The sequence below is a fragment of the Phragmites australis genome, chromosome 21 (genome assembly GCF_958298935.1).
Source record: "Phragmites australis chromosome 21, lpPhrAust1.1, whole genome shotgun sequence".
Lineage (NCBI taxonomy): Eukaryota > Viridiplantae > Streptophyta > Magnoliopsida > Poales > Poaceae > Phragmites > Phragmites australis.
This window is the reverse complement of record NC_084941.1, coordinates 8,719,415-8,790,064: the sequence shown is the minus strand read 5'-3', so window position 1 is coordinate 8,790,064 and position 70,650 is coordinate 8,719,415. Positions and strand designations below refer to the sequence as shown.

General features: G+C 47.5%; 4 protein-coding genes across 8 annotated transcripts; all 4 read right to left on the bottom strand.

The window, feature by feature from the left end:
* Nucleotides 1-3,487: 3,487 nt before the first annotated feature.
* On the bottom strand, nt 3,488-6,711 carry LOC133903424 (pentatricopeptide repeat-containing protein At1g10270). Of its 4 annotated transcripts, none has more exons than XM_062344803.1 (2): nt 4,173-6,711; nt 3,488-3,768 (listed from the first exon to the last, which is right to left on the bottom strand). In XM_062344803.1, exon 1 carries the CDS (start codon nt 6,633-6,635, stop codon nt 4,317-4,319), a length of 2,319 nt encoding a protein of 772 aa, XP_062200787.1. In that variant the 5' UTR covers nt 6,636-6,711; the 3' UTR covers nt 3,488-3,768; nt 4,173-4,316. The 4 variants fall into 4 exon arrangements, with proteins under 4 accessions (XP_062200787.1, XP_062200788.1, XP_062200789.1 ...); XM_062344804.1 differs by having other exon boundaries at nt 4,223-6,711; XM_062344805.1 differs by lacking the exon at nt 3,488-3,768 and adding an exon at nt 3,897-4,103.
* Nucleotides 6,712-43,378: 36,667 nt separating this feature from the next.
* Nucleotides 43,379-44,459, bottom strand: LOC133903818 (transcription repressor OFP16-like). Its single transcript, XM_062345278.1, has one exon. The coding sequence runs from the start codon at nt 44,436-44,438 to the stop codon at nt 43,758-43,760; it is 681 nt and encodes a 226-aa protein (XP_062201262.1). The 5' UTR covers nt 44,439-44,459; the 3' UTR covers nt 43,379-43,757.
* Nucleotides 44,460-53,344: 8,885 nt separating this feature from the next.
* Nucleotides 53,345-54,634, bottom strand: LOC133903549 (late embryogenesis abundant protein D-34-like). The gene is made up of 3 exons (XM_062344969.1): nt 54,231-54,634; nt 53,817-54,137; nt 53,345-53,701 (listed from the first exon to the last, which is right to left on the bottom strand). Exons 1-3 carry the CDS (start codon nt 54,561-54,563, stop codon nt 53,540-53,542), a joined length of 816 nt encoding a protein of 271 aa, XP_062200953.1. The 5' UTR covers nt 54,564-54,634; the 3' UTR covers nt 53,345-53,539.
* A 5,197-nt stretch (nt 54,635-59,831) lies between these two features.
* Nucleotides 59,832-68,601, bottom strand: LOC133902978 (E3 ubiquitin ligase PARAQUAT TOLERANCE 3-like). 2 transcript variants are annotated; one of them, XM_062344308.1, is made up of 15 exons: nt 67,652-68,601; nt 66,908-67,007; nt 66,614-66,692; nt 66,301-66,461; nt 66,071-66,150; nt 65,747-65,809; nt 65,515-65,671; nt 65,288-65,436; nt 64,931-65,098; nt 64,561-64,851; nt 63,647-63,691; nt 63,298-63,550; nt 62,899-63,024; nt 61,484-61,703; nt 59,832-60,699 (listed from the first exon to the last, which is right to left on the bottom strand). In XM_062344308.1, exons 1-15 carry the CDS (start codon nt 67,815-67,817, stop codon nt 60,064-60,066), a joined length of 2,694 nt encoding a protein of 897 aa, XP_062200292.1. In that variant the 5' UTR covers nt 67,818-68,601; the 3' UTR covers nt 59,832-60,063. The 2 variants fall into 2 exon arrangements, with proteins under 2 accessions (XP_062200292.1, XP_062200293.1); XM_062344309.1 differs by having other exon boundaries at nt 63,647-63,688.
* Nucleotides 68,602-70,650: the final 2,049 nt, after the last annotated feature.

The following is a 70,650-nucleotide window of genomic DNA, read 5'->3' as shown; positions in this document are numbered from 1 at the left end:
CGTCCGACGACCCGAAGGGTCCCATCGTCGGGGGGTCAGCCAGTCAAAGGCCCAATGCCGCATTTGATAGGCACGCGCGGCCTGACATCCTGACATCCTGACATTCTCAGCTGCCCACGCCCCAGTGTCAGACCCTGCCATGCACTGGCAGGGGGGCGTGGGTCCATTAAATGCACGGGTCCCGTCCCGTTTCATCCGAGTTCCTCGGGATAACGTTGCCAGAATCGAAGCGCTCCGCCTGCCACCCTGCCCTGGCAGAAAGACAAGACAGGGTGGGCGCACCGGGCACCTCTGAGGCTGCCCGGTGGGCCCCCTTTATGGCGCCCGAGGGCTTCCACAGTGGCGGGTGGTCGGATGCGCGCCGCATTTTTCCACCGCCCCTGTCACTTCGCCAAGACGGAATGATGACGCCTTTCTCCGTGGCACCTTGGCACTCGCACCCCATCTTTCCCATTCAGGATATGTCGAGGTCGGCGCGCCTATAAAAGGAAAGGATGGAGAACACGTAAAAGGGTGTGTGAAAAAAGAAAGAGGACGCAGACGCTCGAACCAATTCAAGCCAAGCTAGAACACGAGAGCCTCAAGCTCTCTGTAAACTGCTCTCTCTTGTAACCAGATACATCCTTGAAGAATTCCCTTCGATGATAGATATAGCACTCACACAGGAGTAGGGTGTTACGCCCCCGTGCGGCCCGAACCTGTCTAAACCCCGGTGCACCCATCTTTCTCGCACTAGGACGATCATCTCCCACCAGCCACCGCATTTATTTCCGTTTCCCACTTATTTCCCAAACAAGCTCGCTCAGGATCATCCCCCCGGCCGAATCTCTAAAAAGGGGGTCTCTCGGGATCCCTGCGACAGGAGTTCATCCTCCGACAGCAGCTGTCTGATCAGGACCCTAAGAGAAGGAATTTTTCTTGAGCATATCATGGAGTGGGCAACAGATAATCCCAAAATCTTTTACAAAGCGTCTATAGTACCCAACTAGCCCAAAAATCCTCTCAGCTGAGTGATATTCTAAGGTATAGGCAAATCCTTCACAGCTGCAATTTTTGTGGGATCAGTAGATAGGCCTCGTACATGGACAATGTGGTCCAAATACTCAGTTTGTTGGACAACAAAGGTACATCTACTTCTCTTAGCTGTTAGATTGTTATTAAGCAATATGTGAGCACTATCTCCAAGTGTTCTTTATATTTTTTCTAGACAGTTGTTGTAGACTAAAATGTCATCAAAGAAGATTAATACAAACTTCCTTAGATGGTCTGCAAATAGGTTGTTTATCATTGCTTGGAAGGTGGCTGGTGCATTTGTAAGTCCAAATGGTATGACCAAGAATTCATAGTGGTCAAAGTGTGTTCTAAATGCTGTTTTGTGCACATCTTTATATTTCATGAGAATTTGGTGGAATCCTAACCTAAAATCCAACTTTGATAAATATTTCGCTCCATTGAATTCATCAAATAAGTCGTCTATTACTATAATAGGAAACTTGTTCTTAATGGTATGCTCATTAAGCTCCCTATAATCTACACAAAACCTCCAACTACCATCTTTCTTCCTAGCCAGTATAGATGGTGATGAGTATGGGCTCTCATTAGGTTGGATCAGACCTTGGGCTAACATATCCTTGATTAATCTTTCAATTTCATCCTTTTGATAGTGTGGTATTCTATATGGTCAGATATTGGGAGGAACAACACCAGGTTTTAGTGAAATAGCATGAGAACAACCCCTATCAGGTGGTAAACTAGTCAGCTCAAAAGATACAAGTTGATATTGATATAACAGTGCATCCACACTTCCATCTTCCAATGAGGCATGGCCATTGAGTTCAGTATTCACCTTGAGTTGGAACAGAAATACAGTTGCTCCTTTTGTCAGCAATTTTTGAAAATTTTGGGCTGGCATAGGTTGACAAGTGCCAATAGAGGAACAATCCAAGAATGAAATCTGTTGTTCTCCATCTTTACTGATGGTTAACATCATTTTTTTTAAATCCATGCTGATTGGATCTACCAACATAGCCCAATCACATCCCAGGTAATGTCATAGCTCTTGAGCTCCAACAGTTGGAATGTGTTTTCAAACTTTTCCTTGTGTATGTGGTACACACAGTGTTGGATAATGCCACCAGACTGTGTGAGGCCCTCTCCAGCAACCTTAACTGCTATGAGCTCTGTTGCTTGGATTAAACACCTAGCTTTGAACGCCAATGTAACATATGTGAATGTATTAGTACTTCCACTATCAATTAAGGCTACTGCCCATTTGCCACCCACTATCACAAACAAACAAAATGTAGCAAAAGATCTAGTACCCTTGATAGCTTGTTGAGAAATCTGCATCAAGAATCTCTGTTGTTGAAATGAGTCACTCTCTTCTTGTTGTGGTTCTTGCTGGTCTAACTCCTGGTATGATATCTCTGCAGAGTCCATAGTGATAGCATGGGAAGAGTTTTGATAGAACTTAAACTTAAGTTTATGTTTGGCAGTCCATGGGGCAGCACACTTCCAACATGTGCCAGGCTCCTTGGTTTTTATAGTGAGATTAGGAGGCTTGTTAGATTCATTGCTCATGCCCATTTTCTGATAAGCACCAGGAAGTAGTGGGACTTTTGTTTGTGTATTAGCTGTGTAGGATGTCTTGACAGGATATGGATTGTAGGGTGGGTGCTATTTCTTGACTAACACAACCCTTTCTATACCCTTTGCGATCCAATATGCTTCATCCAAGGTGGTTGGTGTATGAGGCTTCAGATAATGCTTGATCTAGTCTTTTAATCCCTTCACAAAACACCTCACGTAGTAGTCTTCTTGCAAGCCTGGGTGTTGCCGTTGCATTGCAGCCATTAATTCTTCAAATTGATCATTGTATAAGGACACAATTGTCTCCTAGCTAAGTGAGTGAAAATTCTCCACTACATCGGACATGCTATGCTCGGCAAATCTATTACAAGCCATAGCACAAAATTGCACCCATTTAATCTGCCCGGAAGGAATTCTCAACCTAGTCCACCAGAACTCAACCCTGTCCGAACAGTGTAACATAGCCATTGGTACCCACATCTCACGCTGTCAAATCCATCCATCGGGGTTCTCTCCACTAAAGGTAGGGAAATCTAGTTTAGGCCTTGATATTGATAGACTGAAGTTGTTACCTGGTGGTCTATTCCCCCAATGATCTTGGAGTAAAGTTGCATTCTGCCTTGCATTATCAAAGGATAACGAACATTACCTCGCATTTTCCAACCTGGCCACAGCAGCGTGCAGTGGGCCACACGCACAGCAGCAGCAGCCTAGCACGCAGACACTACGTGGGCACAACTTGGGGGACCTGAAGAGCTTGGCATCGTACTAATTTTATTTTTCTAAAAAAATCGTGGATGGGTATAGAGAAGCGACACTTTTACCTTGCATTCTAGTTCTATCCTATATTCTGCGGCTTTTCTCCTGCAGAATCGAATACATATCTCAAACTCTCATCACTGATAAGCAGCCTTCAATACCGTCATAGACCATTTTCAGTGGCATGATCAATCAAATATACAAATTTAAAGCACCCCTTGCAGATAGCCATAAGGTGTGAACTCTTAGAGCATCACTAACAAGAATTAAGAAGTATATTCCCAAGTGTACAAGTATGAAATCAAAGATCAAGACAGTACTCTTCAGGTTCTGTGACAATAGGCCTCCTTGGCCGTCCTGGTATCCGCCGAATCAATATTGATGTGTTCTTTGGTATCATAGTAGCCTCATCAGCATACTCTGAAAGTGAAAATGGCAATAGGAAATAATTTAATACCTTGATCGTATAAGTCCATCCCAAATATCCAAAAGACAAGCATAGTCCAAACCAAATCCGATACACGATGATTTGAGTGTTTAGGGTAGAATATCATTTCAACTGCATTGTATTACAATACTGGTATGATTGCTTGCTAGTGTAAACAAATAACACACCATTTGCAATGAGACAAATGTACTACAAATAAAGGCAATAATTGGTTCATGAGCTCAACATCCTAAAAAAGATTCAAATTCTTAAAGTTTGCCAAATTCACCAATCGGCTCAGTGCCTGAGCTCAGACTCCACATCAACCCTGTAAGCCATGTCTTAGTAGGCTCAGAACATAAGGAAAATAGGAAAGCTAGGTTAAAACAAATGATACCAGCTAAAAAAGCATCAACTTTCGTTATGCTTAGCTGAGGTAATGCGGACCTCTTGAGTCATAGTCTCTGGCACTTTTGAACTTGTAATACACAGCCATTTCCCTGCCCACTCTATTTTCCCCCTTTCTTTTCTTCTGATTTTATCATTTTTTGCCATTCCTTGGTTGGCCATATGAACCATCAAACTTTGATTCATATTCATTTGCACCTACAGCAGTCTGACCTTGACGAGCTACCAAATTAGATTGCGCATGAGGAAACCCGTTGTTATTTTGGCCATGTGGCATACCAAAACTTGCCTGGTGATGTGGTACGTTAGAAGCATGTGGCGACCATTGAGAACCGCCATGTCCCAGTTGCCCTTGGGGTGATCCATAACCACTGTGGCTCCAGTGGGTACCATATGAGGGTTGACTTTGGGAACCCCCATATGCAGGTGGTGCTACTTGAGTTCCAAATCCTACTTGTCCTTGGTGAGGCTCAAAACTATTGTGACCTTGGAAAGCACCATACCCTTGCTGTGGTGGCTGATTTCCTATGTGGCTATACCCTGGTACACCCTGAGAAGTGCCAAACTGTGGCTGTGGTGGCTGAGGGGAACCAACATAAGTTTGTGATGACCAAGGTGCACCATTCTCAGGCTGTTGCGCTTGAGAAGCACTAAAACCTGACTGCCATGGACGAGATGTGCCAAACTTGGGCTGCTGATTTTGAGGGGCACTAAATGTTGGTTGTTGCGGTTGCTGCACCGGTGAACTGCAAGGGCGATACTCTATCCTTGGCTGAGGTGTTGGCACTGCCTTTTCTTCAAAAGCTTTCTCAATTTCTTCCTGGCGATCGGCATTCTTGAAAATGTCAACAACATACTCACGAAACTCTGGGGTGGGCACAACACCACCCCTTGCCATGTCCATCACCAGGTCCCGTGCTCGATCCAAGTCCCCTTCCTTGCATAAGGTTTTAACAAGGATCTCGAATGTGGTTGTGTTCGGTTTGATCTCCTTGTCAGGCATCCTCCCGTACACCTTCAAGGCATCATCAATCCGGCCAGCTTCTGTAAGTCCTTCAAACATGCGATTAAAGAAACCAATATTGAACTTTGGCCCGTGCTCCCTCCCATCCGCCATTTTGTAGAAATACTGCATCGTATCATCCACACGGCCTTCCTTGAAACATGAGACGACGAGGTAGCTGTAGGTGTACACATCTGGAAGGACAGACTTAGTCTCCATCTCCTCAAAGAGCTTCTCCGCCTCAGAAAGCATTCCGTTCTCACAGAGCTTGCCGATAATGTTGTTGAAGCAGCCGACATCCATCTGGACGTTCTTCCTCGGCTGGCGGTGGAAGACTTCGATCGCCTGCTGGAACTTTCCCTCCTTGAAGCACTGGTTGACCATAACGTTGTAGGACTCGGCGTTGATGCCGATGAAGCTTGGAGGGGTGTGGTTGTCCATCATGGTCTCCCACAGGTCGTTGGCCTCCTTGTGCTTGCCGTGCTTGAAGAGCGTCTCGAGCAGAACGTTGCAGGTGGCGGGCGTCATCTTGAAGCCCTTGTCGAGCAGGGACTGGTAGTTTTCCATGGCCTCCTTGTCCTTGCCCTGCTTCCAGTAGCCCTCCATGAAGGTGGTGTGGACGACGCCGTCGTAGACGAGGCACCTCTCGCTGAGCTCGTTGAAGAGCTCGTAGGCCTTGTTCCAATCGCCAAGGTCAACGTAGCCGGCGATGAGGTTGTTAAAGACGAGGGAGTCGGCACCCTGGCCGCGGTTGAGCATCTCGCGGAGGAGGTCGAGGGCTTCGAGGATGCGGCCGGAGGCGACGAGGCCCTTGGTGAGGTGGCGGTAGGTGACGGCGGAGGGAGAGAAAGGCGCGTAGGCGAGCATGTCGTGGTAGACCTGGATCGCGGCGTCGACGCGGCTGGCCTCGCAGTGGGCGAGGATGAGGGTGTTGTAGGAGACGATGTTGGGGACGATGTTGGAGCGGCGGAAGAAGAATTCGAAGAGGGCGACGGCGTCGTCGTGGCGCGCGGTGCGGACCATGGCTGCGGCGACGGCGTTGCAGGTGAAGACCGTGGGCCGGACGCGGGAGGAGACGGCGGCGCGGGCGGTGAGGGACGCGCCGTCGAGATCCCCGGAGCGGATGAGGGACTGGACGCGGTTGTGGAGGCTGAGGCGCGGGCCGACGAGGGCAGAGGTGGTGTCGGGGAGGCGGGGCGCGTTGGGGTCCCGCGGCGGCGGCGGCCCGCGGCGGAGGGCTTGGAGCGGCGGCTCGATGCGGAGGCGGCGCTTGCGGCGGCGGCGCTCGGCGGCGGCCTCCTCGGCGGTGGAGAAGGCCAGGTGGCGGCGCCCCACGGGGGTGAGGAGCCCTGCAAGGGTGGGTGGTGTTGAGGAGGAGATGGCGGGGGCCAGCGATGGGTGGAGATGAGAGAGGCGACGGAGGAGCAGGAGGCGGCTGTAGAGCGCCATATCCCCCTTCGACGAGACGAGACGAGCGGGGAGGGGGCGGCTGCGGCGGCGGCGGAAGGAAGGAAGGAAGAAGAGAGTGGTGTGTGTGCGGCTTTGCGGCGGCAACCAACAAGTAGTAAAACCCTCGCTGCCTACGCGGACCCACACCCCTCCCAATCTGCAGCCCACATATGGTGCATGCTCGGCCCAGTTAGCCTACACTCTCGGCCCATGTAGCCTGTTCGGCTGCCCAGCCCAGTTTTTATTCGTTTTTGTTCTTATTGTACTGCACATCCACTGTATAAAACACGAGTTAGTTTCACATCATCTTCTCTCCCACTCTCTTCACATCTAATAAACTCCTAAATTTAAATAATTTACTTATTTTTATCATTCACTCTCGTCCTCCAGTCTCTCCACCACCTCGTTACCAGCTACAAGTATAGAATTGGTTTATTAATAAAAATAAATGAAGAAATTATGAGGAAAATTAATTGATATTTTTTTTCTTCTTTTTTGGATTTCATCTGAAATTAAACTATGGTATCGCTCCCGATGTATTCGTTCAGCGGCACTCTTATGATGTATCCATGTCTCCATACCTTTAGCTTATGCTTGATGTTATTGCGTCCAATATTTTTATTTTTGTCACAAAGCACGAGAACTTAACTAGTTTCTCTAATATGTCAGTTTTATTTTAGTTTTTTCTTTGTTTTTTATTTTGTGCAACTTTTTGTTACGAAAATCTTTGAAGCTTTTCCATTTCTCTTTCACTTTTAAATTTGCTTCTTTCATTTTTCTTTTATTTGTTCACTCAATCAACTAGTGGTAACAGCACAAATGATCTAGCGGAATACTGCAGTAAACTAATAGAACGTGAATTATATTACTCGGAACGTGGCAACATGTGCTGTGTTCTTGGGTGGCCCGTGATCATAATTAGGTGTCCGCAAAATTGTATTGTTTTTTAAGAATTTTTTTTAGTGGATATACGTGAGTACCGCAGCCAAATGACCAAAATCACAAAATAATTCAGCCCACTGCAGGAGGCAGATCTATCTGCAAATGGGCTGCTAACCGTCATTATTTCTTCTAGCGAAATATAGACGTGTGTGATCTTGTTTTTAATTTAATTGTGAGAAACACAACAGTACAGATGGGTCGTAAATTAGATGCTCCGTTTAGGAGATATTGCAATTTGCAAATTATTAATCTACGAATTTTAGAATTGTAGCGTTGGCATAATTTAGCTGGACAGCCAAAACGCGGGCCAACGTTTTGCTCCCCAGTTTCTTGCCAGCGTTGGTAGCTGGGCAATGCCAAGAGTCCATTGGCATGCAAAAACTAGCAAAGAATCAAATGGCGATCGACCAAATCTCGTGGCCAGGTCAAAATTTGGTAAAGTTTCAAACACATGCTTGGCTATTCGGCGCCCACAAGACCGTACCAATCCTCTGCTCCTCTCTCGTTTCACGACTCGGCACGCTTTAACTGTTCGATCAGCATCCACTGGTGAGTGACGATTGAGCAGTGATATCAAACTCTTCTACTCTTGTAGCTATTGCTGTCCCATTTCGAGCTCGAGAGTTTGACGGTACGGCTAGGATAAGGTTTAGGTCACATGATCACGGTACTACCTTCCAACTGCAGGAAGAAAATTCTGTGAGGCCAGGTCTTTCGGAGAGACCCCCGTCGCGCCGCGACATGTGCCCGCACGCGCGCGCGCCATGCGATCGAGCGTGCACGGCGCGGATGGGGGTCTCTCCGGGGTCCTTCGCGCGCGGGCCTCACAGAAGTTTCTTCCACTGCTGCATGAGTGAACTTGTTAACAACCAGGATGTTGCTGAAGGATGAAGAAAGAAGCCCGCAAGCTAATGAATCCTCCCGCATTGTACTGCGGCTACTCACTCATGCATCGGGCTAGTACTGATGGTGCGGCGGTGGACGGTAGGTGGTGGTTATGGTGGTGGTGGCAATAAGGACGGGGACGACGGAGGTGGAATCTTGGGGCGGTACCAGCCGTGGTCCATCCACACCTGAAGGACACGTCGGGAGATGCCGACCTTCGACGGGCGTCGGCCTTGTGGTTGTGCCACCCAACGCGGTGCGTGAACTTCTGCATCCTCTCCTTCTTCTCCTCCGTGAACTTGGTACGGGACTGCTCCTTGCTCAGCGTGGGGTCATCACTAACAGGGACATCGCCATGGCAGCAACACCCTAGATCTTGACCTTGTTTCCTGCTCCACCGTCTCCCAGCCTCGTCTCAGGCAGCATCTCATCACTTGAACTCACCAGCTTTGGTGGCACCGCCTCGTCGTGCTCGTTGCACTTCATTCATGCGCTTATTAAATAGAACCATAGTAGTAACATCTATAACAAGCTATCTTAACATCTCAAGCATACCAATCTACATTCGTAACTCTACGACTGCTGCAAATGGATAAAAGATGCTCATGACCGAGAGCGCGATATTTCAAAATATTTTTATACCCTGCAGGGGATGATGAGGATATCACACATTTAGATACACGCGCTACAAGTGATCCTCCGGTGATTGATCCATTACAAGGACCGATTACACGGGCTCGTGCACGTCGTTTAACTCATGAGGTGAATTCGTTACTCGCTGTCCATACTACTAATTATAAGGATAGGATGCTACTCAATTTTTGTGAATTTTTTATGCTTAGGAATATGGGAGAAGCACCTATGGAACAACCAAGTCGGACAGGGCTCAAGCCAACTTCAAGTTGGAGTCGGAACTCGGTTCGGATTCAGCAGACAGCGCCGCACTAAAACGGTCATAACTACTTTATATGGAGTCTAAATAAGGTGTTCTTTAATTCCTTGGAAAGCTAAGGACGATAGCTTTGTTTTGGTACTGGTCCCAGCTCCAGATTCACGGTGGATTATTGTCGGTGTATTCAGAACCAGGGGTCCCTAAGTCCCGAGACCAGGCCGGCCATCCACCACATGTCGCCACCCTGCAAGGTAAGAAGAAGCTAAGTCCCGGGAGAAGGTGCTCGGGGCCGCCGCCTCTGGTTCTCGAGCACCCTAGTTCCCCGATGATCCGCAGAGCCCAAATACCAAGAAGGAAGTGCTCGGGAGAGAGTGCTCGGGGCTGCACGTGGCAGCCCCCGAGGACTCGGTGCCCCGAAGGTCCCACCGAAGTGCTCGGGAGAGAGTGCTCGGGGCTGCACGTGGCAGCCCCCGAGGACTCGGTGCCCCGAAGGTCCCACCGAAGTGCTCGGGAGAGAGTGCTCGGGGCTGCACGTGGCAGCCCCCGAGGACTCGGTTCCCCGAAGGTCTCACTCAAGTACTCGGGGGAGAGTGCTCGGGGCTGCACGTGGCAGCCCCCGAGGACTCGGTTCCCCGAAGGTTCGCGCAAGATCATTCGACGACCCGAAGGGTCCCGTCGTCAGGGTGTCATCCAGTCAAAGGCCCAATGCCGCATTTAATAGGCACGCGCGGCCTGACATCCTGACATTCTCAGCTGCCCACGCCCCAGCGTCAGACCCTGCTATGCACTGGCAGGGGGGGGGGGGGGCGTGGGTCCATTAAATGCACGGGTCCCGTCCCATTTCATCCGGGTGCCTCGGGATAACGTTGCCAAGATCGAAGTGCTCCATCTGCCACCCTGCCATGGCGGAAGAACAAGACAGGGTGGGCGCCCCGGACACATCTGAGGCTGCCCGGCGGGCCCCCTTTATGGCGCCCGAGGGCTTCCACAGTGGCGGGTGGTCGGATGCGCGCCGCATTTCTCCACCGCCCCTGTCACTTCGTCGAGATGAAATGATTACGCCTTTCTCCGTGGCACCTTGGCATTCGCATCCCCTCTTTCCCATTCAGGATATGTTGAGGTCGGCGCGCCTATAAAAGGAAAGGATGGAGAACACTAAAAAAGGGAGGACCCCCCGACGAACAAGACCGAAGGAACCGAAAGTGTGTGAAGAAGAGGACGCAGACGCTCGAACCAGCTCAAGCCAAGCTAGAACACGAGAGCCTCAAGCTCTTTGTAAACGGCTCTCCCCTTAGAACCAGATACATCCTTGAAGAATTCCCTTCAAGGATAAATATAGCGCTCACACAGGAGTAGGGTGTTACGCCTCCGTGCGGCCCGAACCTGTCTAAACCCCGGTGCACCCACTTTTTTCTCGCATTAGGGCGATCATCTCCCGCCAGCCATCGCATTTGTTTCCGTTCCCGCTTATTTCCCAAACAAGCTTTTCCAGGATCATCCCCCCGGCCGAATCTCTAAAAAAGGGTCTCTCGGGATCCCTGCGACAGGAGTTCACCCTCCGACAGCTGGCGCGCCAGGTAGGGGGGAATATCCCTGGATTGTTTGTTTCACTTTTTTTTCCAGGAAAAGATGGCCGGCGGGCACCGTCTCCAGCGTTCCGGCTGCACTTCTAGTGACGGAGCGTTGCCCGACGACCGAGAGAGCCCCGTCGCTGCTGCGTACCAGCGGCAGCCGCCATCCACGTGCGCGGTTTTTCCCGCGCAAGGGAATCAAGGCGCTAGGCCCAGCAGGGCCGCCGCCGCCGCTGCCGACGTACTTTCCGACCCCCAGCAGGTGGTCGGATCCCCGGCCGCTAGGTCCGCCTCTGGACCACGTCGGGTGCCGCCTCGGCGCAGGCTCGCTTTCAGCGAGGCCAGCCCAGGAAGCGTGCTGCTTGCAGCACATGCTCTCCTCAGGCACCCGCCCGTTCAGGCCACGCCAAACACTCCGGAAGGCCGGTGGATACAAGATGTCGTCGCTTTGGTCGGCACTGCTCGTCGCCAGGTGCAGGCCGGGAGTCCTCGCGCCATTTCTCAGCATGGTGCCGCCAGAGCCGGCTCCTCAACGGGCAACACCCGCACGGGCCGAGGGGTCTCCAGGCGGAGCGCCGTCCCCCTGGCCGTGTCTGAAGCCCGGGACCTTCGTTTACACCTTGATGAGCGGAGGGGCCACGAGGATGCCCGAGTTACTCTCGAACGTCAGCGGGAGACCCGGCAGGGGGTTGGGGCAGAGGACCAGGCTTCCTCTCTCCCGGCCCGCGGCCACCGGGGATCCCCGGCTCGCCGCTTCTCGCCACCGAGGACCCCCGCTCGCGCTGCGGGGTACGGCACCGGTTGCCGTGCCTTCACCACCGAGCTCCGCCGGGTTAGGTGGCCTTCCAAGTTCCGCCCCGAGCTGCCGGAGAAGTACGATGGGTCCATCGACCCCGTCGAGTTCCTCCAGATCTACACGACGGCCGTCCAAGCGGCCGGAGGCAGCGAAAAGGTGATGGTAAACTATTTTCATGTTGCCTTGAGGGGTTCCACCCGCTCTTGGCTTATGAACTTACCCCCAGGGTCTATCGGCTCCTGGGATGACCTGTGCCACCAGTTCGTGGCCAACTTTCAGGGCACGTTTACGCGTCCCGGTTTGGAGTGCGACCTCCACGCCGTCCAGCAGCAGGAAGGGGAGACGCTACGGCGATTTATACAGCGTTTCAGCCAGGTTCGCAACACTATTCCGCGAGTGGCCCCCCATGCTGTTATTGTTGCTTTCCGGCAGGGCGTCCGTGATGAGCGGATGCTCGAGAAGCTAGGTACGCACGGGATCGAGACCACTGCGGAACTCTTCGCACTGGCCGATAAGTGCGCCAAGGCTGCGGAGGCCAGGGCGTGGCATGCTCCTCGCCCCGCTCCCGACCAGCCAAGTTCTTCCCGCTCTGATAAGCGGGAAAAGAAAAAGAGAAGGAAGCGCGAGGCCGCTCCCGTCGAGCCAGCCCAAGTCCCCGCTCACAGGGTGCCGCAAGAGCCCGATCACCGGCAAGAGCGTCGGCCGGGTGTCGATCGGCGCCCCGTCAGGGCCCCTGCTCGGGCTCCTCCTCGGGCCTCTGTGCCTGCGAGGGCCCCGGCACCGGCTAGGGCGCCAGCTCCAGCAAGAGCCCCGGCCCCTGGCCGAGCTCCTATTCCAGCGAGGGCCCCCGCTCCCGCGGGGCCCGAGCCAGGTAAATGGTGTCCCATACACCTGACCAGATGGCACGACCTCACGGAGTGTCGTACGGTCAAAGGACTCGTGGAGCAGCGCCAGAGGGAGCGCGACGAGTCCCGCGGAGGAGGCGATACCGAGGTCGTCCCCAACAACACCGAGCTCGGCTTCCAGGAGCCCGAGCATGTGGTCGCCTTCATCGACGGGGGCGCTTACACACCCTGCTCGCGCCGTGGCATCAAGGTCATGCGGCGCGAAGTGTGCTCGGCAACCCCGAGCGAGGAGGCCACAAGACCCCTGAGGTGGTCGGATGCTCCGATCACGTTCAGCATGGCTGATCACCCCGTCAGTACTGCAGCCGTGGGACGGCTACCTCTGGTAGTGTCTCCCACTATCTGCAATGTTAAGGTCGGCAGAGTGCTGATCGACGGTGGTGCCGGCCTCAACCTCCTTTCCAAAGAGGCTTTTGAGAAGCTGCAAGTATCTTCCCGACACCTAAAGCCGTCACTCCCCTTCTGTGGAGTAACTCCCGGGCACTCCCTGCCCCTCGGGCAGGTTGAGTTGCCCGTCACGTTCGGGAGCCGGGACAACTTCCGCACGGAGTGCGTCCTCTTCGATGTTGCGGAGCTCCCTCTCCCCTACAACGCCATCCTCGGGCGTCCGGCGCTTGCCAAGTTTATGATGGCCGTGCATTATGCATACCTTACGGTTAAGATGCCCGGCCCCGCAGGCTCTATCTCCGTGATCGCCGACTCCGGCGGCGCCGTCTCCTGCGCTGAACAATCATACATGGCTCTGGTCTCAGCGCAGGCCGAGGTTGATGGCTCTACAGGGGGCCCGGGACCCTCTTTATCCAGACCCCGACTCGCCGCCGACACCTCTGTTCCAATGAAGGAGGTTGAGGTGGGCGAAGACGCTACCCAGGTTGTCCGTATCGGCAGCGACCTGGGCAGCAAATAGGAAAGCGCGCTCGTCGCCTTCCTCCGGGCTAACGTAGACGTGTTTGCCTGGCAACCGTCCGACATGCCCGGGATCCCTAGGGAGGTGATCGAGCATCATTTGGCCGTGCGTCCGGACACCCGCCCAGTGAAGCAGAAGGTCCGACGGCAGGCGCCAGAGCGCCAGGAGTTTATCCGCGAGCAGGTCCGCAAGCTCCTCGACGCCGGATTCATCCGAGAAGTCCTCCACCCCGACTGGCTAGCAAACCCAGTCATCGTCCCGAAGGCCAACGGCAAGCTTCGCATGTGCGTGGACTACACCGACCTTAACAAGACTTGTCCTAAAGATCCTTTCCCCTTACCTCGCATTGATCAAATTATAGATTCAACTCCGGGATGTGATCTTTTATGCTTCCTAGATGCAAACTCTGGGTATCACCAGATTCGCATGGCCGTGGGGGACGAGGAAAAAACTGCTTTTACTACCCCGGTGGGGACTTATTGCTACATGTCAATGCCTTTCGGCCTGCGCAACGCTGGATCCTCTTTCCAGCGTGCTATTCGTATCACTCTTAACTCGCAGGTTGGCCGCAACGTCGAGGCTTACATCGACGATCTCGTGGTCAAAACCCGAGACCGCGCCACCCTGCTCGAGGACCTTGCCGAGACTTTCAACAGTCTCCGCTCTACCCGCCTCAAGCTCAACCCGGAGAAATGTGTCTTCGGGGTGCCGGCGGGCAAGCTCCTTGGTTTCTTGGTCTCTGGCCGAGGGATCGAGGTCAATCCAGAGAAGATCCGGGCCATCGAGCAGATGCGACCCCCGGTTCGACTCAAGGAAGTCCAGTGCCTCGCCGGCTGCATGGCAGCTCTCGGGCGCTTCATCTCCAAGCTCGGGGAGCGAGGGCTCCCCCTCTTCAAGCTTCTGAAGAAATCCGGTCGTTTTGACTGGACGCCGGAGGCCGAGCAGGCCTTCCGCGACTTAAAGAAGTACCTTACTTCGCCACCCGTGTTGGTGGCTCCCTCCCAAGGTGAGCCCCTGCTGCTCTACGTTTCGGCCACTCCTCAGGTTGTGAGCGTAGTACTGGTGGTGGAGCGCGACGAGTGTTCGGGGCCGGGTGCTGGGTCCCAGCTCCCAGAGGCCCCCGACCACTCGCTTGTCCTCGTGGCTCCCCCTGGGCAAGGGGTCGAACCCGAGCATGCTGCTCTTCCCAGCCAAGGAATCGAGCCCGAGTGCCCGGCCAGCCCCGACCATACCGCCGACCCTGGGGGCTGTGGCAGCCCCCTGGGTGGGGCCACCATCCGGGCCCGCCGGGTACAGCGACCGGTGTACTTCGTCAGCGAGGTACTCCGGGAGGCCAAGACAAGGTATCCCCAGGTGCAGAAGCTACTCTATGCCGTGCTCGTCGCCTCCCGGAAGCTGCGCCACTACTTCCAGGCGCACAAGATTTCGGTGGTTACCACTTATCCACTGGGACCCATTCTCCGGAACCGGGAGGGCACCGGGCGCGTTGTCAAATGGGCGGTCGAGCTGGCGGAGTTTGACTTACACTTCGTCTGTCGCAGGCAATCAAAAGCCAGGCACTCTCCGACTTCTTGGCAGAGTGGACGCACGTCCCCTGCGTCGTCCTAGAAGAGATCTCTACCTATCCCGGGCGCGACGCGCCCGGGTACTGGGTTATGCACTTCGATGGCTCCCTCTCGCTAAAAGGCGCAGGGGCCGGAGTGGTTCTCACCTCCCCAACGGGTGAAGAGCTCCGGTACGTCGTACAGTTGCAGTTCCGCGCATCCAACAACATGGCGGAGTATGAAGGTCTCATCGCCGGCCTCCGGGCTGCGGTGGGGCTCGGGATTCGTCGCCTCCTGGTCAAAGGGGACTCCCAACTGGTCGTCAACCAGGTATCCAAGGAGTACCAGTGCACGGATCCTCAAATGGCGGCGTACGTAGCTGCAGTCAGGAAGCTCGAGAGACGCTTCGACAGCCTCGAATTGCGGTATATCCCTCGCCGCGACAATGCTCCGGCCGACGAGCTCTCTCGCCTGGCCTCCTCACGTGCGCACGTCCCTGCCGGAGTCTTTGAAGAAAGACTCGCACGGCCTTCCGTCCTGCCTGCCGAACAGGATGAAGGGGAAACCTCGAACTCAATTCAGGGGACCCCGGCGGTGCCCTCAGTGGGAAGCCCCGTCAGGGCACCGCCGTCAGGCGAGTGCGCTGTGCTCGCCGAATGTTCTCAAGATGCCTCGTGGATGTCTGACATCCGAGGGTACTTGAAAGAAAAGTTCCTACCCGAGGATGAGGCGTCTGCCGAAAGGGTTGCTCGGCAGTCCAAATGCTATGCCATGGTAGATGGGGATCTCTACCGACGTAGCGCAGGAGGTGTCCTCCTGAAATGCATCTCTCGGGCAGAAGGCGGCGATCTTCTCGCTGAGGTCCACGAGGGCGAGTGCGGTGGCCATTCATCGTTCCGCACGCTGGTCGGGAAAGCCTTCCGGCAAGGTTTCTACTGGCCTACAGCCCTCCAGGATGCTTCCGAGCTGGTTCGGCGCTGCAGGGCGTGCCAGTTCCATGCAAAGCAGATTCACCAGCCAGCTCAGGCTCTCCATACCATTCCCCTGTCATGGCCTTTCGCGGTCTGGGGTTTAGACATTCTGGGTCTATTCCCCCGAGCAGTCGGGGGCTATGCATACCTATATGTCGCTATCGACAAATTCACCAAGTGGCCGGAGGCGGTCCCAGTCGTCAAGGTGACCAAAAACACGGCGCTCCAGTTTATACGCGGCATCACCAGCCGCTTCGGTGTCCCCAATCAGATCATCACTGACAACAGCACCCAGTTCACTAGTGCCTTGTTCGGGGACTATTGCGAAGATCTCGGCATCAAGCTTTGCTTCGCTTCCGTCGCTCATCCTCGGAGTAACGGGCAGGTCGAGCGCGCCAATGCGGAGATACTGAAGGGCCTCAAAACCCGGACCTATAACGTGCTTGCTAAGCACGGGAAGGGATGGGTAGACGAGCTGCCAGCCGTGCTGTGGGCCAATCGGACTACGCCAAGCCGCGCCACCGGGGAGACTCCGTTCTTCCTCGTATATGGCGCCGAAGCAGTCCTCCCCTCCGAGCTCACTCTGGGCTCCCCTCGAGTGCATGCATACTCCGAGGGTGAGCAGGAACATCAAAGGCGCGACGACGTGGACTACCTGGAAGAACGCCGGCGGCGTGCTGCTGTCCGGGCGGCTCGGTACCAGCAGAGTCTGCGGCGTTATCATCTGCGCCATGTCCGGGCCCAGTCTCTCAAGGTTCTTTCAGGTTGGCGACGGAGGAAGGACAGCCACTCTCGAATCCGTGGAACATCGAGCATCTCCGACGCTTCTACCCGTAGATGGTCGTGCTCGCGGCTCAGGTCAGCAAGGCCGGGGGTTTCTCCCCGCCCGAGCAGTCTGAAGGCTTCGCCCCGTGGGGTAAGTCGTTGTCGCCCAACCTTGTAAATATTGCACATTAAGTATTTCAATAAGCAATCGCTATGTCAAAATACTTTTTCTGGATTCCGTATGTTTAATCTGTCTGGTGAGGAGCTCGGTTGTGCGAGAAAAAGTCCGCTCTCTCTCTTTTTTTTTCCCCGCTGACAAAAGAATCCCGATCGGTATGCATGTGAGCAGTCGCTACTGACTTACGTCCGCCATGGTAGGCTGTGGTGTTCGGTGTCATGACAGGCTCCCGGGCACTACCGAGTTTCGGGGTGCTCCGGGTAATCCCATCGCTCGAGCTGCTCGAGTAGTCCGGAGCTCGGGCCCCCGGAGCGGGCTGTCGGTGCTCGGTCTGGTCTGTCATACCCGGGCACCACCAAACCATAGGACCTCTGGGTTATGCCTCTGACCGCTCTTGTCCGCCGGTTTGGGTATTCGAGAGGTCTCGGGTCGAAAACGAGAGCAGTCTATAGCAAGTACCGCACTGACAGAGCGCACCAGACAAAGAAATCCTATTTTTTCTCTTAAGTCACAGGCTGGCGATCACGAGCAGCTCGGCCGCGAGGGCTTCAATGCCCCAGTCTCTGGTCGGCTCCAGGGTCCTCGGGCGGTCCTACCACTTAGGCATGGGTGGTCGAGGTCACCCGACCCTAGGAGCCTCGTATGCCTCTGGGCACTCGGGCGCTCCGTTAAAAGAATCGAGTCCCCGGGCACCCGAGCTCGGAAGCACATCCCTCCTGGATCGATGAGCCGGAAGGCCGACAGCTGTCCGGTGAGTGGTTATATTCAGATAAGTCTGCTTTAAGTAAATTTATGTCCTCGAGTCACTCTCGGGGGCTCTCGCGGTTTAATCTGTTCGGCGAGGTGGCCTCCTCGCACGCAAAACCCTGCCGCGTGACTACTTTTTCCCAGAATGACAGAACGGTCTGCAGAAAAGAGTAGCGTGCTTGCGATAACGTCTGACCGAAGCTCTTCGTGGTAGTCGTGGTGTTCGGTCCGCTTTTCAGGACCCCGAGCACTACCGAGTCCTCGGGTGCCCTGGGTAATCCTATCGCTCGAGCTACTCGGGTAGTCCGGAGCTCAGGTCTCGGGGGCGGGCTGTCAGTGCTCGGCCTGGCCCGTTTAAAGCCCGGGCACCACCGGACCGCGAGGACTCTTGGTCACATTCTCGCCCGCACGCGTCTCCCTTCTACTAACTGAGTGGTCGCAAGGTGAAAAAGTGTTCATCAGGCACGGCGTGTTCCGAGCGGGATCGATCCATCTCCCGGGCAAGGAAGTCTGTGTCTTTGTTCTTAACTTAGGCGATGCGGATTCGCGAGAGCTTGAAGGCCGACTGTGCCAGCAACAGCGATCAAGACAACTTCATCCTCGGGGACGGGAAGGTCGGGAACGGCCCGACTGAGTACTCCCCGGGACTTCGAAGTAAAACATCGGAAGAAGCATCGAACACACAGAGAAACTGGAGTTGCGAGCCCAGGGAAAAACAGCCATTTAATATTCACAGGATATTTCCAAGGCATTTTCTAAGGGTCCACTCCTACATCTATAACAAAAGAAAAGAGGCTACAAAAGATCTAGTCGGCGGCAGAGGCGTCGGCTGAATCCTCTGAGTCATCCCCGGGGACTGGCGGCGGCGGCACCTCTCGACTGAAGCCGGCCACCACCTCAGCGGCGGTACTCCGGACCGCTGCCCGGGCAGCCTCCCCCTCAGCCTCGACCACTCCCTCCCGCGCCGGCTCCAGTGGGAAGTTCGGGTCCCTGCTTCGGTAGCAGGCCAGGACGTGCTCGGCCACTGCATGCGCCAAGCCACGTCCCTCCCGGGCGGCGAGTTCCTGGACCGCCCAAGGCAGGGCCTCGAGGCGCTCGCAGACCTGCTGCAGCCCCAACACTTGTCGTGCGGGGCCGTCGCCCTTCGTGTCGTCGACAAGCCGTCCAAGACCACCCTTCTCCACAGCCCGTCGCATCCGCCGGAATATGTCCTCCAGCATATGCTCGAGGTTGACCCGCGAGATAAAGGAGGTCTCGAGCTTCTCCTTGGCGGCCCGCAGCTGTGCCTCGAGTCCATGGTCCCCGGCCGGACCGGAAGAACCGCCAGCCGCGGTGGGGGCGGCAGCCTGCTTCGTCTTGGCCACCATCTCGGACAAGGCGCGTTCGCGCTCGGCCAGTTCCGCCTCGTGCTTCGCATTCTCCTCCGCCCTGGTAGCCGCGGCGGCCGACGCAGCAGCAGCTTCTCCCTCTCGGCGACTCAGTTCGCCTTCTCGGCGACTCAGCTCATTCTCCCGCCGGGCCAACACATCCTCCTGCTGGGCCACCGAATCCTCTCGGGCACCGAGATCCGACGCCGATAGCTCATTGTCCACTTCCCTGATGGAGACGTCCTCCTCCCAGCGCTTGAATTCTTCTCTGATCTTCCGGAGATCGTCTTCCCAGCGCTGGAGGTCGGCGCGCGTCTTCTCGGCCGCGCCCTCCCGGCGGGCCAGCTCGGCTTGCCGCTCCTCCGCAGCCTGCTCCCGGGCTGCGACTGCCACCTCCCTCTCCTGCGCTTGCCCCATCCTGGCAAGGGCCTCGGCAGCTTGCTGCCTCGACGCCTCGGCCAAGCGGGCGGCGTCTTCTCGTTCCCGCGCGGCCTCTGCCCGCGCGGTCTTTAGAGTTTCTCGTTCCCGCGCGGCTTCCGCGCGGATGTCTTCTAGGAGCTTCTGCTCCCGCGCGGCTGCCGCACGGGCCTCCTCCTGGGCGCCCGCCAGCTGCGCCTTCTCCAGTGCCAGGCGGGCGCGCTCGGCCTCGAGCTCCCCCTCCTTGGCGTTCACCACTGCGCCCAGCCGCCCAACCGCTACTTGGACACCTTCAATGGCGGCCAGGAAAGGATCGGCGGGCTGGCCGGGCACCGGTGGGGCCCAGGCTTCTCCGCAGAGTGCCTCCAGGGGGGCCGAGCTCTCCGCAGGGCCTTGCACCGCCATCCGCCCCGGGCTCTGCCTGCCCGGGGTAGGCTCCGCCGGAGCCAAGGTCTCGGACGGCGGCCGCATTCCCGCATCGGCCGCCCTGTCCGCCGGCCCCGGCAGAACATCCACCTCCACCGTTATCCGCCCCGGGCTCTCTGTGCCCGGGGTAGGTTCCGCCGGCGCCCTTCTCTTGGCCGCCGCCTCCGCCTCTCTTCCAGGGGCCGCCACGTCAATTGGCGCCTCCGCCGTTCCTATGCCGGCCTCCGTCGGAGCAGCGGACGGGCTCAGCTCTGGCCCCGGCGCCTGTTCTCTCTCCATCGCAGCAGCGCCTGCGGCCGACCTACGGGAGACAAGTGAAAATTGTCAAAACTTAGTTCGGGCCGAAAATGCCCATGGAAAAGCAAGAAAGAAGACTCACCGATACCGCCATTTGGCCGCTGGGAGCCTGATGTCCGGGTCCGGCGCCGTCGGTCCGGACTCCTCCCGCCGCCTCTTCCGCTGGGGGCTCGGCTGAGCCACTACGCGGGCCACGGGCGCCATCGTGCGGGCCTCGGGTGCCGCCGCACGGGTCTCGGTCTCCGCCGTGCAGGTCATGGGCGCCGATGCAGGCCCCATCCGCACCAGGCGCGGCTCCAGCACCGGAAATGCCGCCGCTGCCGTCGGCGACGGCGGAGAATCCGGCACTAGGATCAAGGCCCGGGGACGCTTTCCCCGATCTCCCGGTGCCAACTCCTCAACAACTTCAGTGGCGCCCTCCTCTCTGGCACGGCGGCTGCCGCCTGCGGCGACCCCTTCGCCAGCCTGCGCCGAACTACCAGCAACCTCATCGCCAAGTAGTTCCTCCAGCCCGGGGAGTTCGGAGGCCTCAGGACTCCGGCTTCTTGGCCGGTCCACGGGCCCCTGGGCATCGAACTCCGGCAGCCCCGCCATAATGGCCACCCGGCTGGGGTTGGTGCAGAGCGCCATCTCCGGCCATGGGAGCTCCGTCCGGCTCATGTCCTCCGTTCCGGTGATCACTCGGGTCATCCCCCGCAGCTCCGCCTGCCCCAGATCCCAGCTCGCGCAAATCTGGGTCCTGGTGATGTCCTCCGGCCCGGTGTAGAACCAGCTTGGCCGGGCCCGCTCTCGCAAGGGCGCCAACCGACGGCGCAGAAAGTCCACAACCACCATGACTGAGGTCAGCCCGCCCTCACGCAGTTCCAGAATGCGCTCCAGCACCGGCTTCAGTCTCGCATCTTCTGGTGGCGGCGCCTCCCACGTTGATCGCCGAGGTTCCGCCGCCTTCTCTGGCAATTCGAGGCGCTCGTGGGGGTCGATGTCGACGAAGAACCAGTCCCGTCGCCATTCCTCCCACTTGCTGCGCATCACCTGGGGAATGTAATGGTCCCCCAGGCCTTCCCGGAGCCGAAGGTTGCAGCACCCCGCGACGTCCACCGTGGAGTGCCCCCTCTTCTTCCCCACCGGCCGAAGGACGAAAAAGTGGCGAAGCAGCTTCGCCAACGGCATCACCCCCACGAACATTTCGCAGAGATGCGCGAAGACCGCCAACGCCACGACGGAATTGGGGCTTAGGTGCACCATTTGAATGCCGTACGTCTCCAGCACTTGCAGAAAGAAGGCGGAGAACGGCGGCACTAGCCCCGCTGCCATGAAGGAGGTGAAGAGGACGGTCCGCCCAGGGACGGTTGTCGCCGGCGTCAGAGTCGCCGGCCTCACCACCACAGCACCCTCCTGACCCTCCGGCACCAGCAGCTTCCTAATCTTGTCCGCCGCCTCCTCGTTCCTCAGACGAGACTCCAGCAAAATGCTGTCCGAAGTCTTGTCCCGGCGACCTCCTCCAACCCTCGTCATCTCGACAGGATGGAAGGTGTTTTTTGGTGGTGAAGGAAGAAAGAAGGAAGAATGCTCCGGTTGCCTGAGAATCCCCTAAAGGCTTCGGAGCACGAAGAAGGCAAGAGCACAAGTGCAAGAGAGCGTAAAAAGGGGAACGGACCGATCCGTTCCCCCTTTTATATCTCAAAATTCGAAAACTGCCGCCCGAACGGTTCGCTCGGCGAAGCGTCGCCTCGATCGGCGCAACTGCCAGGCGAATCTCCCGCCGATCGCGCGATGTCAGCGGTTGCCAGGCGTATTTTCCTCGATCTGCGCGGCGACCGAGCGTGCCGCCCGTATGGTTATCATACCCTTCGGAAGTTGTGTGGACACGCGTCCACTCATTTTCCCGTTGGAACGTACTTGAGGTCTAGGTCCGCAAGGGCCACCTCTCGAAAGCTTGCCACATGGCGTCCGCGCCAGCCTTGGCCTCGGTCGCGACGAAGGGCCCATTCGCAGTCTCCGTCCCGTCGGCTACCAACGGGCCCGGGGGCTACTGTCGGTGTATTCAGAACCAGGGGTCCCTAAGTCCCGAGACCAGGCCGGCCATCCACCACATGTCACCACCCTGCAAGGTAAGAAGAAGCTAAGTCCCGGGAGAAGGTGCTCGGGGCCGCCGCCTCTGGTTCCCGAGCACCCTAGTTCCCCGATGATCCGCAGAGCCCAAATACCAAGAAGGAAGTGCTCGGGAGAGAGTGCTCGGGGCTGCACGTGGCAGCCCCCGAGGACTCGGTGCCCCGAAGGTCCCACCGAAGTGCTCGGGAGAGAGTGCTCGGGGCTGCACGTGGCAGCCCCCGAGGACTCGGTGCCCCGAAGGTCCCACCGAAGTGCTCGGGAGAGAGTGCTCGGGGCTGCACGTGGCAGCCCCCGAGGACTCGGTGCCCCGAAGGTCCCACCGAAGTGCTCGGGAGAGAGTGCTCGGGGCTGCACGTGGCAGCCCCCGAGGACTCGGTTCCCCGAAGGTCTCACTCAAGTACTCGGGGGAGAGTGCTCGGGGCTGCACGTGGCAGCCCCCGAGGACTCGGTTCCCCGAAGGTTCGCGCAAGATCATTCGACGACCCGAAGGGTCCCGTCGTCAGGGTGTCATCCAGTCAAAGGCCCAATGCCGCATTTAATAGGCACGCGTGGCCTGACATCCTGATATCCTGACATTCTCAGCTGCCCACGCCCCAGCGTCAGACCCTGCCATGCACTGGCAGGGGGGGGGGGCGTGGGTCCATTAAATGCACGGGTCCCGTCCCGTTTCATCCGGGTGCCTCGGGATAACGTTGCCAAGATCGAAGTGCTCCATCTGCCACCCTGCCATGGCGGAAGAACAAGACAGGGTGGGCGCCCCGGACACATCTGAGGCTGCCCGGCGGGCCCCCTTTATGGCGCCCGAGGGCTTCCACAGTGGCGGGTGGTCGGATGCGCGCCGCATTTCTCCACCGCCCCTGTCACTTCGTCGAGATGAAATGATTACACCTTTCTCCGTGGCACCTTGGCATTCGCATCCCCTCTTTCCCATTCAGGATATGTTGAGGTCGGCGCGCCTATAAAAGGAAAGGATGGAGAACACTAAAAAAGGGAGGACCCCCCGACGAACAAGACCGAAGGAACCGAAAGTGTGTGAAGAAGAGGACGCAGACGCTCGAACCAGCTCAAGCCAAGCTAGAACACGAGAGCCTCAAGCTCTTTGTAAACGGCTCTCCCCTTAGAACCAGATACATCCTTGAAGAATTCCCTTCAAGGATAAATATAGCGCTCACACAGGAGTAGGGTGTTACGCCTCCGTGCGGCCCGAACCTGTCTAAACCCCGGTGCACCCACTTTTTTCTCGCATTAGGGCGATCATCTCCCGCCAGCCATCGTATTTGTTTCCGTTCCCGCTTATTTACCAAACAAGCTTTTCCAGGATCATCCCCCCGGCCGAATCTCTAAAAAGGGGTCTCTCGGGATCCCTGCGACAGGAGTTCACCCTCCGACAATTATTTTGTGTCGTCAAAACAATGTGCTGTGTCACAATTTTGGGCCATATCGGGCCTTGTAAACGTGTTCGGGTCTAAGACCAAGTTGTGGATGCCCCCCTGGTCGCCCAAAACCCTAGCACGTCCCTCTTCATATATCTAGCAGCCGTCGTCATAGACTTTTTGGGTTTTGCTTAGATTAATCTGTCATTGAACAGTTTCGCCGTCGTTCGGTTTGTGAAACCCCAACTCGTGAGCTTAATCATATTTGAAATTTCAGATTGTGTTCTTCTGTGTTCTTGCTTGTGTTCTCGATTCGCTTGCAGGAATTAGCCTTCTTGGCCAGGTCAATCGTACCGCGCGCGGTTGATAACCAACGGAGCAGTGGTGTAGTGATTGCAAGTTTTGCGTTATGTCCTGATCGGAAGCCTTGGATCGTCAACGTCGAGTCTCCACCAATCGACTTACCATTACCTAACGGAAGATCGGGCCTAATCCTCTCATCAACTGGTATCAGATTTTCAGGTTGCTCGCTAGGTAATTTCGTTTTCCCCTTACATTAGTTCTGTTTTCATCACCTAGAGTCTAAAAAAGCCAAAAATATTTCCCTTATCCGCTGTCCTATAACTCTTTGGGCCTTGCAGTTTCGTTTTTGGTCGCGTTGTTGAGTTTGTGTCCATCGTGGTCGAGTCTTGTTGCTGGTCTAGAGTAGTGTTCTTGGTCTTAATTCAATGCATGTGCTATTTGTCGTGCCGCTCTCCCACCACCCCCACCCCTCCTTTACCTACACGACTTGAGGACCATACTTCTTGCATGACCACACATGTTCATACAAGGGGTGCTCATGTCAACCTTTTTCAATAAGCCCTCACCATTTGAACATGCATCGATAGGTGTGGGGATCATCCAGAACTACTCTTGGAGTAAACTAGATACCCCAACCGGCTTCATGCATGACATCATGGACCCGCACGCCAAAAAGTCACAACTACAAAGGTAATCGGTTTATTGTTCTCATATGCAATATGTAGTAAGCACGAAAAGTGCTAAAGTCATCTGCAACAACGATCGATGCTTAAACGATGTAAGCGGTCTACGGTGTCTGGGTTCCTCCTGACCTACCTAGGGGAATTCCACATCTGGGCAGGAGAAATACCCCTAACACCGCACACATCTCATCTCATCCTCACAACTCATCCAACCAACACCAACAACCCATCATTGTGATCATTATGCAAGTAATTAAAGCCTATGCTCACGAACGATGAAACATTTCACCGCTCGACTTCTACCGAGGACATAAGCACTTTCTAAACACTATGAGTAATATTTTAAGTTAGACAGCACCATATTAAACCCAGGAAACAAGGATACAGATCAACAATTAATCAAGACAGGAGAATTAGTGCATCAACATAGGTTCTACCCATCATAAATCCGACATCGACTCGAACTCATGCATAACATAAATAAAGCATATTTTATCACATTAGACACATATGATCCAAGGTACTGAGAGAAATGTGCTTAGATGCTTGCCTTACTGCTCAAGTGACTGCCTAATGCTACCTACGTAACACTCGCAGAATTCTGGTAGATCGATGTTGCCTTCAGCCACGGCCGGGTCACACGCCGTTCTTCACTCACTAAATAAGAACGCGTGCAATGATGAGCATGAATGAAGTGCAACGATGCATGCCACAATATGCATAAGATGAAATACCATAAAAAAATATGCTTTATGATGCATGAAAAATTACTTCCAAAGCTCAAGATCCCTAGAACTTCACTGTAACTCGAAATTGATCAACCAAATCATGCATTCACGCTATGGAAAGCCTAAGAGACTTACCCACGGTGATTGTGGTGGTTGGTGACCGTCGGGTGATGAAGGAAACGAAGGAATTCGCTCGGGAGATGAAGAAATCTAATGTTCCTCGTGCTTCAACCAAAACACCAAGAATTGTCAAAATCGGCTCGAATCCTTCGGGAATGAGCAAACAATTTGGAGGGATGTATAGCTTAGGAGCTAGTGATCGCATGAATACCATATGCGTACCCCGGCTTCACTTCTAGAGGGAGAAATCTGAGAGAGGACTGAGAGAGCTTCAGAGGGGAGAGAGGAGTTGCTGCCCTACTGCCTTGCTACTGTGAGGGAGAGGGAGTACGGGTGAGGGGCAGGTGGGAGAGTGAGGGAAAGATAGAGGAGTGGTTGGCCCACATGTGGGCCCCACATGTTAGAGAAAGGAGTCTATTTTAACTGCGAATTATATTCTTTTCTCTCCCAAATTTCTTTCTCTCATCTGAGTGACTTTAAATGAATTGCACTAGCGTTCCAAAATAAATTGCGTCAAAACCAATCATGGCGCTAATGATGCATAATTAGACTTAATAACGTGATTACGGTTTTGGGACGTGACAAACCTCCCCCCCCCACCCCTTAAAAGGATCTCGTGCCGAGATTCAGTACGAGTCGGGGAAGAGTACGGTGACTCTATGAACCTCGTGGTTTGCGCAGTAATGAAAAGATTCGGGAAATATCATTAGGCCACCCTGTGAGGAATATTGCTAAAGTACACTCACAGGTTTGAGAAGAACTCAAGATAATCGGCACGAAGCCGATCTTCATGCTCCCACGTGGATTCATCCTCGGAGTGATTACTCCATTGAACCTTGAGGAACTTAATAGACTTGCACCGCGTCTTCCGTTCGACTTCATCAAGGATGCGCATTGGATGCTCATGATAATATAGATCCGGTTGCAATTCTTGAATCACCATCTCAATGACTTTGGTCGGGACTCGAAGAATTTCATCAATTGTGAGATATGAAAGATGTTGTGCACGGTGGAGAGGGGTGGAGGTAGCTCTAGTTGGTAAGCCACCTCACAACGCCGACCAATAATCCAAAAAGGGCCAACATAACAGGGTGCTAACTTCCCTTCATCTGAAAATGATGCATTCCTCTGAGAGGAGAGACCTTAAGATAGACAAAATCTCCAATCTTGAACTCCAGCTCATGCTGACGATGGTCAGTATAGCTCTTCTGACGAGACTGAGCTATGAGTAGATGCTGGCGAATGGTTAAGACATGTTCTTCTGCCTCTTTGTCCAAATCCGGGCCTAGAAAAACTCTTTCGCTGGACTCGAACCAATTCAACAGTGTTCGGCATCTTTGGCTATAGAGAGCTTTGAACGGTGACATTTCAATGCTTGCTTGATAACTATTGTTGTTGAAGAATTCCACAAATAGCAAGCAAACTTCCCACTTCTTGCCATACGTGAGAACACAAGCTCATAACCTATCTTCTAAGATTTGATTTACTCTCTCAGTTTGATCGTCAGTTTGGAGGTGATATGTGGTGCTGCGGAAAAGCTCGGTTCCCATAGCTTCATGAAGGCTCCTCTAGAAATGAGAAGTGAACTGAGTGCCTCAATCAGAGATGATCTTCTTCAGAATTCCATGGAGGCAAACAATCCTAGTGAGGTACAATTTTGCATATTGCTTGACTGAATACGTGGTCTTGACAGGAAGGAAATGAGCAGACTTTTTCAATCGGTCCACAATGACCCAAATCGAGTCATAATCTTGAGAAGTCCTCGGCAATCCGGTAATAAAATCCATGCCAATCTCCTCCCACTTCCAGGACGAAATGGGTAAAGGCTGGAGCATATCAGTCGGTTTGAGATGCTTGACCTTGACTCTCCGGCAAACATCGCATTTAGCAACATATCGAGTGATTTCACGCTTCATGCGAGTCCACCAGAATCTGGGCCTGAGGTCCTAGTACAATTTAAGGATTGATGTATAGCAACGAATCATGAGCTTTATCAAGAATCTTCTTCCTCAAAGCATCAACCTTAGGGACCACTAGCTGGCTCCCAAACCACAGAACACCTTGCTCATCTTCAGAGACACATGTGGCCTTGCCTACTTTCATCTTATCTTGGATTCGGGCCATGCCCCGGTCATCCTTTTGAGATGCCTTGATTTCATCCAAGAGGGTGGATTTATTCTCCAAATTTGCAAGAAACCCCTCCGGAACCATCTCAATTCCAGGCCTTCTGAAATCATCACAAAGCGTGGCATTTCCGGATGAAACCCTAAGGTAATTGCACTGAGCCTTCCGACTCAAGGCATCAGTGACAACATTTTCCTTACCAGGATGATAATGCACTTCCAACTCATAGTCCTTGATCAATTCAAACCATCTCCTTTGCCTCATGTTGAGATCGGCTTGTGTGAAAATATACTTGAGGCTCTTGCGGTCAGTATAGATGTTGCACACATTTTTGAGGAGATAGTGGCACCAAATCTTCAGGGAGTGTACTACGGCTGCAAGTTCTAGATCATGTGTGGGATAATTTTCCTCATGTGGCTTCAATTGGCGTGAAGCTTAGGCGACAACACGTCCTTCTTGCATGAGAACACAACCGAGCCCGATACGAGAGGCATCACAATAGACATCGAAGCTCTTGTGAACATTCGGTTGTGCTAGAATTGGCGCCATGGTGAGACGACACTTCAAAGTTTGTAAAGCTGTTTCACACTCCTCGGACGACTCGAACTTGACATTCTTCTTTAACAATTCGGTCATGGTCTTGGCAAACTTAGAGAAGTTCTCGATGAACCGGCGGTAATAACCCGCAAGTCCAAGAAAACTTTTAATGTCAGTGACACTTTTGAGCTGCACTCAATTGAGTACATCTTGCATCTTTCTCGGGTCAACTGCAATTCCGTTCTCTGACAAAACATGACCTAGAAAAACAAAATTTTGGCTAAAATGCTTGAGTTAGCCAAAGCTTCTGTCGGTGATATGGGATCCGGGGGTCCCCGAGTCCCGAGGCCAGGATAGCACAGGTGCCACATGGCGCCTTTCCTTGGGGCCCACCTCCCCGAGGGCCCGAGAAAAGCTAGGTCCGGGAGGGGGTGATCGGGGCCAAGAACAGTTGGTCCCCGAGTACCCAGAGTTCCCCGATGACCCGAGAAGAGCCAGATTCGGGATGGGGTGCTCGGGGCCAGGAACAGTTGGTCCCCGAGTACCCAGAGTTCCCCGAGGACCCGAGAAGAGCCAGGCCCGGGAGGGGGTGCTCGGAGCCAAGAACAGTTGGTCCCCGAGTACCCAGAGTTCTCTGAGGACCCGAGAAGCCCCTTGCCGGTGGACCCCACAAGGACTCTACGATGAGGTGTTGAACGGTGGGAGGCCCAATGCTGCATTTAAGGGGAAGCGTGGCCGGTCACATCCAACCACTCCCCCCCACGCCTGTCGTACTGAGTACGTCAGTCCCTGCCACCGCCTGGCAGGAAGGCGTGGGAACAATTAATGCGATGAGTCCCATCGCATGTCCCCTCGCGGGGCCCATAAAGGAAGACGGCTTGAAGATATCTTCGATGGGCTCGAGACGTATCGCCTATCGCCCCGTTGCTTCTGATCGTGTCAGACCTACTCCGACCGGACGGGCATGAGAGGATACTCAGTGGCTAGCCGGTGGCCCCCCTGCACATGTTAAAGTTGGGGCATAAAGACCGACGGGACCATCCGAGGGACGTATTTTCAACCCCTGTAACATCAAACTGTAGACCCATGATGGTTGTTTTTAATTTATGGTTTATGGGAACTTGTGCCCTCATTCTGGGCACGCCCTGGAGGGCCTCCCCCCGGTAGGATAAAAGGGGGGAGCACTTCGTAGAAAGACAAGGCGAAGTGAAGTTCAAGCCAACAAGCCAATTTGAAGACCGAAGCTCAAGACTTGATAGATAGACCAAAAACCTTGTAACACAGAGATCCAGAGAAAAGGCATTTCAAGAGCATTAATAACACACCAGACACACATGAGTAGGGTATTACGCCTCCGTGCGGCCTGAACCTGTCTAAATCCCTTGTGCATTTACTCCTACTAGCTGACGATCATTCGTCCCGCCTAAGTCCCATACATTCGCATTAACCCCACGTACGAGGTAGATCCAGAATCAGTCCCCCGGTCGAATCTCAAAGGGGGGTCCCTCAGGATCCCCGCTTGCGGTGTTCATCCACCGACAGCTTCAAATGTTAGTTTTGAGAATTCAAATAAAACACTTCAAGAGAAATTTGATTGGTTAGATAAAGTCCATAAAACTCTTGAAGTTGAGTTTGAAATTGTCAATAATAACACCTCCATCTCTAATGATGCATATTGCTCTACTGTCTCAAGTAACATTGATTGTTCTAGATGCAACGATATTGATATTGATACTTGTGCTACTAACTCAAAATCTATGCAAGCCTTAGCAAGTCAAAATGAGAAGCTTATGGGACTCCTTCATAATGGCATTCTTAAGTGTCATATGGGTAGTAAAGCCCTCAAGGAGTACCTTGTTATCAAAGAAGTAGCTTCAATCATGAAGGACTTGAATACTATTCTCCTAAGAGAAAGAAGGTTAAAACCTTGGCTCAAAAGTGAGGCTTCATCAACTTTGTCAAAGCCAAAAATATCCAAAACCATAATCATGCATCTCAAGCTACTTTTGATGCATCATATGTGCTTAGGAAAGATCATTATAGTAGAATTGTTGCTAAATATGTTGGTATTAGAGATAAGCATGTTTCCATTAAGAAATCCATATTGGTACCAAAAATACTTGTGACTAACATGAAAGGACCCAAGCAAGTTTTGGTACCTAAAGTTAGAACTTGATCTATTTTATAGAACTATACCTCCTGTGGAAGAAGTTGGGTGATCAATAGCGGTTGCACAAATCATATGACTGGAGAGAAATCAATGTTCTCATCATTTGACATGAGTGGGTCGTCATATGAGAATATTGTATTTGGTGACAATGGTAAAGAAAAGGTAATGAGACTAGGTAAATTTGCTATTTCAAATGATATTTTCATATGTAGCATCTAGGCCCTTAGGTAAATGGTAAGTGGTAAGTGTTTCGATGATTAATGATAACCATACCATTGTGACTAACAATTTGTTTTGAAGGGAATAAAAAACTTAGTTCGTAATGATAATTTGGTATGCTTAGTCCCTAAAGTGATTATATGGACGATCAAAGGACATGTGTGTCAAGATTAAGGATCTTCTAGTTCTAAGTATCACAAAGGAGATAAATGACACTTAGAGTAGTATAGGTCTATTTCTTTAGTCTTTTGACCGTACTATAAAGAGGGACTAAGAGTAGTACCTTGACCTAGTGAGTCTAGATTTGATTTGATGCACACTTATAAAATTCTAGCACTAGGTAACTCAAATAGGCCTAGGGTTGAGATGTCAAGAAGTTAGAGCTCAAGAAATTTTGAATTTGATGAGCTCATAGTCTTTTTAGTTCATCGATGACCTGGTCTTGTGAAGCTTGTTCCCACCGGATCATGTTTGGTCATCAAGTCAGAAACACATTTCATACACAGGACGGTCCGATGATTAAAGTTATGGAATCATCAGATGCTTTTCTAGGTGACACGTGTCCAAAAATATTAGAAGTGTTACACCAGATGGTTCAGTGTTAGTTTGTTCAGAGCATCGAACTAGTTTTAGCAAAAGTGGAATTATCCAGGAAAAATTAAGTTCAACTCACCGGATTACCTGGTGATGCAATGATGAAATCACCGGACTATTTATTCCAGAGGCGATTTCAAGTGATGAAGTATGAGTTTCAGTTCACCAGATGGTCCGATGATCATGATATGTGCACCGACTCTCATCACCGGAGCAATATTTCCAGAGAGAGTTGCTTCGGATGGTGTGAAAGAGTTCTACTCAGTAGATAGTCCGGTGATGGACAAATATGTACACCGGAGCATTTCCTGTAGATAAGTTTTTGAGGGTAGAAGAAGTTCAACTCACCGAATAGTCTGATGATGGCAATGAAATCCTCACCGGAGCATATTTTCCAAAGAAGGTTGCAAAAGGGCAGTTTTGCTATGTTCTACTCACAGGATGGTTCGGTGCTAAGTGTGTGATCACCGGATGATAATACCGGACTATTTCTCAGAAGTAACGGCTAATGGCAGCTGGCATAGTGGGGATTAAAATTTGTACTCACCGGACTGTCCGGTGTGAGTAAGAAGATACTCATCGGATCATCTGGTGTTAACAGAAAAAGTGGGTGGTAAGGCAACGGCTAAAATTTGGACCTCTAGCCTATAAATACCCCTCCACTTGATTTCATTTTGCTCTCTTGCGACCCAGAGGAGTTCATACACTGTGTGTGTCATCAAGAAGTAAGAGAGATCACTTGAGTTGATTTCCAAGTCCCTAATTGAAAATTAAGGACATCATTAGTGCTTGAAGAGTAGCAAGTGTGCATCTAGTTGCAGTCTAGGTTCGATCTTGGTCAAGTGAAGCTATTGGCTTGTTACTCTTGGTGGTTGGCAACACCTAGCCGGTCTTTGGTGCTTGGAGGTGTCTCATGAGCTCTTAGAGTTCCCGTGGGAGCCCCGAGACGAGCTATGTACTTGGTTTGATGCCCGCTAATTCAGAGATAGAGAAGTGGCAATCATGAGGGAGCACTTGAGTCTTGGTGACTTAAAGAGGAGCAATATCCTTGGTGGATGCTCCACCGAGGACTAGGAGGAGTGCTAACTCATCGATACCTCGGGAAAAAAATTCAGTGTTCTCTTGTCCATCTCTTTACTGTTCCGCAATTTAATTTGATGATCTACATTCTTGCAAGCTTTCAATTCCGTATTTTCTTAGTTTCTTTGCTTGTTTGTTTTGTTGCCTTCTCCTAGCTTGATCGTGTAGTCGCATGTCCTTTCTTCTAGACTAAGGTTGCCATTTGTTCTAGATTACGGTAGAAGTTTTAATTGCCCAATTCACCCTCCCTCTTAGACCATTCGATCCTTTCACCATATCAAATGTCTTGCTTGTAAAATCATTAAATTATAATTTACTATCCGTGTCTCAATTATATGAAATGAGTTTCAATTGTTTATTTACTAATTTTGATGTGACGAACTTTAGAAAAGATAACTCCTCAATAGTCTTCAAGGGTCGTATGAAGGGCAAGCTTTGTCTTGTGGATTTTTCATCGGATAAAGCAAGCCTGAGACTTATTTGATGGCTAAATCTAGCATGGACTGACTATGACATCATAGGCTAGCCCATGCCGGTATGAGAAATTTTAGCAAACTTCTAAAGGGCGAGCATATTTTGGGACTAACAAATATTTCTTTTGAGAAAGATAGAATTGTAGTGCATGTCAAGCGGGAAAATAAGTTGGAATACCACATCCCGTCAAGAATATCGTGACAACATCAAGACCATTGGAATTACTTCATATGGATCTTTTTTATCCTATTTCTTACATAAGCATTGATAGTAACAAATATGGTTTAGTAATTATTGATGATTATTCTCGTTTCATTTTGGTATTCTTTTTGCATGACAAAAGTGAAACACAAAGAACATTAAAAAAATATGCAAGAAGAGCCCAAAATGAATTCAACTTGAAGATAAAAAAATAGAATTGACAATGGGAGTGAATTCAAGAATACTCAAATTGAAGAATTTCTTGATGAGGAAGAAATCAAGCATAAGTTTTTGGCACCCTACTCCTCACAACAAAACAGAGTAGTCGAAAGGAAAAACAGCACACTTATTGAGATGGTAAGAACTATGCTTGATGAATACAAGATCTCCGATAGTTTTTGGGCGGAGGTCATTAACACTATTTGTCACGCGACGAACCGGTTGTATCTTCGCCGGCTCTTGAAGAAAACTGCATATGAGCTTTTTATTGGTAACAAACCAGTTTTTTTATATTTTTGTGTTTTCAGAAGTAAGTGTTTCATTCTTAACAAGAAGCAAAAATCCGCTAAATTCGCTTCTAATGTTGACGAAGGTTTCTTTCTTGGTTATGGATCAAATGTTTATGCATATCGCATTTTCAACAAAACCATAGGTGTTGTTGAAATCGCGCGTGATGTAACATTCGATGAAACTAACGGCTTTCAAGTAGAGCAAGCTGATGCAAATGTACTAGGTGAAGAAGAAATTCTAAGTAAAGCAATCAAGAGGATGGCAATTGGCGAGATAAGACTACAACACTCTCAAGAAGATTCAAATCAACCATTTTCATCAATTCAAGTGGAACCTCTGACCTCAAATCAAAATCAAGAAGATTCTAACACATGTCTTGATCAAAATAAAGAAGATAGAGTCGAACCACAATCACAAGTGCCACATCCAAGAATTCATAAAAGTGTGCAAAGAGATCACCTCGCAGATAATATTCTTGGTGACATAAATAGGGGAGTCTCTACTAAATCCCGAGTTGCTAATTTTTTTTTAATATTACTCTTTCGTATCTTCATTGGAACCTTTAAAGGTAGAAGAAGCACTCAAAAATCCAGATTGGGTAATGACAATGCAAGAAGAGTTAAATAACTTCACCCAAAAAAAAGGTGTTGTCATTGGCGGAAAAGCCAAATCAAAATGTGATCAGCACTAAGTGGGTGTTCCGCAACAAGCAAGATGAAAACTTAGTAGTGACAAGGAACAAGGGAAAACTAGTTGCAGAAGGCTTCACACAAATCAAAGCTTTGGATTTTGGTGAGACTTATGCCCCAGTTGTTAGATTAGAGTCTATTCGCATATTGCTTGATTTTTCTACGCACCATGATTTCAAGCTTCATCAAATAGACGTGAAGAGCACATTCCTTAATGGACCCATCACTGAATTGATATATGTTGAACAACCTTCGGGTTTCAAAGATCCTAAATTCCCATATCATGTCTATAAACTCCATAAGATATTGTATAGGCTTAAACAAGTTCCTAGAGTATGGTACGAGTGCCTTAAGGATTTTCTAGTCAAGAATGGTTTTGAAATTGGGAAAATTGGTACAACTCTCTTTACTAAAAAGTATTATAATGACTTATTTGTGTGCCAAATATATGTCGATGATATTATATTTGATTCTACTAGCAAATCTTTATTATAAGTTTAGTAAAATGATGACCAAAAGGTTCGAGATGTCGATGATAGGAGAGTTGAAGTTCTTTCTAGGATTTCAAATCAAGCAACTCAAGTAAGGGACGTTCATATGTCAAATAAAGTACATCAAGAACATACTCAAGAGGTTTGACATGGAGAACGCCAAGCTCATTCGAACTCCCATGCAAGTAAATGACCATCTCGACCTCAACAATGATGGTAAATCGGTTGATCAAAAGGCATACCATTCCATGATAGGCTCATTGCTTTATCTTTGTGCATCTACGTCTGATATTATGATTAGTGTGTGCATGTACGCAAGATTTCAAGTTGCTCCGAAGGAGTGTCACTTAGTGGCCGTTAAGAGAATTCTTCGATATCTAGTTCATACACCTAACCTAGGGCTTTGGTATCTCAAAGGGTTTGAATTTTAATTTCATTGGATATTCCAATGTGTATTATGCGTGTTGTAAAGTGGATAGGAAGAGCACATCGGGTACATATCAATTCTTGGGTAGATTCCTAGTGTCATGGTCATCAAAGAACAAAACTTCGTAGCCTTATCCACCGCCAAAGCGGAATATATTTCTACGGGTAGTTGTTGCGCACAATTACTTTGGATGAGGCAAACATTAAAAGATTTTGGAATCCATATGAAAAAAGTGCCTCTTTTGTATGACAATGAGAGCGCCATCAAAATAGCCAACAACCCCGTCCAACACTCCCGGACTAAGCACATAGATATCTGATACCACTTATTTTGTGATCACTCTACAAAAGGAGACATAGACATACAACACGTAAGGACGGAAAAACAACTAGTGGATATCTTCACCAAGCCCTAGATGAGCATTGGTTTTGTGAGTTAAGAAATGAGCTAAATATCTTGGATTCTCGAAATGTGGCTTGACTTCTTGTATACATTATTTGCATATTTGCCTATGTGTTTGAACTAATATGGTGAGCATGTCTTGGCAACGTGTTGCCCTCTAAATGAGTGTACACAAACCATATGACGTGAAAATATTGATATTTTTGCAAATAAGTGACTCTTGGGTGACTTATGTGCAAAATGTGAATCTAGTGCTAAGGCATCTTATTCTAAATGAATTTTGGTCCTAGTACAATAATTGGATTCATACAAGTCCAATCTCTTAGTCAATTCACCATTGTTAGTTCCATTTGTGTTTTTAACCGCTTATCGGATTTATTGGTTCCGTTTCATACCAATTTATTCATTTTGATCTTCAGATCGTGTTGATTCACTTGTGATCATAGCTTTGATTGATTGTTTATTTGCTGATCACAAGTGAAAAAACATCCAAAGTGTTCGTCTGATCAATCTCTCAAGTTTCAATCCCTCAAAACCTCTAATCTCCTGGAAATTTGCACATATCAGAGCATCTGGTATTTTAGATTGGAACATCCTATTTGTTGAAATTCCTAGAATCTTCCCTGAGAAATTCCCTATATCGGAACTTCTGATTTATCTATCGGAACTTCCGATCTTCAATTTTCTAGAAATTTGTACATATCAAAACTTTCGATCCTATGACCGGAACTTTTGATGTGGGAATCTCGATAGCATGTTTAACCTTGGTGAAGCATTTTTCTCTGCATTCTATACTTTTATCATCAGCCTCTCACTTTGTAATGCGACTCCACCGAAGACCGGACCTTCCGGGCCACTAGAACCTCCGATTTGGATTCTCCCTCGGCCGGAGATTTTGTTTCCTCTTAGAATCAAAGTTCATCTCTAGTGTTTGAACCTCTTTGAGGTAACTTAATCTCCATCTAGGGTTCTTTTGAAAACAGCAGAAGTGTAGCATGTAGTCCCTAGTAATTAGATCTATCACCACCTTTCATAGTTGTTGGGAAAAATCATAGAAATCTTGATTTTGGTGCTAGGTCATGAAAATCGGAACATTCGGCCGGGGACACCGGAACTTACGGTTGAAACCATCGGAACTTCCAATTTTTATGATTTTCATACCTTAAGTCAATTTGTTCTTTCGATCTTCTTCCAATTTGATCCTAAATCTTTATCCATATCATCTTTTATCTCAGGATCAGTGTAAATGGAAGGAGGACATGGACATGTCTATGAGAGAAGGATCAAAGCTAGAACCGATCCATCTTTGCCGGAAAGCTCAAGGGGAAGACTCAAATCAAAGAGGATAGCTGGTAGGGGCAGAAATCCATACTCAGATCTTTCAATTGGCTCTGAGCAAAGTGCTCAAATAGTAAATGTTGGAAGAGGTGGTTCTCTACCACATAGAAGAGGAAGCAGCTCTAGTGCTCAGGAAGAAATTGAAAAAGATGTTGAAATAGAGGAAAAAGGAGAAATTAGACCCTTAAGGATGCATGTGCCTGACAGAGCAAATGATCATCCAAGTCATTGCCTTAGTTACAAGGGCATGTCATCTGTTGTGAAAAAGGAAAGGGAAGCTGACCCCTTTAAGTATGACAGGTTCTTCACCGACAATCACTTCTGGAACTTCTTTCAGCAGGACTACTATGATGAGTCTATCATTCTTCCAAGGAAGTATCCTACTTATCATACACAGTGGGTTGATTGGAGCTATACGGAAAGCTAAGATGATGACATTTTCAATGAAGTGATGGCTGCTTGTGACTTTCATTACCTCAAAAGGATCATGGCTTTTGAATATCCTTGGTATGAAGAAGTGATTGCTCAGTTCTATGCTACCCTTTATGTTGAAAAAGATGTTGGAAGGACAATCCATTGGATGACAAATGGTTCATGGTACAAGATCAAGTATTCAACGTTTGCTAGACTTTTGAGTTTCACTCCAGGTGATTTTCGCAACTCAGTGCATATCCACAATGAGAGTTTGTTGGAAGCAAGTGATATGAAATTCATGTACAATGTGGATGAAGAATACGTTCTTGGCAAAACAAAAGGTATTCTTTATTTCTATGATTACCTAAATAGGATGTTCAGGAAGACCATTGCATCTAAGGATGGAGATACCAACAATATTCTTTCTTTCTCAAGAAACCTACTTGCAAGAATGAAGAAGAACACAAAATTTGATGTGTTTAACTTTATTTGGGAGGAGATTCATTTCACCTCTATTGACCCAAAAAGAGGATGTGGATATGCGCCCTACATCATGTTCTTCATTGAAAAAGTTACAAATCTCTCTTTCATAAGGAGGTAAAGCACATCGGGCTGCAAGTAAGGTTAATTAAGCGTGTTCGCTCCTCTAGGAAAGAGGAGTCACCTCAGACTAAAGCTTCTTTTCTTCTTCATCCACTCTTCGAATCCTAAAGTCCATCTTTTGCTTATGTAAGACTACTTCTGTGAGAGTTTAGAAAGAGAGGGTTGCTAGGAAGAAACTCACTATGAGAGTCAAGCAAATCCATATGCACCTTGATATTCAGTCACCTTGCTCTCCTGATGGTTCTGAGGTTGAGGATAGCGATGAGAACGTGATAGAAGATCCTTTCAGTGCAAATCCTGCTCCTGCTCTTGATCATGGTTCTGAGTCCAATGAAGATGAGGAGGGAGGCGAGGAGGACAGTGGCGAGAAGTTCTATATCTTTGACTTCTTTCTTACCTTTTGGTGTCTTGATGCCAAAAGGGGAGAGAAAAGCTTAATCTCATATCTTAGGTCTTCTTTGGTTCCTTTTTCCATCGTTGTTAGTCAGACGTTGTTTTATTCGAGTTTATGTGTTGAACCTTGTTTTAATTCTTTTTTGTAAGAACTCAACTCTTTTGTGCTAGTGGGATGTAATGTGCTACCTTTATGTATTGTGAATGCTATATTATATGTCGTTTTATGATATGTGTATTGCCATGTCATATGAATTCTTTATTTCTTATATGAGATGACATGCTTTATGTATTCATATTGTTGTATGCCACAATGATTGCACATGTTCACACACTTGCACCCCACATCGAATGCCAAGATATAGGGAGAGCTATTTCTCTAAAATTCCATTAAAAATATGCATTTGATATTCTTTTCAAATTTCTCCAATGCACATCTTTAGGGAGATCTCACCACATATCTTTGCATTCAAAAATAATTTCATTTAATTTTTTATAAGCTTTATTCATGATGTCATCAATCAGTAAAAATAGAGAGATTGAAAGTGCATCTAAACCCTTTATATGGGTTTTGATGATTGATGACAAGCGATTAATAGACTAAAATGTTTAATGAGTATTTGAATAGGTAAAAGTCCGAATGATGAAACCTAAAAGACATCGATGATCCCCAAAAATAAAGAAAGAAGACGGCGATTGAATATTCTAGGGCTATAGCATTTTATTTTAATTGAGTATAGGAATATCGTACTATTAAGAGAGATGCAACATTGAAAGTTTTGTCATGAACTTAGTGCTCAAAGTTTATTTTGAGAATGAGAGACACAATTCACAACACGAACACTTGGGTTGAAAATGTTCTGAGTTGATCAGAAGTTCTGATACCAGTTGGAATGTCCCGTGTGTTAGATTTTAGGCTCTCGGGTTTCTAGTTTTGATTTATTGGATGTTCTGATTTTTTGGATCGGAATTTCCGATGTGGATCGGAATGTCCGGAGTTCCTCAAATCCTAGGTTCTCGGGTTGGTTTTTAGTTTGCTAATCAGAAGTTCTGATGTCAGTCAGATAGTCTAATATCCTCACAATCATGGGCTCTCTGTTTGGCTCAAGTTGTTAATCGGAAGTTCCGATATGTTAGGTCAGAAGTTCCGATATGTGTTTTATTCTAGTTTTGGTTTGGGTAGAGTAGATTGTGACGGTTACTTGGCAATGATCGAAAGTTTCGATGTGGGTTGGAAAAGTGCATAACGGCTAGTCTTTGGAGGGTATCCTATAAGTACCCCTCCTCCCCACCCTCTCTGAGCTGCTGCTTGCTTGAACAAGAAAAACCTCTCCAGAGCCCCAAAGAGCACATCTGCTCTCCCTTGCTTTGTGCTTTATCTTGAGAAAGAGATTTGAGTGAGAGATTTAGTGAAAGTGAATTTGAGTTCATCTTTGAGCACTAGAATTCATCTCTAAGCATTCTTCGTGCGCATTTGTTACTCTTAGAGATTGATGCCTCCTAAATGGCTAGGAATCACTCATGAGCCCTAATCGATTGTTGTGTAGTGAGGAGTTTATGAAGGCCAGATTCCATCTTCGAAAGGGAAGGAATATCAAGTGGAGCTAAAGAGTGTTTTGTGCAACCTCGCGAGAAAAATGGTTGAAAGAGACTCGACTCAAGTGCGACCGAGCCTCTCAACGGAGATGTAGGATTCCCTCAAGGATCCGAACTTCGGGAACAAATACATTGAGTCTCCTCTCTTTGGTTATTTCTCTCCTCTTATGTGTTTTCGAGCAATTCGGTTATTATCTTGAGTTAGAGTTGTGCTGGCTAGTTCTACTTCAATTTGAATAGTATTATATCTTGCTACATCTTGCATTTCATAGTTTAACTCATTTTTGCTTGGAGATCTAGCTAGATTCAAACATCAGACAAATCGGAAGTTTCGGTTATCAACATCAAAATTTTGGTATAAATCAAAATATCCGATATTTTATATCGAAACATCTAATCTATTTTCATTGTGCTATTTTAATATTTTGTAAAAACATCTACTCACCTTTTTTAGACCACTATCTCAATCCTTCGTACACACGAGAGGTTAGAGATTGACTGATCAAGACCTCGAGGGTGCAGTCCACGGAGATGAATAGTCGCTTGACGCCTGTGATCTGTGCCGTGTGGTTTTGCCAGCTGGGACGGCACCAAGGCCACACGGACCGGCAAAATCTAGCTATGGCGCTTACCATATTGGTGCCTTCGCCACTATGTGACACTGACTCTTGTCAACCTCATGGCCTCCAGTACAACTCAACTGCCTTCCGTCCACCGTTGAATTTTCGGCCGGGTCCTGTGACGGCAAAGCTAGTTAGCATTTATATAACACTTTCTTTTCTTATAAATCAATGCCGGTTGAATTGTTGATGTTCTCGTTTAATAATCCCCATGCTGATGCATCGATCGCATGCAAAGACTCTAGTGCAGACGTAACGTTACTGTTCCTTCATCTAGAAGTGCTGCTACTGTTCCTTGCTACTCAACAGTGTCTTTAAAAGGGCTGAAAATTGAAGATCCTGAAACAGATCGGAGAAAGTACAGTATTGCTGTTACGTCTAATGGTGAACTAATTCTCATGACAATAGTCCTGGAAACACACACCCATCGTTAGAGCAGAAGCATGTGATTAAACCTACGTTTGGTGATATCATCTTGAGTTGATTGATGAGGTGTTGTTGGCGTAGAAGAGTTGGCGCAGCGTGTTGATACAGTGTAGTCGTGAGGAGGAGGTCGATGCAGACGTGAGGGAGAACTTGGCGGAGTCCACCCCGATGCGGCAGCAGTTTTTGCTCCACACAATGCTCTCTTTGTAATCGATCTAGGGTTTAGGATATAGGGGAATGTGTTGATCTTACGATATAAAATTCTTTTCAAGACCTAGTCTTACCCGTTTATATGTAACACTGATGAAACATGACCGTAACAAAAAAATTGACTATGTCCCTGATCAGAACACGGGGTAGAGACGGACTTAGATTCTCAGCCACATTAGTTAGAATACGTTAGTCGTTAGGTGGCAGAGATCAATACCACCAATTGCCTCGCTCTAGGTGTGGCACCCTAACACGAATCTGCACCATGTTTATCCTTACTCTCTCACTCTTTTCATTTGTTGAGTGTCTGAATCTCCACCGGAAGTAACGCCATGCTGCTTTTTACTCGGATGAGGATTCAGTCCTCGGAGTGTTGCAGCTGTTCCATCCAATCGCATGCCAATGCTGTGCACTGCTGCCGCCTGCTGCCGAGCTCAGGCTCTCCCAACGCCGTGTGCCATCGAGATCCGTGCTGACCGTCGCCACCCTGGCCGGTGGTGCAGACGTGCAGTTCGCACCCTCGTGTCCCCGGTCAGTCTCCATCCGGCACGACCATGCAGCTCGATCGATCTGTGACGGTGCAGGCAGGTGCAGAGAGATACCGGCCGGTATTGGCATGCTTTCGGTTGCCATGTCGACGTCCATCTCCTAACCCGACTTGATTAGTCGCCCTCGAGCTGGCCATCTTCTTTATCGCTCGTCGTCAACCCGTGAATCTCCACTCGCTGATCCACTGGTTTCTCTAAAGGGGAGAGACGAGGAAAGGAAAAGAAAACCGGGAAATGAATAATTCCGGTCAGAAACAGAGACAAGAGACTAAGAGAGTATCCTTAATTCTCAACTGCATTTCTCTAGAAAATTCAGCGATTGAACATCCAGGGGCTGGAAGCTCGTGAGCCTTTATATCAGTTATAGTTTTTTTGGCAGTGATCGATGATGTTTATTTTGTGCGTGAGATCGTATCATTTGGTCGTTGAAACGGTTGGTACAGAGTATAATCCTAAACAAGGATTGGTAGGAGTGTAGCTTTATAGTGCCTCTTTCTCGTGTTCCAAATAAACGGGGCGAAGGAAACCAAAAGGGTTATAGCCTTATAGGTGGTGATCAAGGAGACTTTAGAATGTGTTAATGTTTCTCTACCATGATTTCGAAGCATTTTGACTGGAACTGTTCCTACGATTTCTAGTTGGTACTATTTAGTAGAGCTCAACACATTTATGAATAATATAAATTGGAAAATTCGTCACCCAACGCGAGCCTAGCATGCGAGGCCAAGTTACATGTTAGTGGCACATTGGATGGCATTTGAGATGGTACCACGATATTACCATTTACTACGACAAGTCAAGAAAGTTTACTCTCTATCAAGCTGTTAAAGAATATTTTGGTTCTCACAAATAAACGTCAGGAAGAGGAGTCATGGTCAAACTTGTTGTATGTGGTTGGAAGACAGCAAATAGTGGTCGAAATGAAGCAAATATCAAGATAACAACAATGTCCCAACCAAATTCACAGGAACTTTCGACCCAAAGACAAAGATGCAAAGAGAACATTTCCCCAAAAAGAAGTTCAACACAAAATTCGAAAACTCTCAAAATTGAAATTCTAACCTGTTAACTTATGCCTCAAACTTCCAATCCAAGCCTTCAAAGGTGGTAACGAGGTTTATAGACAATCAACTTGTTGGAAATCTATATTTCAACCTATCGGCAATCAGGCCTAGTGCACGGTGGATATTCCTGATAGTCAGCGATGGTGAAGAGCAGGAGTTGACACTTCAAAATACATGTGCATTGAGGTAAACACGAGTGCAGTTATTGCATTATTTTCACTTCTACCCCTACTTTAGTGACGTGAAAGAGGTTAAATAGTTGTAGCATGCCATCTAACGGCCGGGGTCATTCGTGGTCATTTCTTACTAAATTTTTTATTAGACTTAGTGTCTCCTTATTCTGTTCTTATGCCGACTATAGGCCTGTATTATGAAATGAGGAGTATTCGCTAAGTTAAGAACAGTATTCCATCCATTTCACAACATTTGTCTGAAACCCCTATATAATAAATGGCCACAAAATACCCCTATATATTAAGTAACACCATATAACCAGCTATCATTTTTTCATGTCGTTAAAATAGGTGTAGGGAGCCAAATAGTGCAATAAGTGCACTTTTGTGATTTTTTTTCAAACGAACAACCATTTTGAAACAAATACTGCATAGTAAAAGAACAAATATTATGAAACCGAGCTAGGGAACAATAGTTGGCAATTGAGAGGAAGTGAAGAACAAGCCCCATTTTTTGACTATAATGATTGTATTGGCACGAGTATGTTACAATGGTCATGACCTACGTCAGCGTTAATCTAGGTCTCACTCACACATCTCCGATAGGACCGGAAAATAAATTATTTTTTGAAGAGAAATGAGAGAGAGAGAGAGAGAGAGAGAGAGAGAGAGAGAGAGAGAGAGAGAGAGAGAGAGAGAGAGAGAGAGAGAGAGAGAGAGGAAACCGGCTGAAGAACACAACAAGAGCCGTTTGCCTGTTTGGTGTTACACTTAACGACCTCATGCACCTTTCTACTTTTCCTACACGATCTCCACCCGCTCCGATCCACAGCTGCGCACGGCGCGGCACGGCACGACGCGCGCGCGCGCCGCGCTCGGTGTCTGTCTGTCTACCCGCGGGCCGTTTGGTCCCGCGCGTCGGCGGCGGCGGCGGCGGTGGCATTGCAGCCGAGGAGGCACATGAGGTCGGAGAATGCGCCGAGGATGTCCCTGAGCGCGTCGCGTTCGTTGAGCGCGATGTAGCAGAGGAGGAGGTCATGCAGGCGGGCGAGGTCGGCGTCGCGGCGCGGGTCCAGCCCAAGCGCGTCCGCCATCTCCACCATGGACTTGAGGAAGTCGGCGCGGGGCTGGTCCGTCGACACCGAGACCTTCCGCACCGGCCGCATGTCGTCGTCGTCGCACGCGCGGAAGGGCGCCTTGGTGGCAGCCGAGGAGGTCGTGGCGGCGGCGGGGAAGGCGGAGGTGGCCGCGCGCCGCAACTCGCGGGCGTTGAAGACACTATGCCGGCCGTTGCGGGAGCCGGGGTGCTCGACCGAGTCGACGATGGAGTTGGACCGGCCTGGGGTCGCGAGGAAGAACCTGCGGGAGGCGATGGCCGTGGACAGCCCTCCCACGTCGGCCTCGGCCTCGGCGTCGTCGGGGTAGAGGCCGTCGTCGTCGAGGAATGCCGGGGACGACGTCGACGCCGAGGACATCGGCGTTGAGCACGTTCCCACCGACGTGGACCCCTCCCCGCACGACAACGACAGCCGCGACGACAGCCACCGGACGGCCAGGAAGCACCCCAGCATTGCACGCTCCGTGCCCCTCGTCACCCCAGAGAAACAAGAGCGAACGAGCGAGCGAGAGAGAGAGAGAGAGAGAGAGGTGGGGAACCGGGGATGGATGGAAATTGAAGGAGACTGGTGACACCGCGCGTATATAGCTGGGAGGCAGAGGCAGCGAGAGAGGGAGCACAACAGAACAGGTGAGGTGATTAGGGCAAGGAAAAATTTATATAAATTTTTTTTATCAGGGGTTAGCGATAAACAGGATTATCGGATTTATCGGAATTTTATCGGTGATAAAAAAAATTCGAACAAATTTTGAAAAAAAAATGGCCCAATTTATCTAGAAAATCACATAGATTGTATCCAAATCATTTGACTAAAAAATAACACATAAATGAATTAAGATTGAAAGGGGTGGTATGACGGCCTGCGGCCTGCCGACCGACGTTTTCTTGCTCGTGTGTTGGATCCGGATCAAAAGATGCTAAATTAAAAAGTTACCGAAATTTTTGGCCTATAAGTAAATTTACCGGCCCCCACCAATAAACAGGATTATCGGGTTTATCGATTTTTTTTTGACGATAAATTTTTCACTGGATTAGGGAGGGTGCTTAGCAAGAGGAGGCGGCCTATAATTGGGGCGATTAGCCTAATCCCCTTCTAAGACAGGCCCTAATTAGCAGTCCCCTTCGCTGGAAACGCCACTAATCCGAGCGACCCTCTCTTGCAAAAAAAAAAAAAATGCAAATCAGCCTCAATATTTGAACTTTGTCCCGTTAGATCCTATCCCGTGCCAAGCATCAAATGTTACTGATATGGTCAACAAATGCTTCCGCAAAAAAAAAAACAACAACAACAACAAATCGGGCTGCGCACGTGCACGCCTTGGACGGCCTGGATTGTCCCGCTGATCTGTCCGCGCGATCGGAGCCGCCGGTTTCAAAAACGGAAGGGGTTTTTTGAATTGGGTGGGGTGAGATATGATGGTGTCATGCTAGCTCGTGCATTCAGTGATTGTGCATAGATACGCTGGGAAAGATATTGGAAAATTTGAGAGCTGAGGTTTTTGAAAAAAATTAAGTTATTGCATGTCTAGAGTTTGAAGCTGTTGCATTTATTTTGAAATCTTCGTACAGAATAAATCAATGTTCATGCAAGCCATAATTTAATGTATGAATAAGAGTGCAAATATATTTTCTTTTGAGAATATGATTTTTGAAAGATCCATTGAATCTTTAGTTGTGACTTTGTAATGGACATATCTTTGAAATATCCGTGCAAAAAAAAAAATCAATGTTCATGCATGAACATTGATTTATTCGATTTTTTTGCATGACATTTCAAAATTTGCCCGTTAGAAAGCCAGAAAAAAAGATTTAATGGATATTTCACAATCATATTCTCAAAAGAAAATCTCTCATAAATATTTACACTATAATTCATACATTAAACTATGGTTTGCATGAACATTGATTTATTCTGCAATAAGATTTGAAAATAAATGCGACAGCTTCAAACTCTAGACAATCAATAAATTTAAACTTTAATTGTGGATTTCTAATTGGCACATTTTGAAATATTCATGCAAAAGAAATCAATGTTCTATGCATTTTGGTGTTCCAGAGAAATTTACCCGCATGACAGAGAGAATTTATTCCCTTTTCACTAAGAAAAGTGGAATACGGGGTTTTTAACCTGAATTCAGTGCACCATTCTCCAGTGAAAAACAAAAAATAAGGAAGAATTGACATGCAGGTTCTTCATACCATATTTGTGATCCTTCTAGAGAATAAACCTAAGAAAAAGAAGTAGAGACTAGCACACCTGAGTAGATCTATTGTATCTTCAGGAACTCGTATGGTATGCTTCGTTAAAAAATGGAGAAGCAAAAGGACTTCATGTAGTAGACAATCAATGATGATATGGGATCTTCTCCTCAGTCGGTACAAGAGTGGAAGAAAGGTCTTCTTGTATCGGGCAACCAACGATCATATGAGATCTTCTCCATAGTCGGTAGAAGAGCCGTAAAATGGGGAAGGGCGCGGAAAAAGGAGTCAAACAGAGTTGCAAAGGGAAGGCAGAAGATAGATGGAGCGAAGACAAGCAGGAAGATTAAATAGGCAATATTTGTAACGGTTGTAATGCCAGCAAGCCAAATGGAACGTCATCAGGCGAGATGAAGCCGTAGCAATAGGCGTGGCATACCAAAAGAAGACAAATGTCAAGTGGCAGCATTCGTTGTAGGCTCACGAATGCCATGCGGTGATTGCATAAAAGACATTTGTCACTGTCCACACGTGTAGTTCATTCTAGAAAATCTAATGGCTCGAATTGAAACACGCAAATGTTAAGTGATAAAATATAGTGTGACAAGATATCCCATTACTCACACCTACACAACCACACTATCCAAGGATCACTACCGGAATCTGAAGGTTTGCCGAGTGTCCTATTATTTGCCGAGTGCATTTTATCGCGCACTCGGCAAACGACCCCCTACTCGGCAAATAATTAGGCACTCGGCAAATTCAAGAATATACACTCGGTAAAGAATAGCACTCGGCAAACTTAAGAAAATACATTTGGCAAAGTCGGGCACTCGGCAAACATCACGCCATGTGTCCCTCCGGACGTAATCTGACGGCGCATCCCTCCTTTGCCGAGTGTCGTATAACGGACACTCGGCAAACATTTCTTATTTTACTTTTTTAGGACATGAAAATGTTTTTCTCTTTTATTTTCTTTTTGTTTTCTTTTGTTCTCTTTTATTTTCTTTCCCCCTCTCTTTCCATGTTAAAAATTGGTATTTTTCTGGATCCGTTTGCAATTTTTATGTCATTAAGTGCATTTCTAGGTTTTTAATGAATATAAGTCAAATTTGTACTGCAAGTACATGAAATAATGGAAAAAAATGGGTAGAAAAATCATATTTATGTTGTTGAGTCTATTTTTAGACCTTACCCAAGAAATGGAAAGAAATTTGAAACATCTGGGTGGCAACACTTGACCACCAACATGTAGCTTATTGGTTTTTTAATTCTAAAAAAAGCAAACGAAATCTGAAAAATATAAGACTTGCCATGGTGTCATGATATGATACGTAGAGGCTATAGTAAAAATTTGAGAAGGTTTCACAAAAGTTGTCACGTACGATGCTTAGAAACCGAAGCATCTCCGAGAAAGGATCGTGATTTCGAGACGGAACGGATCAGGTTTGAAGCCGAAGTGACGATTGAATCATCGTTTGACCTTGAAACTTTTTCTAAACTCAACATACAACATAGAATATTTCATGTTAAAATTTGGTATTTTTCTGGGTCCGTTTGCAATTTTTAATTTATTAAGTACATTTCTAGGCTTTTAATGGATGTAAGTCAAATTTGTACTGCAAGTGCATGAAATAATGGAAAAAAATGGGTAGAAAAATTATATTCATGTTGTTGCGTCTATTTTTAGGACTTACTCAAGAGATGGAAAGAAATTTGAAATATCTGGGTGGCAACACTTGACCACCAACATGTAGCTTATTGGTTTTTTAATTCTAAAAAAAGCAAACGAAATCTGAAAAATATAAGACTTGCCATGGTGTCATGATATGATACGTAGAGGCTATAGTAAAAATTTTAGAAGGTTTCACAAAAGTTGTTACGTACGATGCTTAGAAACCGAAGCATCTCCGAGGAAGGATCGTGGTTTCGAGACGGAACGGATCAGGTTTGAAGCCGAAGTGACGATTGAATCATCGTTTGACCTTGAAACTTTTTCTAAACTCAACATACAACATAGCATATTCCATGTTAAAATTTGGTATTTTTCTGGGTCCGTTTGCAATTTTTAATTTATTAAGTACATTTCTAGGCTTTTAATGGATATAAGTCAAATTTGTACTGCAAGTGCATGAAATAATGGAAAAAAATGGGTAGAAAAATTATATTCATGTTGTTGCGTCTATTTTTAGGACTTACTCAAGAGATGGAAAGAAATTTGAAATATCTGGGTGGCAACACTTGACCACCAACATGTAGCTTACCATGGTGTAAAAAATAAATAGATGAAAAGAAAAAAACATAAAACAAATAAAATAAAGAAAGAAAAAACAAAGAAGTAAAGAAAAACTAAACAACACTTTTGAAAAAAAAACATTCTTAAAAAAATCAGTTTTTTACCGAGTGTCCGTGTTTTAACACTCGGCAAACAATGAAATAATTTTTTTCCCGTGACCGCGCCTTTTTTTTCGTCGGCCGCGCCTTTTTTTTTCCCGGCTGCGCGTTATTCATTCGTTCAATTCCTGTAGTTAACTGTTCATCGCTATACGTCGTGCAACAAACCGTCGGATGGAAAGACCAGCGTGGATCGCTAGCACGTGTTCCCGCACCGACGCTTCCAATCAGATATTTTCCCCACCGGCGATTCCAAGGCAGCAAAAAAGAAAAGAAAAGCACAGAGCCCCTCCCCACCTGAGCTTCCACACTCTTCTTCTCCATCCCCCCCTCCCCACCGGACCAACTCTGTTGTCCACCTTCATCGACCCGACCTCCGAGTTTTCCCCGTGTAGACGGCATCAAGCTGCTCAACTGGACGCCGGGGGAAGCCGTTCATCGATCTGGAAGCCGAGCAGCTGCACGCCAGCGGAAGCAACGGCAACGGAAGAACTTCGGGGAGCTCCTACCGCATCAAGCCGAGTATCTGTAGGCAGGCGTTCGTCGACCCGGTGGGAGCTCCTGCCGCATCAAGCCGAGCAGCTGATGCCGGCGTTCGTCCACCCGATGGGAGTTCCTGCCGCATCAAGCTGAGCAGCTGCACGCCCGCGCCGAGCAGCTGCATGCCGACGGAAGCCCTTCATCGACCCGGCCTGGGAGCTCCTGCCGCGTAGGCGCCATCAAGCCGAGTAGCTGGAAGAAGCATAAAGAAGCATAAAAGGTTGGGCCTCCGTAGCTGCTCTGGAGACTCTTCCTGCGTAGCCTCCGTGAAGTTCGGCCTCCGTAGCTAGCTCCAAAGAAATAGCCTGAAGAAGCATAAAAGGTTAGCCTCCATTTTCCTCACGCCAACTTCAGCTGTCCATTTTTAGTGCTAGACGTGTTCATAACATATTGCATAGTAAAATCACTGCCTGATGGTTTGCCCTGAATCAATGTCTTTAATCTATCAAGACATTACCATAATTCTGAAGACCGTAGGATCTAAATTTCGCTTGAAACTGGGAGCAGCTTTTACAGTATAATGACCATGATTGGCTCTCTGAGAGAATACCTTTCATTGATAATATTGGAATCCACAGTGCAATGGTTAGAGTTGTTCTTCTGAATACAATGGCCAGAATTACCTCTCTGAGTGAATATCTTTCATTGATAACATTGTTTAATCTGTGTCTAAAATAGTATGATAGATAAATTTACATTTCCCCTTCTGAGTCAAAATAAGGGGAAAAAAAATCCACATGTATTGCTAGGCATTAAGCTTGACAGTGCTTAAGATACATGTACATAACATATGATCTCACTCCAACTTCAGCTGTCCATTTTTAGTGCTAGACGTGTTCACAACATACTGCATAGTAAAATCCCTGCCTGTGGTTTGCCCTGAATCAATGTCTTTAATCTATCAAGACATTACCATAATTCTGAAGACCGTAGCATCTAAATTCCGCTTGAAACTGGGATGTCCTTCTTCTTTGCCACAATTCATTACTACTTTTGAGTCCTGAAGCAATTGAAGTAGTGTGAACTGTCAACTATAGTTCTTTTCATATGTGAGATTGTGTGCGCCAGGTTAATGCCTTATTGGAACCTGCAAAACTGCTGCCTGTTTGGGATTTTTTGAGAGTCGCCAGGTTAGCATCCAACCATCTGAAGCAGATTTACATCTTTACAATATATATTTCTGTTGAAAGAAATACATGTCCATTGAGGATCCAAGAATATTAAAATTCATGCTTCAATATTTTTTTCTACACTAAGTTTCACAGTTCTGTTGCCGACAGTAATTTTTATAGTTATTCCCTTTGGATGATACTTATTATTTGTATATGTCATGCTTCTGTCAATATGTAATAATACTCATCTTGATCAAAATGTTACTTCTTTAGGCCAATCCAGTCCACTGAGGATCCAAGAATATTGAAATTCATGCTTCCATTTTTTTTCTACACTAAGTCTCACAGTTCTGTCGCTGACAGTGATTTTTGTAGTTATTCCCTTTGGATGATACTTATTATTTGTATATGTCATGCTTCTGTCAACATGTAATAATACTTATTGGTCAATTGTAAGTATTTCCTGATCAAAATGTTGTTTTTCCTGTAAATTTTCCACCCCAGACTTAACCACTAGGTTTACTCACCCTCCTTCCATTGTTTTGCAAGCTTCTTCCTCTTTTTGTAGAACCGGAAAGGAATCTCAATTTGTATTAAGAAAAATTTGGGTGAGTTCAACCTGTCAACGTACAATATTCTAAATTCATTTGATAGTTTTTGTTATGTTACAGAAATGCAATACAAAAAATGATGCATATTTTTCTTAGTTGCTAAAAAGGTTAATCCAAAAAATATTCCTAAAGATGTTTGGCTTGCCTGTTGATCGTTAGATAAGGTTCTCATGGGTTTGACCTGTTTAACTTCAGCAACAACTTCAAGTGTAAAACGAGCTACAATCATACAGAGATCAACTCATATGGATATTTGGATTGAATTGTAAACTAAGTTGTTAAGTCAAGAAAATTCTCCCTGAATGGAGTTGCCTAGAGCTCCGAACCACTCTGTAGTTTACTGCATTTTCCTTATGCTATTTTACACAGGTTTCGTTGATTGAAGTTGTACACATGTTTCAACAATTTTTACTCAGTTGGGTTTCCTTTCTTTTCAGGTTTACATGTATGAAAGATCTCCTTGTAGCAGTTGTTAATGTCTAGAATGTACTGTATATGATCCTTTTCTAGTGCTCAAATGTGATACCCATCATGTCCTATGTAAGCTATGTAAACATGAATGTGCTATGTAAACATGAATGTGAAGTTGTATTTGTCAAAGTTGAATCTGGATGTGATGTATCTGCCTTGTCTAGTGAATTTCGAATTTATTATGTGATGGTATGAAATGCAGTGATATATATATATATATATATATATATATATATATATATATATATATATATATATATATATATATATATTGTTTTGAATTGTAGCGATTTTTGGAAACGAAATAAAAAAAATATATATATATATATTTAGTCGCTTTTTTTTGCCGAGTACCGGATTCGACTCTCGGCAAAGAGTTTGCCGAGTGCGCGATAGAAAACACTCGGCAAACAGCTGTTTGCCGGCACTGTGTATGCCGACAGCTGTTTGCCGAGTGTTACACTCGGCAAACACTTTGCCGAGTGTTTTTAAGCCTTCGCCGTGTGCCACGGCAAAGTACCGAAATCCGGTAGTGGATAAATCCTTTCTATCTGCACTTTTATTTGGATATGGGGTTGGGGGGGTGAGAAAATTGCACTTTTGACATCTCAATGCATGGCTTCTACATTTTGACACTGCCAACATTAGCTTCATCAAAATGACACCCACAACATGAAGCACTTCGATTCTCTGATATTCTACCTATTTAAATTCATTTTAATTTAGTTTCCCTTTTTTAATACGCAAAAGATAAGTATACCCTTGTTTCACACCAACAGGACCGATTCCTAAGTTGCTGCTTCTGTCTGCCCTTGCAATCTGAAATGGAGATGCAGCTACTTCTTTACATGCATGCTTACCAGGATTAGCACTTTGATGTAAGGCTTGTTAAGAGCTTGACTGTGGGATCCATTTCATATTCACTCAGTTTCTGTTAAGAGCTGACGGTGGAAACCATTTCATATTCACTCCTTCCTGTTCTTCGAACAAAGGAAGAAGGCACCTCCAAGCCGCTCTAGAAGAACAGAGGCACCGACATAATCGGTCTTGGTATGAACAAGGGCATACTTGTCTTTTCGCGCACTAAAAACAGGAAAAAGAAACTAAAATGAATTAAAATAGGTAGAAAGTCAGAGAATCAAAGTGATACATGTTTTAAGTATTATTTTAATGATGCTAATGTTATTAGTGTGAAAATATCAGCCATGCATTTGATATATCAAAAGTATAATTTTCTCGTGCAGAGGATAAACCCCACTCCCCCTCCTCCCTCCCCACTACTCATGTGATCTAGGTGGATCCTTTATTTCTGGTATGTATGTTGTATTTGTAATATATGGTGTTGAGTCTTTGTCTCCACTTTGCATTTACTATTTGTACTTTAAGTTGTGCAAATTGGATATGAACATAGTATTAGTACATGATTTATTTTTATTATTAGTCAAATTTTCCGTGCATCTTTACCCATCTAAAATTTAGAGCTAGATCGGCCATTGATGCCATCCTCCAAGATAAGAGTAGCATCTTGTGGAGATGGGCAGGAAAGCTCACGATGTCGGCTACGTGCGTGCGTGTTCCGCCCCGTTTCCCCTGCACGGCTCCGTGCCACGCGCCCGCGGTGTGCAGACCGGCGGAGGTTTTCGCCGGCCCTGTGCTGCGTCGCTGCCCATTCTTGGCAAAGAACAAGGAGCTCAGTTCAGGAGCACGCGGCACGGCCGACCCCCATCGATCGCGACCAGGAGGCTGGCCGGCGTCGGCGTCGGTTGCCAAGCGCGTACGTGTTGACGAAGCCGGGATCCTCCCGTAGATCGCGCGCTACTTTCTCTTTTGAACGTGATTCGATGGATGCCTTTGTGTGTGTAGTGTACGCATGCGGCATGTGACCGCCGTCTGCCTTTCGCTCGGCCGTCTCGACCTCAAGTGTATACAGCGATCCTCTTGTATGTTCCAATCCATTTTGCATTATTCAGCAAGTCATTGCGATGGGTACAAGAGATTTTTTTTTCGCATTATTCAGCAGTCATTGCGACAGATATAAGAGCAGATAACGCAAGTTTTATTCTAAAATTAAAATAATATTCCGGTCTATGCACCAAGATACACTACGGGTACGAGAGATGTTATAATCCGTACACACATGCGCGCCAAGTATCCGGACGCTGACACACGCTGCAAAAAGTAACTAGCGTGCCTCGTCGGGCGACGGACGACATGGACGGGAACCTACCCTACTGCCGACCGCAGTTGAGCCGCGCTGCGGCGGCGATGGACGCGGCCGCTCCGCCAGGCCGCGCCGTCGCGTCGGGAGCGCTGCCCACCTCCGCGCCCACCACCCGCGCCGCGTCCTCCGGCTCCACCTCCTTGTCCGCGCCCAGCCTCACTGTCGCGTCCTGCAAAAAACAACGAGACGCATCGATCAACCGCACCACTCGCGCGCGAATTCGTGGTCAGTAAACAAGCGGCGTAACGAACGCTTCACGGGCCGACCGAGTAGGCGTTGCGTACCGCGAGGACGTCGCGGAGTGTCGTCTTGTCCGCGTCGCGCTCCGCCAGGGCGTTGGCGTCCGCGGCCGCGCGCGCCTGCGCAGAGAGGCCGCCCGGCGGCGCTTCATCCAGCCCGGTCGCGCGCATCTCGGCCGCTGCGATCGCCGCCGCGTCGCTCGGCTCCACCGGCTGGTCGCCCGCCGAGAACGCGGTCGCCTCCAGCGCCTCGCCGATGGTTATCTTCGTCCCGTCCACCACTCCTCCGCCTCCGCCACCTTCTCCCACTGCTGCTGCCGCGCCGACCACGACGTTTTTATCCGCTGCAATGTAGTGCCCCACAGGCTACACATCGACATGGATACATAGTCAGTCCGCGCTCAAGTCCCAAGCGCTAAACAACAGCCCACGCGCCGAGTCAATTCTGATTACCAATACCTGGTTTGCGACGAACTCTGTGATGACGCGGCCGCCGGGCACGCGCGCCTCGGAGACGGCGACACCTTGCTCGGCGGCGGCGTCGGTGGTCTCGTCGTGGGCCACGACGCCGAGGTGCTCATTGCGCCTGGCTGCGGACTGCATAACGGAGGCCGCCTGGCCCATGTGCGCGCACCCGAGCACGGCGTTCTCCGCTGCCTGCATCATGGCCGCGTCCTGAGGCGCGATAGGTTGTCCGGCTAGCTCCCCTCCAACCGCGAACACGTCGCCGTAGCGGACCGCGCTGCCGCCGCCGTCCAGCTCCGGCCTCCTCGGCTTCTCCTCCTGGCTCATCGTCGAATCTTGACGCTTCGTTGCCGGGTGCACTGTCAGCTGCGAGCCGTGCCCTGCTCGGGTTAGCCTGTCAGTGCTGTGTGGGTGAGTCGTTGTGGATTTATCGGGTGAGCATGGGAGGAGACGGGACACGTGTGCGGCCGCGTGGGCGGGCACGTAGCGCGGCCGAGGCGAGGTGGCGCGTGCGCAGCGGCTCGAGACGGTGACTGGTATGAGCGTACGGGATGACTGGTACACGCACGTAGAGGTGGGACGGGCTGGGCCGACCTGTCACGACACGGTCTCTTCCTATCTCGTGTTAAGCAGATTCGGCCCGTTTAGCCCGTCGGATCGTGCCGTGTCAGCACGGTAAGTTGAGGACAGGTTTGAGCAAAACGAAAATAGTCCTGTTAGATCAGAAGTGTGATTTTATAATTAATGATAATATAATCATTATAATTATCATGTTTGTTAAAAAAATATTAGTAGGTTTTATAGATGCAATATATCAAGAAGTTATCGTAGGTGGAGCAAAATTTGATTGAATTGAAAAAGTCTCACGGGAATTGACCTCACCGGAAGGTCCGACAGAGGAGTTTGCATTCACCAGAATATTATGCACATAGACTAATAACCTCATCGGATAGTCCAGTGCTCTGTGTGTTGAACTCACCGGAGTATTTCTGATAAATAGGGAGAAGGCTGATGATCTCACCGGATAGTTCGGTGATCTGCACTGGGTAACACCGGAGCATTTCTTGCAGAGAAGAATGCAAATGCAACAGACTGAAGATCAACCCACTGGAAGGTCCAATGCTTGGTTTGTGCACACCGGAGTATGGCACCGGAGCATTTCTTGCAGAGGTGACTGCAATTACTGAAGAATAAAGATTAACTCACTGGATAGTCTGTGATCACATAGATAGTTGCACCAGAGCATTTCTAGGGAAAAGAAAAGAAGGTTTAACTCACCGAATGGTCTGGTGTGAATGGAATGAACATCACATGAATGCACCAGAGCATTTTGTACATAGAGGCTCAAAGGCTCGGATGACTAAAGATAACTCACTGGAAGATCCGGTGATGGATTTGAAGGCACACCATAGTGTTCGATGTCCACAGAGGCTTCGAGTGAAGTTCTAACGGCTAGTTTTTGAGTTTGTACTTACCGGATGATCCCGTGTTAGTACTACTATTCTCATAGGATCATCCAATGTTATCAACTTTTCTGAGCTATTGGAAAAATAATTAGTTGGCCGGCTTAAGGCTATAAATACCCCTCCACTCACTTAATTGATATATAGCATGTTGTTGGAGTCTAGAGAAAGCTCATACACACCTTAAAAGATATCAAAGCCAATAAAGTGCTTAAAATGATCATCAAAGACAATTAAGTATAAGATTAGATAAGTGTTTAGTGCTTATAGACATAGAGTGAGTTGTAGCTAGGTGTTGCAGCTTGAAGAAGAGATCAAGAAGTGATCCTAGAGTGTACCGAGAGGTGCGCCGACACCTTAGAGTCTTGGTGACTCGTCGGTATCTTAGGCCTTGGTGGCTCAAGCTTGTTGATCCTTCGACTTGGTGTGGAGCAGCAGCAACACATGTGTATGAGGACACGGAGACCCTTGCCTTGGTGGCTCAATATCTGAAGTGATCATTGTGGCAAGTGATTGGAAGAGAGGCTATTGGTAAGATCTTGTCTTGCTGGCTCATCGTGCTTGAGATCTTGTCTTGGTGACTTAGTAGCTCAAGAGCCGTAAACTGAAAGAGTCATGCTGACCGGGAGTATATCCTTTATAAAGCTCTAACGTGGACTAAGGGTGGTATTCATGCCATTGATACCACAGGATGAAAATCACTTGTGCCGACATTATCTCTCCACCTTATTTATGTTTTTGTTTTTACATACTTGTAATTTACCTTGCTAAAGTAAGTTACAATCCTCTTAAGTGGTGATGAGAGCACGCCCGATCTTCCGAAAGGTAATATGATAAGTCGATTGGTGGAGTTTTAACGTTGATGATCTAAAGGTTCCGATCAGAACCGATCAAGAACTCTCGCAACCACTACATCACTACTCCGTGGTTATCAACCACTACACCACTACTCAGGAGGGGTTATGATGCTTCTCCCATATTCCTAAAAATAACATAAAACTTAGTAGTACTCTATTATTTTATGAAGAAAATATAAACAATAAGGGACGAATTTACCTTGTGTGTATCCGAGGGAGCCGTGCTCTTATCAAGTGGTAGAGTAGACACACTAGATAAACCTAGAGTACATTTAGATAGTAGTTGATATAGGTTTATCTTGTGAATTTTTTGGAGCCGAATAGTTTCTAAGATGTCTTAATTCACCTTCTCTTAGGACGTCACCATTCCTCACATTTGGTATCAGAGTCTTGTGCTCTTAATGGTCTTATCATTCTAGAGTTGTGACGTCTGGGGTTGGGATGGATACCCCACCAGAAGGTTCGATGCTTGTTTTGTACGCATCGGAGTATGACACTGGAGTATTTCTTGTAGAATCGACTCCAATTGCTGAAGAATAAAGATTAACTCACGGATAATTCGGTGATCACAGAGATAGTTGTACCAAAGCATTTCCAAAGAAAAGAAGAGAAAGTTCAACTCACCAGATGATCTGATGTGAATGAAATGAATACCGGATAAATGCACCAGAGCATTTTACACAGAGAGGCTATAAATGCTCAGATGGCTAAAGATAACTTACCGGAAGGTCTGGTAATAGATTTGAAAGCACACTAGAGTGTCCCGTGTCCACAGAGGCTTTGAGTAGAGTTCCAACGGCTAGTTTCTGAGTTAGTACTCATCGGATGATCCGATGTTAGTATTACTGTTCTCACCGGATCATCCGGTGTTAACAACTTTTCTAAACCGTTGGGAAAACAGCTAGTTGGTGGGTTTAAGGCTATAAATACCCATTCACTCAGTCATTTGATGTGTGGCATGCTGCTAGAGTCTAGAGGAAGCTCATATACACTTGAGAAGATATCTAAGCCACGAAAGTGCTTAAAGTGATCATTCAAGACAATTAAGCACAAGATTAGATAAGTGTTTAATGCTTATAAACCTAGAGTGAGTTGTAACTAGATACTGCAGCTTGAAGAAGGGATCAAGGAGTGATCTTAGCATGTAACGAGAGGTACGTCGGCATATTGGAGTCTTGGTGACTTGCTGGCATCTTGGGCCTTGGTAGCTTAAGCTTGTTGACCCTCCAACTTGGTGTGGAGTGGCAGCAAGATACGTGTACAGAGACACGAAGACTCTTGTCTTGGTGGCTCAAGCTCTGAAGTGATCATAGCGGTAAGTGACCAGAAGAGAGACTAGTGGTGAGACCTTGCCTTTGTGGCTTGGTGGCTCATCGTACTTGAGAAATTTTCTTGGTGACTTGGTAGCTCAAGAGTCATGATCGGAAGAGTCATGCCAACCAGGAGCATATCCTTTGTAGAGCTCCAACATGGATTAGGGGTGGCATTCATGTCATTGATATCACATGATAAAAATCTCTTATGTCAAGTTTGTTTTTCTATCTTATTTACGTTTTCGTATTTACATACTTGTAATTTACATTGCTAGAGTAGGTTGTAATCCTCTTAAGCGGTAAAGTAGACATACTAGATAAACATAGAGCACATTTAGATAGAACTTGATATAGGTTTATCTTGTGATTTTTTTGGAGTCGAATAGTTTCTAAGATGTCATAATTTATCTCCCTCTTAGAATGTCACCGTTTCTCACACTAAGCATAACTCATGGCACACCGTGCCGTCACTGTGCCGTGTTGGCCCAGGTATACAGTCGTTGCTGCACAATTAAGCATCATCACATGTTCGATCTGGCTGTCACGATAAGCAAACACGATTGTTATGCTCGATGAATAGAGACGCATGAGCATAATTGGCAACAACCAACAAATAAGCTTTGATATGTTCGTGGGCATACATAAGACTCACTTACCTCAATTGATCAGTGCCACAATGAGAGGTTTGGATAAAATGTTACGAGTACAGTGACGTGCCGACTGTCGGGCACTTGTATTAGTTTGACCCATTATCAATAACAATACGTTTCAATCAGTAACCAATAATTCTACTAGAATCGGGCCCATTTATACTAAGCCAGCCCAAGCATGACTCATTATTTAGGCCGGGCCGAGCCATCCACCGTGCCAATACTTTAAACATGACATGGCCTGCGTGTCCATACCGTGCTAGCTCGACCTAATTTTTCTCGTGCCATGACCCGTACCAAATCGTTGCGCTATGAGCCACCTAATTCGGCCCGATCAAAGTCCCACCTCTACACGCACGCTTGGTGCATGGATCATCCTTGTTGTTGCGCCGGAACATTGCAATTTGCTCCAAGCTTTTTGCATCGGCTGCGCGCTGAAGACGAGGCTGTGTCTGTCAAGACCCAAGCTTTTGCATCGCATAAGATCTATAGATTCATCTACTCCATGTTCTGAACTTCTTACATTTGGAACAACTGGATTTTCTTACCAATCTACCAGTAGTACTATGACCAGCTTGTAGCGTGTGAATTCGAGTGCCAACAATGTCCTCATGGAGCCAAGTTATACTATGAAATGCTCAATAGCATTAGTTTCCTAACTAATGGGACTTTCAACTAAAAAATTGATGATTCTTTGGAACCCAACATTCTCAGAGCGCGGGATTGGAATGACCCGCCCTTTTTAATCTTATGGAGCGAAGAAACACTCACGAGAGGTGTTTGGACGTTTCATAGGGAAAACAAAATAATTTTGAATGTAGATCTTCATTAGTAAGAAAGAGATGGAAAAAGAAGATGCAAGGAACTCTAAGGAATTTTAAGCCTGAGGACCTCATGTCGTGTTAGGTGAAGAGGAAATCTTATGAAATTCCTTTGCATCAATCTTACAATACAAAGAGCACTCGTAAGAATTTTTTTCCTTTGGATTTGACGACTCCATTTTTCCTCCACCGTTCCTTGGGTTCCAAAAGGACCCCAAATTGTTATGGCCCAGAGTTTACAACCTTCGACTTCCAACTTTTGACTTACAAATTTAAATCTCCAACTCAAATCTCGAAGTTTCCAATCAAAGAATAAACTTCGAACTCGAACACTCATTCAAAGTGAAACCTGTGAATTTCAACTCCAATAATACTAGATTAGGAAATTGTTGAGTAATGAACATTCACAAATGACTCACTTAACAAGAAGCAAACATACAGTCAGAGAAGAAGTTGAAACGAGATAACGGAGCAACATAATACAAGCAAGATGATCTAACAAATCAAACTTATTATAATCCCAATTTGATTTGATTTGATTCGATTCGCTTATAGCAAAACAATATATTCCCATGAGGAAATGTACAAGACCCAGGTCCAGGCCTACTCAGCTCTCGGAGGCGCGCTTCCGGCGACCTCCCAAAAGTCTCTAGCTTTATCATCGACGACGCTCAGCGCTGCAGGGGAAGTGGCAGCACTGCAGCAGGTAGGTGGCTTCTTCCCTCACCGGCGCTTGTGGCCGCCGCCGTGGTCCCTCGACCGCCGCGAGTGCCGCGGCTCCTCGTGCGCCTCCTTCTCCCGCTCGCGCTCGCGCCGGGAGGAGGACGGGCGCCTCTTGAAGTGCTGCTCCTCCTCCTCCTCGCTCTCCTCCTCCTCGCCATATAACTCGCTCGGGGCAACGGGCCTCCGCTTCTCCTCCGCCGCCGCGGACTTCGCGGCAGCCTCCCGGTGGTTCTGGTGGCCGCGGCGGTGGCGGGCGTCGCTGTCCTCGGCCGCTGCGGCGGCGCTTTTCTTGGAGGAAGAGGAGTGCGCAGGGGGCTTGTCGGAGGAGGCCCTGCGGCTGCGCTTGGCGTCAGAGGGGTCGCCGTCGCCGGGGAAGCTGATGCGGGAGAAGACGCTCGCCTTGGACTTGGACCCCCGCGGGTCGGCCGCATCCGCCGGCGGCGCCTTCGCGGGCTCGGGCTCGTGCCGCGACGGGGGCGGCGGCGGGGGAGGCGGGAGCGGGAGGTCGTCGTAGCGGTCGGAGGAGCGCTTCTTGCCGGAGCTGGACGAGCGGTGCGGGGAGCGGCGCGAGTGCCGGTCGGGGCTCGACGACGGTGGCGGCGCGTGCTCCGACCTGTCCGGCAGGGACCTTGACCTCTGCAAAGAAAAATTAAAAGAAAATGAAACAAGGGACCACAAGTCAGCCTGCTCGTTCTTCTCACTTTCCAAGAGGGTTCATCTTAACCAGCTAATCCCAATCGGACGGACCGAAAACCTCCAAGGCTGAAGCTTTGCCACGGCAGTATGCTGCGGGCCACACGCACAGCAGCAGCAGCCTAGCACGCTTGGGGAACATCTTGGTTGCCCTGAAGAGCTTGGCATCGTACTAAAATTTATAGGGGCGCGACACTTTTACCTTGCATTCTAGTTCTATCCTTCTATCTACACCAAGCAATATGAAATGGAAAGTGTAAATAAAGCTAGAAAGTAAGAATAAAACAATGTGTCGTCCTCCAGAAAGCAAACATGGAAGAAAAAGAAAAGGCAAAAAGAGCAAAAACAGTCCCAATCCCAAAGAGATAAAAGGGTAAATATAAATAATAAATATATAAAGTAAAGCTCCTTGTGCCAATGCATGGCTCATTGGCTCTTGCTCGCGACTGCTGCTTGTGGCCCGAGCAAACGGGACAGTCTGCCTTACTGGGATCATCCAGCAACAAGGCAAGAACGTTGCCTGATCGTGATCGCGTAAACACGCGCACAGGAATTCAACAGAGTGCCTTTCTTGTTCTGTAAAACCAGAATCAGGCAGGACTCCGTCTTGGTCTCTTCCTGCCCTGCCTATGACTGCTGCTGCTGCCGCCGCCACCCGTATGTTTACCATGTAAGTGATAATAGTACAAAACTTTGCAAGATAACAGATTGACAGGAAAAGACATACAGCCTTCCGCCTCATCGAAGTATTATCGTTATTTGCTCCTGATGATTCTCTTACTTCTCTTTGAGAGTCCCTGTCCCTCTCTCGCTCCCGCTCATGATCCCGGTCCCGGCCTCTCTCCCTCTCCCGGGAGCGATCACACTGCCTTTCCCTTTCCCTCTCCCTCTCCTTCTCCCTCTCCCTCTCCCTCTCCCTCTCCCAGGAACGGTCGCGCTCCCTCTCCCTGCAAAAACATAGCTCCACATTAATATACTGAAACAAATTAAGGTGAAAAACTAGCTAAAGTAACTCAACATGGCCTAATTCCTCGACTGGTAATATTCTACTATAAAAATATTCAGCATCCAAGAGCATGTGTAAATAATACAAGGAAACAGGGTAGTGGATTATTACAAAGTACTTCATGAAATGCCATCTATTTCAGTCATGACACGGACTAGCATAACAGCTCAATTTAACATTTTAAACAGAAGCAATGAAAAAAGAAAAAGCATTGGCACGATACTTTTAATGCAGGCTGAAAATAGAACATACTGTCCCTAAATTCGTGCCATTCTACCACTTAAGACTGCCACTAAAAATTTAATCTTGCACGACCTGAACTTGTATTAGTTAAACACTAGTCATTTTCAATCTTTCACTGAAGCTAGAGATTAAGTGTGGATGAGCTTTCAGCAAAAGGCCAAAAACTGAATAGGGACTTCCACGGATCAAGTGTTTGAAAGTTTAGGGGCATATATCACATAAATGGTGCAAGTTATCACTAAACAGACAAACTGACTTTCTAATGAGTAGTGAGTAGTGACTGAGGACTTCATAAAAAATAACCTACAAAACACCTGTGGATGATAAATACAAATATATATATATATATACTTTTCAAGACAATTAGAAACAGCCAAGATGACTAATGTGTCTAACGTGATCAAGTTCAGGGGGATGCTAGATTATCAAGGTAAGTTGCAGAACCATACAAAGCTTAGGGAGTACAATTTACTCTACATGATTCATATATGCCCTTCAGAATTATATTATCTGCCATATATTTCAGATGGTACATGCCTCTGCAAGACCAAAAGAAATCAATGCTTAAGATCAAGGGCAACTTTTTTAAACAATTTCATGTACACTATTAGACCAATTTCTCACTCATCCTCAACTCAAAACATTCAACTCTATTTGGATGGTCAAGTGGGGTTGTGCATTTGAATAATGGTGGAGAATGCAAATCAGTGTCATACATTGATTTACTATATAAAGAAGATGGCATCAAGATTAAGAATAACAGGTACATGCATTACGTAAATTTGATTGTAGGCTGATGCACTACATAAATTTATAAGTATAGCGCAACAGCTGTTCATATTGTTTTTGTGAAACATAATGAGGGGAGAAGGTAGTTTGAAGTGTCTAATCACCTTTCGTTGAATCGATCCATTTCACGTCTCCTATACTCAGGTTTCCTGGGATCAAATTCTTCCCTGCTCATAACTGGTGGACCCATATTTATTCCCATAGGGTTAACTGCTAATTCAGAAAGGTCCCTGAAAATGAATTAATTAAGAGATTTCAGCAGCGACCATAGTAATAGCCAACTGTGGAAAGAAAAGCAACGTGGACATTGGACTGTTAACCAAAGATGTAAAACATCAACATAATGCTCATCTCTCACCAAATAGGAGAAATACAACCACAAAGTTTGCAAGTTACACATTCCTCTTAAATTCCAGAGGTCCAAAGAAGACTATCAATACATATGCATTTGGTCATGTACACATTTCTTTCGCATAAAAACCAAATGGTGCTAAAAGATATACCTAGGAACTCCTGGCATCATATATCCTGGGGGCATAAATGGATCTTGTGGTAGAACTCCCCCACCAAAAGGGTCAAATGGACCTGGTGGGTAACCCATGTAAGGCATGGGACCAGGAAACGGTGCACCCATGTAATCCATCGGCAATGGCACCCCTCCGCCCCAGTAAGGGTTGAAACCCCCAGTTGGACCCAAAGGCATCGCAGCAAAATTTTCAGCTCCAAAATCTTGATAATTTTTCCATTGCTCCTCAGCTATCGATAGAATAAGTATTCCATTTATTTAAGCCACCACTTGCAACTGCACTTTATCTTAATGACAAATGATCATGATCGGGGATCAGGACTTACCATTTCCCGGAGCACGTGCCTTCTTCTTTTTCTTCTTCTTTACTGCTGAAAGCCACCAAAAGAAAATCAGTATCTCAAGGAATGGAAATAATTGAAAGATGCACACACTTTAGCCAAAGAATGAAAGAAAGAGGGCAACTGGCACCAGTCAGCTCATTTCTACTCTACCAGATTTATTGCCACACTCCTAACATATATTCTTACAAACAAGATCAACTTTTCAGTAATTTGACCAAAGAGAAATGCTGTTATGCTCCCTCCATTCTTTTACTGATTTAGCTCTTAGTGCATGAATAAAGAAAAACCACAAGATGACCATAGTCGTGTTACCTCATTAAATTCAATTACTCCTAAACCACCTATCTTTAAAGCTAGCGATCAGTGAAGTGATTGTCTTGTAAATTGTACCATACACTGAATGAAGGAGGAGCGCTCTCGTCGGCCTTGCAATATACATAAGGCAAATTTTGTCATAGCACACTAAACTTCAGTGGCATTTACTATTTCGCACTGAACTTTTGTAGCTGATGGACATTGGGTATGTTTGGTTTCTTTGCCCACCCTTACCTAGCCTTGCCTAGCAAGGTTAGAGGACAAGCAAGTATGTTTGGTTTCTTTACTTCGTTAAATTCAATTACTCCTAAACCACCTATCTTTAAAGCTAGCGATCAGTGAAGTAAGTGATTTAGTCTTGTAAATTGTACCATACACTGAATGAGGGAGGAGCGCTTTAGGGCGGATTGGTTCTGTTCCAAAAAAAACTATAACATCAAAATAAATTGTAACACCTTTTCACTCGTAAATATCAAATACAAAAGAACTGAGCTACTAATTCATTAGAAATTAAATTATGAGGGACGCTGCAACACAGACAAGGGCTAGCTGGAAACAAAAACAGGGCCGAAGGCTTGCACCTTGTTCCCCTGCAGGCAACTTTTCTTGAGAACCTTTTGCAACATGAGTCACTTCTACTGGTTTATCTTCTTTCGCATTCTTAGACTCAGTAGACCCTTCGGCAACATCTGGAATTGTGGTGGCCTTCTTATCTGAAGAACTCACGTCAACATTTGTAGCTTTTGCTCCACTAAGGCTCTCAGCATTTGGAGAATCTTCTACAGGTGTGGGTGCTTTAGTCTCTTCCTTTGAAGCAGCAGAAACAGCAGGAGATCTAACCTTGGGTTGTACAGGTAGAGATGACTCCATGTCTGCAAAAGATACTAGCATCAGTTCCAAACTGTGATCAAGACAAATTATCTGACATGACAGAGAGATATGTTAATGTACCCTGTACTTGCACCATGCTTCCCACATTTTCTGTGCTACTAGTTGGTGGTGCCTCTAATATTCGGCTGATGGTTTCTCTTAGAGTTTTATTGGGGAGAAGATCATCCGCTAATATACTTGTGGCACCACAAACACATATAGACTTGTTAATTATGTAGTCCCTGATGCCTGCCAGCAAAATAGAAACATCATTTAATCCCATAAAAAGAGTGATCTTTTAAAAGAATAGGCATAGAGAAAAAGGAAACATTATGCAGTATAAATTCATACAGAAACAATAGGATCACTCATATTATATGATAGCAGTATCAGTGATAACAGCATGCAAAACAATCAGGCACTTAAAAGACAGCTTACATTTATCACAGAAACTCCTAAAGCAGCATTTACTAGTTAGAACAGCATCCTTCATTACTTCTTTGCACAATGGGCAGCGTAGCTCTGGTGGAAGATCACCAACAGAGCGGGTGGTGGGTAGGCTCTCTATTTCCTTCTCAAAAGCAGCTCTAACACAAAGCAAAATAAGGTAAATAGGCACAAGTTATTACAATTACGAAAGAAGCTCAACAAAGTTTTGTACTCACTCATTTGGCTTCAAAACAGCACCAGCCCCACTTGGCAGTGCATACGAGCCATCTGGAGTTTGCATCAACATTGATTTTGGAATGCCAGTTGGGGGTTTCATCCTTTTCACATCAAATCTAGTATCACCATTCGTTGGGCAATGTTGAATGAAATGACCTGCAAAACAGAATCTATTGAGCGAAAGATGAGTGGATCATATAGTGCCTAAGATTTTACATGCCACCAACATACCAGGTACTTTACATCTGTGGCAAACATAACCTGGAGGAGGTGTCCTGCGTTCCAGCCCACGTCCTTCAGAATAACAAAGGAAGAGATAATAAGGAACATATTTCTTTATCCACATGGCACATCAAAGAGCATACAATCTATTATCTACATACCTGTCTTAAGTATAACTATAAATGTTCACTTTCACAATACTGAAGGAAAAGAATACCCATCTTGCGAAGGTGGATATAGTACTTTCCCCACAAAGATCAATTCTGCTGCTACTCCTAAACTCTAATTCTTTAACATTGCAAAAATAACAAAAGAGAAGGTACAAAGCATTACCAAAACCACGGCCAGCCATCATTCTTCCACCCATCCCCCTACCATAGCCTCTTCCAGCACCATAACCATCAGGGATTTGGCTGAAAGGATCGAACATCCAGTTAAATGATTATACAACCAACAATTGATTAGTGTCACATTGACACAGTAAGAACAATATAACTATCAGTCGCCAGCCAGTCCGAATAGGGGATGTCTAATCCAGCTGTCTAATGCAACAGGTTACTCACCTATAGTCAAGGGCAGATGTATCAATAAGTGCTTTTATTTTACTATCTTCATCAACTTTATTTTCAGAAGCATCAACCGCCTGGCTAGCAGATTGAGAAGGAATGGAATCAGAAACATATAACTCGTTGCCAAACTCATCATCCCACTCAGATTCTTCAGGCTGCAGTTTTAATATATTGAATATCAGCTCCCCAAATAAGATAGACAATTCTAATTGGTCAAACATCCTATTGCAATTCCTATATCAGATACTGACAATTGACATATTGTTGAAGATAAAGAGAAAGACAAACAAGAAGTTGTCATTCTTACATATTTCATAGATGAATCACCAAGAAAAGCACTAGCAGCAGGCATGACTTCTTCTACCCTATATTCTGCGGCTTTTGTCCTGCAGAATTGAATACATATCTCAAACTCTCATCACTGATAAGCAACCTTAAATACTGACATAGACCATTTTCAGTGGCATGATCAATCAAATATACAAATTTAAAGCACCCCTTGCAGATAGCCATAAGGTGTGAACTATTAGAGCATCACTACCAAGAAATAAGAAGTATATTGCCAAGTGTACAAGTATGAAATCAAAGATCAAGACAGTACTCTTCAGGTTCTGTGACAATAGGCCTCCTTGGCCGTCCTGGTATCCGCCGAATCAATATTGATGTGTTCTTTGGTATCATAGTAACCTCATCAGCATACTCTGAAAGTGAATATGGCAATAGGAAATAATTTAATACCTCGATCGTATGAGTCCATCCCAAATACCCAAAAAAGCAACCATAGTCCAAACCAAATCAGATACACGATGATTTGAGTGCTTAGGGTAGAATATCATTTCCATTGCATTGTATTACAATACAATATGGTATGATTGCTTGCTAGTGTAAACAGACAGCAACCATTTGCAATGAGACAGACTTACTACAAATCAAGGCAATACTTGGTTCATGAGCTCAACATCCAAATAAAGATTCAAATTCCTAAAGTTTGCAGAAATCATTGCAAGATGATACATAAAAATTATCAATCAGCTCAGTTCCTGAGCTCAGATTCCACATCAACCCTGTAAGCCATGTCTTAGTAGGCTCAGAACATAAGGAAAATAGGCAAGCTAGGTTATAACAAATGATGCCAGCTAAACAAGCATCAACTTTCGTTATGCTTAGCTGAGGTAACACAGACGTCTTGAGTGCATGAACCAAATAGTGCCTGATTTGCCATACAGAACAAACAGCTCTACAGCCTGGCCTATCACAATTTTTACCAGGTCCTATCATCTTACAACATTCACTTTCACCCACACAAGAACTCAAACAGAAGGCCCCTCACTGAAAAAGAACCAACCTTCGTCAGTCTGAGCATTTGATATCATGAGGTCGAAATCTGCGCCTCTGCCAAGATGCTTGGACTCAAAAATCCGCTCCTTCAGGTTGGCAACCGAGATGAATTGTCCTTCGATCGGAATTGAGTCATAGTCTCTGGCACTTTTGAACTTGTAATAAACAGCCATTTCCCTGCTCACTCTATTTTTTTCCCCCTTTCTTTTCTTCTGATTATATATTTTTTTGTATTTTATTTTCCTTTTTTGTTGCTTTTTTCCCTCTTCTTCTGTAATAAAGCAGACTATTCGATAGAAACCAGCAAGAAACAAGAAAAAACTGTCTTCGCCATTAAATTGAGCGGAAAAACTGATGCTTTGAACCAGGACAAATCGAGGAAACAAATGAACACATGAACAAGTGTACAAGCAAGCAGTTTTTATCTCCTCCGCCTCGTCGGCCACAGGTCTCCTCTCCTACAGGGTCGCGGAAGAAGCCAAGCGGCTCGCCGCACGGAGCAGCCAGATCACACGCCGCGCCGCGCCGCTCCGAGCCCCGCCAAGGGCCCGAACTTTTCCTCTTCTGCCAACCGGAAACCCTCCGAATTGGGGGGCTACCACGGCTGGATCGCCGTCGCTATCGCCTTCCCCTCTCAGATCGCCGCGGATCCGGGCGCGGGACACCACCAAACTGCCCGGGGGAAGGCCTTCGAGACCAAGAACCCGCCGAAACGAGGCGCCTCCTCGAGCGCAGCAGCAGCAGCAGCAGCCGCCGCCAGTGCTTATACAGCCGGGGAGCGGTGTAACCCAAGCCCGGCGGCTATGGGCGTCGAATCGGGGCGGGGCTCCGGGTGAATCAGCGACTCAGATTCGGGAACTAGGGTTTCGAGCTCCCGGGATTGCGTCGCCTCCTCCCGTCGTCGAGAGAGTGGGGAGGGGGAGGGGGAGGGGAGACGCGGATGGGGAAAGGGATCGGATGAGGTAGGGGGACAAGGGGAACGTCTAAATCCGGAAATGTTTCAGTTGGGCTTTGGCCGGGCTTGGGCCAGGCTTGGCTTGGGCTTTGGCCGGGCTTGGACCAGGCTTGGCTTGGGCTTGGGCTTGGTTTGCCCGGGTTAGTGACCTTTTCTAATAGAGGGCTATCACACACAACTTTGAGATTCGTGCACGGCCAAGACAGGCAAGATAGGATGGGGCTCTCTTCCGTTGATATAGAAGTTGGGAGAGAGAGGCTGGGCCTATGTTAAGTGGTGCCAACAGGCGAGGCAGTGAGGATGCCGCGAGCTACGCCATGACCAGCAAGGCAACAAATGGTGGGCGAGAGTGTTATGGGGTGTGGTAGGGAAGAGGTTGTGGTGGAAGGAGTTAGGAAGGGTCACTACATGGGTTACTGTATGTTAGCTCGTACCTCTCAGAAAGAAAAGATTTAGATAATTTTAAAATATGAAGTTGTGAAAATATTATTTAATTTCCTATTCTAAATGAGATTAAGACAACTTTAAAATACAAAGTTGTGAAAAAACTGTTTAATTTTCTATTCCAAACGAGATACATGTGGAGTATCTTACGAGCCCATCATGACATCAGTGCTTCACGCCTTCACACATTCACCCTATGTCCCTATCTGCCCATCACCCCAAATCCCCAATCCCTAATTCCTATTGCCACCCCAACCCTGGCTCCTCACCTGCCTAGTGGCCAGCCACCAACCTCAGTCCACCATCCTCTGTCCTCTGTTCACCGCTCGAGAGCCCTGTTGCCCGAGCTGCCCGAGAACCCCACCACAGGCGACGCCTGAACCTTGATACATCCTCATGGCCGCCCCCGCCACCATATGATGGTAAGCATTTTAGGATTTGAGCTTTAGTTTCTGAACTATTGTTTAGCACAGACAGCACGGTAGAGATCCAAATGGGTGGTGTGGAGATAAATGTATTGCACCTTTGCTCTCAAGAAGAGAGCCAAAAGTATGATTTTCTGAAACTATCTGAGAGGTGGCTCGAACATCATTTGGAGTAGGCAAAACATAAGTATTTAACTTCCTCATTGCAGAATGCCACAAATCTTTTATTCTCTCTTCTAGGGTTGTGCACTTATGCATTAGTTTATGAACTAATAGCCACGTCAGGCATAGGATTTGAGCTTTGCAACTTGCAAGCCTAGGTTATCCATCCTGGACAATCAGGTCATGCTGATACATATTCCAGAACAACAGGAGTATGCACTTGTGCTATAGTTTTTGAGGTATAATTAGTCCATATTCTAGAACAACATGATTTTCGCCATTTGTATGCACTAAGTATGATTTTTGCAATTTTTATGCATTGTGAAATATGAGTGTCTCAATATGCTATATGAGTGTTCTAACCATTAAGTTTGAGGTGTTGTTTCAATAATTTCTTTGAGTCAAACTATCAATCCGTTATTTTGTTCTGTTGTAAAGCCATGCGTCCATGTTGTTGTAGTGTTGTTTACTTGTGTTGTATAGTTCGGTTGTGTACTTTTGGATGTGGCAGGTAAACGGATATGCCCATGGGTGACGGGTACCCATGGGCGATAGTTTTGTTCTTGGCTCTTTGTTCGTGGGTGCTCACAAGTATGCCTGTGGGCGAGAAAAAAATTGGCGGGTACAGCTTGGGCTGTGTACATGGGGACTGAATTGAAAAAACCGAACCAAACTAGTCAACTCAGTTTGATCGATTTTTGGTTTTCAGTTAGGTAGACAAAAACTTTGGTTTTCCAATGTTCAGTTTTCCGGTAGTAACCGGCTAAAAACCGAATGAACCGAAGAAACCGATTTCAGATTTGTTGTTGAGCTCAAATGCTCAATGGGTTGTTGGCTACTAGGCTCAGGGCCTCAAGCCACAAGCATAAAACCCAATAGGATAATGATGTGTATTGAGCCATGTTGTTTGGCTACTATTGAGTGCATGGCCTTTAGGCCTTGGGCCTTGGCCGATTTGCTAAAGGGTGAAGACCTAATTTGCAATGATACGTGTTAGAAAATAAAGCAAAACAGGATCAA

Bases quoted from the DNA above. Each gene is read 5' to 3' on its own strand.
- LOC133903549 (XM_062344969.1), bottom strand. From the start codon at position 54,563: ATGAGCCAGGAGGAGAAGCCGAGGAGGCCGGAGCTGGACGGCGGCGGC. The intron at 54,138-54,230 runs GTATTGGTAATC...GTCGATGTGTAG, and splicing joins CAGAGTTCGTCGCAAACCAG to CCTGTGGGGCACTACATTGC. The intron at 53,702-53,816 runs GTACGCAACGCC...TGTTTTTTGCAG, and splicing joins CACTCCGCGACGTCCTCGCG to GACGCGACAGTGAGGCTGGG.
- LOC133902978 (XM_062344308.1), bottom strand. From the start codon at position 67,817: ATGGCTGTTTATTACAAGTTCAAAAGTGCCAGAGACTATGACTCAATT. The intron at 65,437-65,514 runs GTGAGTACAAAA...GCTTTGTGTTAG, and splicing joins GCTGTTTTGAAGCCAAATGA to AGCTGCTTTTGAGAAGGAAA. The intron at 60,700-61,483 runs GTATGTCTTTTC...TTTTCTTTGCAG, and splicing joins CTTCGATGAGGCGGAAGGCT to AGGTCAAGGTCCCTGCCGGA.
- LOC133903424 (XM_062344803.1), bottom strand. From the start codon at position 6,635: ATGGCGCTCTACAGCCGCCTCCTGCTCCTCCGTCGCCTCTCTCATCTC.
- LOC133903818 (XM_062345278.1), bottom strand. From the start codon at position 44,438: ATGCTGGGGTGCTTCCTGGCCGTCCGGTGGCTGTCGTCGCGGCTGTCG.